The 70,542-nt window shown below is 54.3% G+C and overlaps 1 protein-coding gene and 1 long non-coding RNA gene across 2 annotated transcripts; both read left to right on the forward strand.

Annotated features, from left to right (window-relative positions):
- The first annotated feature begins 31,196 nt into the window (after window positions 1-31,196).
- On the forward strand, window positions 31,197-33,030 carry LOC149402492 (uncharacterized). Its single transcript, XR_016296168.1, has 3 exons — window positions 31,197-31,442; window positions 31,924-32,000; window positions 32,936-33,030. It is a non-coding gene; the product is annotated as an uncharacterized LOC149402492 (long non-coding RNA).
- A 4,514-nt stretch (window positions 33,031-37,544) lies between these two features.
- LOC149402493 (uncharacterized) lies at window positions 37,545-37,928 on the forward strand. Its single transcript, XM_089608403.1, has one exon. The coding sequence runs from the start codon at window positions 37,545-37,547 to the stop codon at window positions 37,926-37,928; it is 384 nt and encodes a 127-aa protein (XP_089464529.1).
- The last annotated feature ends 32,614 nt before the right edge of the window (window positions 37,929-70,542 follow it).

Raw genomic sequence — 70,542 nt, forward strand, 5'->3', positions numbered from 1 at the left:
CTTTAGAGTAGGACCCAGCTCGTAGCTTCTGGGGAAGACTTTAGAGGGGTCGCGTGCTCGTAGCTCGGAGTTCTAGCTCAAGGGCCAAGAAGCTGGAGAGCAGTGCGTACTGCAGAAGCTCGGGTCGCAGAAGAGGAGCGCGCTCCCTCTCGTGGAGGGGGGTCCTTGTTTCTGAGCCGAGGGAAGAGGATTGCGCGCTCTTGGAATGTCACAAGAGCACGAGAGAATTCTTCAGAGAAGAGAAGTATTGTTCTCGAAAAATATCAATTGTTCTTTTTTCCTCCCCTAGGGGGGGGGTATTTATAGTATTTGAGGGGAGGCCTTGGGCCGGCCCCTTGAGGCCCACCGGGTGGCCGGGAGCGAGGTGCGCGAGGCCTCACACCCAAGAGGGCGCAGGGCGCGCGGGACATGTCGCCTGGATGGGCGCGGGGCGTGCCAGGCGCGGCGTGCCTGGCAGCGGGCGTGCCCGGCCGAGGTGGCAAGAACGCTCAGCCGAGGTGGCAAGGACGCTCGGCCGAGGTGGCCGAGGTGGAAAGGACGCTCAGCCGAGGTGGCCGAGCTGACGAATACACTCGACGGAGGTGGCCGAGCTGGCGAAGACGCTCGGCCGAGGTGGCCGAGCTGGCGAAGACGCTCGGCTGGGGCGGCCGAGCTTGCGAAGGCGCTCGACCGAGGTGGCCGAGGTGGCAGGGACACCCGGCTGAGGCAGCAGGGACGCTCGGCTGGGGCGCCGAGGTGCGCGCAGGCCGGGAGGCCGGGGTGCGCGGGAGTGTGTGCGCGGGCCGGGAGGTCGGGGCGCAGGAGTGCGCACGCGGGCCGGGAGGCCGGGGCGCATGGTGCGCGCGAGCCAGGCGTGATAGGGCGCGCTGAGGCCCATTGGGCCGGGGGCCTTAGGGCCGGGGGCGCAGGTGCGCGCACGCCGGCCGTGCCGGGCCGTGGGTGCGTCGGGGCGTTCGGGCCTAGTGGGCCGGGGCCCGTTGGGCTTCCGGCCGGCAAAGCCCGGCCGGCCTTGAATTGTTTTTGAATTTCCGGTGTCCCGAAAACGACAGGTAGCATTAACCCCCAAATTTATGGCTTACGGGACGTAAGTCGTGAAATTTAGAAAAGAAAAGGGCGTTGAGGAAATTTTCACCTTCGATCACGCATGACCGCACGCACGCATATCTTTTGTGGCCGGACCCCTGGGGGCCAGACCGGGCCGATCGGGCAGCAAGACCCGCGCGCGGCCTGGCGTTAGGGGACTGGCGCGCGCGCGAGGCCGGCCCGCGGGCCGGGCCTTGTGTCGTGCGCGCAAGGGGAAGGAGCAGGGTTTGCTCCTTCCTTTCATAAATAGGAGAGTTCCCGCTCTCTCTTGTTCACACTGGCGGCCTGCGGGTAATCGGAAAATTCCTTTGAATTTGAAATTTCCCCCGGGCAGTTGACTTTTTTTTTTCTTTTTTCTTAATGGGGAGTGAGATTGTTTCCCATGTTGATGATCCCGAGATTGACCCTACCTGCCCTCTCCCAAATTTTGGGGTGGCGGCCAAGGGTCCCTTTGAGGAACTCGACGGGATTCCCATCTTTGTCGAGGAAGACTCTAGTGCGGCCGACAAATGTCTCGCGGAGTTGGAGACCAACGCCGCGGCGATCGCCGAGCTGGCGGGGCCCGGGAGCGGCCCACCTGCTAGGTGCGGCCCCGAAGGGGAGGACGAAGGGTCCAAGGACCCGCGTTCATCAAGGTTGGTGATCAACCTGGTCTCCCGTGAGGCGTCCTTTGACGCCCCCCTGCTCAAGCAGCGTGTTACCGGTCCGTCTCGGTCCGGTAGATCGACGACGGCCACGCTGGCGGCCTTCCTGAGCGCGGCACTCATCCGGGGCCGGCACTCGCCGTGGCCGGCTCTACACGGCCGGCTCTCCAAGGCCGGCCCTCCAAGACCGGCCCTCCACGGCCGGCGCTCCAAGGCCGGCCCTCCACGGCCGGCGCTCCAAGGCCGGCCCTCCACGGCCGGCGCTCCAAGGCCGGCCCTCCTCGGCCGGCGCTCCAAGGCCGGCCCTCCACGGCCGGCGCTCCAAGGCCGGCCCTCCTCGGCCGGCTCTCCAAGACCGGCCCTCCTCGGCCGGCGCTCCAAGGCCGGCCCTCCTCGGCCGGCGCTCCAAGGCCGGCCCTCCACGGCCGGCGCTCCAAGGCCGGCCCTCCTCGGCCGGCGCTCCAAGACCGGCCCTCCTCGGCCGGCGCTCCAAGGCCGGCCCTCCTCGGCCGGCGCTCCAAGGCCGGCCCTCCTCGGCCGGCGCTCCAAGGCCGGCCCTCCTCGGCCGGCGCTCCAAGGCCGGCCCTCCTCGGCCGCGCTCCAAGGCCGGCCCTCCTCGGCCGGCGCTCCAAGACCGGCCCTCCCCGGCCGGCGCTCCAAGGCCGGCCCTCCACGGCCGGCGCTCCAAGGCCGGCCCTCAACGGCCGGCGCTCCAAGGCCGGCCCTCCAAGGCCGGCCCTCGGCCAAGGGGTTCCTCAAACACCTCTTGGCCGCCTATAAATATGAGGGTCTCTCCCTCGACCCAGGTAATCCGAATTTGAGTGCTGAAACGCTGTCGAACTCGTACCTCGCTCGTTTCCCTCAAGTCTCGACCTCTAAACACTAAACCCTCTACAAACCACCTCAATCCTACTAATGTTGAGCGTCGGAGAGGTAAACAGAGGCAACCCCTCTGTTTCCCCTTTGTAGTTCACACCTTTCTGTTCACGTTTCAGGTGTTTGGACGAGATAGACAGCATCTACAGCTAAGGGACGGCTTGGGACACCAAGCCCGACACGCTCGAGTCGAGACGAGACCACTTGGTCCGGCCTTGGGTCTAACCGTTTATGACTCCTAAATCGTTGTCCGAAAAACTGCGACAACATTTTGGCGCTAGAAGGAGGGGATCTCTCGACCTTGACGACGCATTCCCTCTACCAGTTTTCTCCCTTTGTTCTCACGACTCTCGAGAGATGAGTCACATTCCCACTACCTCCGCGGGTACCCGAGCGACGAGCTCGAGGTATGGTCTTCGACGCCTCGCACATCGTCTTGAAGGGCAACCTCGCGATAGCGAGAGCCAGCCCCAAGACCCGATGATTGACCCCGAGGCCGTGCTCCGAGAGGACACGGCCCGGCGGCTTGCGGAGCTCCTTGACCGCCCCGGAGTCGATGGTTCGCTCATAGCCGACCTCCTCGGCTATGACGTTGAAGATAGGTCCGCCAGAGACTACTCCGACTCCGAATATGTGGGGGAGTCGAGGACCAACGAGGCAACGCCTAGCCTCGCCCCTTCGCGGCCCGAGAGGCCCAACGACGCTTTGGCCGGGCCGTCGCACCCAGCGCGGCAGCAAGCGCGGTCACATTCCCGGGGACTCGCCCCCTCGGTTTCAAGAGGTGGCCGGACACGGCCCCTCGCCGAGGAGAGAGCGACTCTGGTAGACGATGGGGCCGACAACCGAAGCGCCCGCCGGACGGCCCGACCAAGGGCGACCTCACCTCGCCCCGCGCCGAGTGCGGACCTTAGAGAGCGCTTGACGGCGCAGAGAAACTCCCGAGGGGAGGATCTCCGCCAAAGGCTAAACTCTCGAAGGGACGCGCTCCCCGCCGCAACTCTCGGCCGGCCGCAGGCCAATGTCGTGGACCAAGCGTCCAACGAACGCCAACCGGTGACTCCCGTGGCCCCGACGGTCGGCCCCGCTAACGGGCTCGACATGGTCACGATGATTCAAAGCCTCCAGAATCAAATCATCGAAATGAGGGAGTCAGGGAGGCAAAGGCCGTACGGAGGGATCGAGGAATCATACTCTCCCTTCGCCGCGCAAATCCTCGCGCAACCATGCGTGGGGAACTTCAAGTTACCGTCCATTCCCCCCTACGATGGACGTACGGACCCCCACTTCCACGTCCAACACTATGAGACGTGGATGACTATGCAGGGGCAGGCGGACGCCACCCTCTGCCAAGCCTTCAGCCTGACCCTCACAGGCTCGGGGTTTGAGTGGTTCCGAAGCTTGAGGCCGGGAAGCATCTCGTCTGCCCGGGCCTTGCGAGAGGCTTTCCTCGCCCGATTCGCCACCCTCGTGGCGCAAAAGAAGCCGAAGACCCACCTCCTCTCTATCCGACAAGGAAGAGACGAGACGTTGAGACAATACCTCGCTCGCTTCACCGAGGAGTCTCACAAGGTCGAAGGGTTCGACGACAGGGACGCCATCACGGCGATCACCGAGGGAGTGCGCACGAGCGACTTCCTCAAGTCTATTGTTGGCCAAGTCCCGCGTGACATGGCGGAGCTGATGACAAGAGCCCGCACATACATGGGAGTCGAGGATTATCTCGATGGCCGAGATGGCCGAAAGGCAGGAGGACAGGGGAGTCGCCGCCGCGACGATCGAGATGAAGATCGTCCCGACCCCCGAAAGAGGAGGAATAAGGGAAGCCAGGCCCCTAACGGCCGTTCCCTCCCCGGGCCGAAGCCATCGCATGTCGACAGCTTCCGGAGATTCTCGCCATTCACTCCTCTGAACACTCCGCCGGAGCAAATCCTGGCTCTGCACCGTGACAAGTTGGGGAGCCCGACCCCGCTCACGAAGGATCCCGCCAAGAGGGATCAAAGCAAGTACTGTGACTACCATCAAGATCACGGGCACCTGACATCCGAATGCTATCAACTCAAGCGTCAGATTGAGGCCCTGATTCAAGATGGGAAGCTGAAAGAGTACGTCCTGAGAACTATCGGGACGGCCGCGGCGCACGGAGGTCGCCCACGGCAAGGGAAGAAAGGTCCGGCGACGGTGACTGTCACGGACCGCGCGACAAACGAAGAGCCGGAGAGCTCGCAACTTCACGTCGTGGGTGCAATCTTGGGTGGCCCGGAGTTCGGAGACTCGGCTACGCAAAGGAAGAAGTACGTGCGCGAAGTTTCCCAAGGGAAAATAGCGCACTACATCAACCATACGTACGAGGTCCCTCCTCCAGCCCCCTTCGAGTCCATGTTCTTCACCGGACAAGAGGCAACGCGAGTTCTCCATCCACACAACGACGCGATAGTCGTCTCCGCCCCGGTCGCCAACAACCTCGTCCGGAGAATCCTGATCGACAATGGGAGCTCCGCCGACATAATTTTCAAATCTGCGTTGGACAGGATGAAGCTATCCGGGGTAAGACCGACCCCGATCTCAACCCCGCTCTTCGGCTTCTCTGGGGAGAGGGTTATGACGGAGGGAACTATCGACCTCCCGGTTACCTTCGGTACGCCGGGGGGGCTCGAGGTTACCCACATCGTGTCGTTCCTGGTGGTGGATCAGCCCTCGGCTTACAACATCATCGTCGGCCGCCCGACTCTCAATCGGTTGAAGGCCATAACGTCCACGTACCACCTGATGATGAAGTTCCCGACCGATAAAGGGATCACCGTGATGTTGGGAGACCAATCCATGGCGAGGATGTGCTACATCCAGGGCGTGGACGGAAAAGGGAAAGCGAAGGTGGTGAGCACCGTCTTCCAACTCGGAGACAAATTCCCGTGCAAGTTAGAGGAAGGAGGCACCTTCGGAGAGCTAGACCAAAGGGACGAAGTCGAGCGTCGAAAGGTGGAGACACCGGACGACCTCGTTCCCGTCGTGTTGGACGACGCCAAACCTGACCAAGTAGTCAAGGTAGGCGCCCAACTCCCGTCTGAGACCCGAATCGAGCTCGCCGCTTTCCTCCGAGAGCACAAAGATGTCTTTGCGTGGACACACGCCGACATGCCGGGGATCGACCCCGAGATCATGGTTCATCGTCTCAACGATGACAAGAGGGTGGCCGAGCGCGTTCAGCCGCGACGGGCGTTCAGTGGGGAGAGGTACCAAGCCATTGGTGAAGAAGTTGACAAACTTCTCGCCGCCGACTTCATCAGGGAGGCGGAACACCCCAAGTGGGTGTCAAACGTGGTGATGGTCAAGAAGCCAAACGGGAAGTGGCGGATCTGTATCGATTACAAAGATCTCAACAAAGCCTGCCCGAAAGACAGCTTCCCTCTCCCGAGGATCGAGCAGCTCGTGGACGCCACGGCGGGCCACGAGTTGCTGAGCTTCATGGACGCCTATTCAGGCTACAACCAGATCCGCATGCATGAGCCGGATCAGATCAAGACCACCTTTGTTACGAACCGCGGACTCTACTGTTACAAGGTCATGCCCTTTGGCCTCAAAAACGCGGGAGCAACGTATCAAAGGTTGGTGAACCGTATGTTCGCCAATCAAATTGGCAAGACTATGGAGGTCTACGTGGATGACATGCTGGTCAAAAGCCTCAAAGCCCACGACCACGTTCGAGACCTTAGGGAAATGTTCACGATCCTGCGGCGCTACAAGATGAAGCTTAACCCCAACAAGTGCGCTTTCGGGGTCGAGTCTGGAAAGTTTCTGGGCTACATGGTGAGCCGCCGCGGGATCGAGGCCAATCCTGAGAAGATTAAGGCGATCTTAGAGATGAGGTCGCCACAAAAGGTCAAAGAAGTGCAAAGCTTGACGGGAAGGATCGCCGCCCTGACGCGATTCGTTTCTAAAGCCACTGATAGGTGCCAACCGTTCTTCAAGGCACTGAAAAAGACCGACGGGTTCGTATGGACGGAGGAGTGCGAGGAAGCATTCCGAGATATGAAAGCCTATTTCACCTCCCCCCCGTTCCTCGCGAAGCCAAAGAACGGCGAAACCTTGTTCCTCTACCTCGCGGTGTCCGATAGGGCCGTGAGCGCGGTTCTCATACGCGAAGAAGACAAGGTGCAATGGCCAGTCTACTACGTTAGCAAGGCGCTCCTCGACGTCGAAACCCGATACCCCGAGATCGAGAGACTGTCCCTCGCCCTCGTCATGAGCGCGAGAAAGCTCCGGCCCTACTTCCAGGCGCACCCCATCGTGGTCCGCTCGGGGCATCCCATCGAGAAGGCCCTTCAAAAAGGGACCTCCTCTCGAATGGCGATATGGTCCCAAGAGCTGGGCGAATACGGGGTCGAGTTCCAACCAAGAACCGCCATTAAGGGTCAGGCCCTCGCCGACTTCATCGCCGAGTTCACAAGCGCGCCCCCAACCAGCGAGGGCGACGAAAGAAGTAAGACCACGGAAGACAAGGAGGACGACCATAGCGAGTCGTCAAGGAAGAGAACCAACGACCCGATAGGGCCGGTCTGGGACTTACACGTGGATGGCACGTCAAACGCCCGGGGGGCTGGCGCCGGCGTTGTGCTCACAAATCCCGATAGGGAAAAGCTGAGGTACGCCCTGCGGTTCGAGTTCAAGGCTTCCAACAACGAGGCAGAGTACGAGGCTCTGATTGTTGGCTTGGAGCTAGCGAACAAGTTGGGCGCCCAAAACCTGCGCATGCATTGCGACTCGCAATTGATCGTGAATCAGGTTAAGGGCGACTACGCCGCAAAGGAGCCACACATGATCGCCTACTTGTCTAAGGCCCAAAAGAACTTGGAGGCCCTGTCGTGGTTCGAGATCGTCCAGGTCCCTCGAGAGGCGAACGTTGACGCCGACGCCCTAGCTCGCCTCGCGTCTGGGATAGACGAGGAAGGCGAGGGCAGCGTCCCAATCGAAGTGTTGACCCGTCCCTACGTCTCGAGAGGCGACGTAGGGGTCATTGACGAGACTCCGCCTCCCTCATGGATGACCCCGCTCGTGGAATTCCTTAAACGAGGAGTCGTCCCCGAGGATAAAGAAGAAGCTAGAGAGCTGAGAAGCCTAGCCCCAAAGTATACGATGAGGGAGGATAGTTTGTTCAAGAGAGGCTACTCCATGCCCCTTCTCCGTTGCCTGACCGAGGTGGAGGCGAGGAAAGCGCTCCACGAGGTGCACGAGGGGGTGTGCGGTAACCACGCCGCCGGGCAATCTTTGGCATTGAAGTTGCTAAGACTTGGATATTTCTGGCCAACCTTGAAAAAGGACTCCCACGAGTGGGCCAAGAAGTGTGACAAGTGCCAAAGGTTCGCCCACATTCCGCGCCAAGCACCGGCCCCTTTGTGTCCGATTATCGTGCCGCGACCTTTCGCGAAGTGGGGAATCGACCTCATCGGCGAGCTACCTACGGCCCCGAGACAATATAAGCACGCGATCGTGGCTATCGATTACTTCACGAAGTGGGTCGAGGCTGAACCACTAGCAAAGATCACCGAGGCGAACACGACAAGCTTCATTTGGAGAAACATCATCTGCCGCTTCGGGATCCCTGCGTCAATTGTAACCGACAACGGAAAACAATTCGACAATGCGCGCCTCCGAGAAATGTGCGAACAGCTTGGCATTAGCAAGACTTTCTCCTCTCCCCGCCATCCCCAAGCCAACGGTCAAGTCGAGGCGGTGAATAAGACGATCAAGGAGAACCTGAAGAAGAAGCTGGAAGCAAGAAAGGGGGCTTGGGCTGACGAACTCCCCATGGTCTTATGGGCATACCGCACCACCGCCCGAAACGCGACCGGCGAAACCCCTTTCGCTCTCGCGTTCGGCGTCGAGGCTGTGGTACCCGTCGAGATCAAGTTGCCAACCTTGCGCATCGAGGAGTACGACGAAGCCGCCAACGATGACGCGATCAGGCTCGAGCTAGACCTCATAGACGAAAGGAGGGCGGACGCACTTACCCGGCTTGCTGCGCAGAAGAGGAAGGTCGAGAAGTACTACAACTCGAAGATCAAGCTGCGGAAGTTCGCCGACGGAAGCCTCGTCCTTCGAAGGGTGTTCCAAAACACCAAAGTGCAAGGTGCGGGAGTTCTAGGCCCCACCTGGGAAGGCCCGTACCGTGTGCGCCGAGCCATCCACAATGGCACGTACGAGCTCGAGAACATGGAGGGACTCGTGTTCACACACCCGTGGAATGCGGAGCATCTCCGACAATATTACCAGTAGACGTTCATTCGTCCTTTTTTCGCTTTTTGTTTTCATGTAATTTTCAATTCTAACTAAGGCAATTTACAATTTCAAGTTTGGCCAACGGCCTGGGATGTAATTTTCGAACCATTTCGATAATCTAATGAATTACGTTTCACTTCAAAACATTGTATCTTAGTTTCTAGCCTCCTCTACGAGCACCCAAGAAACTCGGGGGGCTAAGGGGGATAGGGCGAGAGTAACGAGCTCGCCTACTCCACTTTCCGCGCGTCAAGCGGTAACAAAACACCCGTAAATCGGATCCGCGCACCGGATCTCTGACTTCGTACCCTCCTCGTGCGACGCTCTCGCACGGGTCGAGGCCGTATGCCGAGAGATAGCGAAACGTCGATGAGTTGGATCCGCGCACCGGACCTCCGGCCTCGCACGTCTTTTGCCGCGACCCTCTCGTGCACCGATGCACCTTGCGCACCGATAGGCGGCAAGGCATCGATGGATCACGTCCGCGCACCGGATTGTCGATCTCGGCAGCCAAAACCCAAAACGTGACACGCGTACCAACGAGTACCACGCTCACTGGGAGCTGCAAACCCATCCCGATACGCACGCCGATAGGTAGCGTACTCGCCGGAGGATGAGCGCGACGGCCACCCAGCTCGTGCACGCCGATAGGCAGCGAGTCACGAATGGATGGCCGGAAATCACACCCGCCGGATAAACTGGTCTAGCCAATGTCCGCGGGAAACTTCGCCGCCAAATGCGGCAGTAAGCCGTGCCAACCGGTTACGCTAAGCATAGTAAGCCGGGCTCGTAAGACACGCACCATTCAAATCGCGCAAATCGATTACACTAAGCGTAGCAAGTCGAGAAAATAAGACGCACGATGAAAAGAAAGCTTCAATTAAAGCAAAACGATATTGCATAAGCAACCCAATAAGAAAAGTACGAAAGTACGACGAAAACATAACAATAATCCGAAAGAAAGCACAAAGCGAGCGCTAAACAAGTGCGCGGAAAAACCAAAGCGAACTTGGCTACTCCGAGCCATAATCGACCTGCTCTTCGTCGTCCTCAAGGGGAGGGGCGCCCGACCCGCCAACGGTTCCTCCACCAGACCGACAGTTTGACGACTGAGCGGCCTCCGCAGGGACTTCGGGAGGCAGGTCGTCCTCCGGCAACTCGTCCTCCAAGGGAGGAAACATGGCGTCAAAGAAGGAAAATGTGATCCCTCGAGACGCGTTCTCCTCCGCGGTCGCATTCTTGACCCGCATGGCCACCTCGTAACGAGCCACCTCTAGCGAGAGATCCCAGTCCTCCTCCAGCTCTGTCTTCGATCGCACGGCGTCGTCCTTCTCCTCGATGAGGGGCTGCACCTCCGCCCGCAGGGTTTCCCTCTCCCTCTCGGCCCTGACCCGGGAGATCTCGCTTGCCGACAATCGGGCGTGGACGATGTTCAGCTCTTCATCTCGGCTCGAGAGGGCCACCTAGAGTTTCTTGGTCTCCCCTAAGAAAGTCTCGGCCGCCTGCTCAGCCTTCTCCCGAGACGCCTTCTCAGCCGCCGCCTTCTCACGAGCTCGCTTTAGTTCCTCCTCAAGCGCTTGGAACTCTTGGACGGGGCGGACCCCCGCCAAGGCAGCGGCATGGGCGGCCGCTGTATCCTCCTTGTCTTTTTCCATGATCTGCATGCGACGCAACAAGTCCCGGAGAATGCGGTCGCTCCGTTCTTGGCGTGCGAGCATCTGTGGAAGCAAACAACGTACATGTAATCGAAATAAGCACAACAAATCGCAAATGAGGAAAACAAGCGAGTCATACCTTTCGGGCGTCGCCGATCCCGCTCTGGAAATGCTCAAGGTCGCTCACCGTCAGGAGACTCTTGAAATCCCGTAGTGAGGTTTCAAGGATCCCCTGAGAGCATCGGTCCCTCAGCTCCGCCGCCTCCGCCAGGAGCATCGACTCCATGCCATCTGGCGTCGCCGACGTATGAGCGCGCTTGTGGCCGGAGGACGAGCCGGGAAGGATCGTCGACGACGGTCGCTTATTCGAGGAGTTCGCCTCGGTCCTCGCCCGCGTTGGAAGCCCCCCATGGCGGGCCTCAGCTTGTGGTTGAGCCGCGATCACGGCCTCGGCGTCGGGCGCCACCCTCGGTGCCTGCGTGCGTGGTCGGTGTCGTCGGGTCATCGTATCTGAAAAAGATGAAGAGGTGACAAGTTAGAGTGCAATACAATGGAACATACATTAACTAGAAGCTTGTGTGCGGTTGGTACCCCCCACGTCAGGGGGAGGAGCAGACGAGCCCCTCGCCTCTGATTCGGGGTCCTCCGTAGCCTCCGCGGCGAGGCCCGAGCTCGGAAGGGCGTCGTCTCCAGGCGGGAACCACCCAGTCCTTGCCATTAGGTCTGGGGACTCGAAGTGCGGTCCTTGTCGCCTCGATTCCGGGAGCGCCCTGATCACCGCGTGAAGCTCAGAGCTTTCGATATCGCCCATAGGTGGAAAATCAGCCGCAAGACCAAAGAAGAGAGGCGCGACCCCGAAGGCTGATTCGGATACCCATATCCAAGGATATCGGTGCTTCGAATTAACGTTGCTGACGATGACGAAGCGCTTGCGATGTAGCGCTTGGTAGAAGCCCGGCTTCCCCGGCACCCCTCGTATCGTCATGAGGTCCTGGATGTCGTCGGCGGTGACAACCCTCTTCTTCGCCCGGTAAAGCATCATGTGGCACGCTGCGACCACCCGATAGAAGGCCGGAGACATCTGTAAGGCGTGCACCCCCAGTCGAACTAGCAACTCTTGGATAACCGGCTGGAAAGGCAACCTTAGCCCACCGCGGAGGCTCGCCTCGTGGACCGCGGCGTACCCCCTTCGAGGGCAGGACGGAAGATCGTCAGGCAACGGTCTAAGGATTGACACAGAGTCCGGGATGCTGTAGCGCTTCCTGAGGCTCTTGAAGCTGACGATGGAGATCAGGCTCGGGACATCGACGCCCGAGCAGTCAAAGTTACCCCGCACGGCTGACTCTCCTACCGGGAAGGACGAGGTCCGCGTTTCCTCTTGCGCAGTAGAGGAAAGTCCCCTCGCCGCGGGTGCTGCGCGACGGCTCGACGAGTCGCCGGAGTGCCCGGAGTCCGGGGCGATGCCCGGGCGCTCGATCGGCTGCCGGCCGGCCGGGTCACTGTCATTGGGCCGGCTCGTCCTGTGGCCGGCGACGTCCTCTCCTGCGTGCGCGTCAAGCCCGAGGACCCAGCCCGCCACCTGGCTAGGTGGCTCCTCCACGCGCGGCCCCGGCGACCTCCGGCCTTCGGCGCACGCGCCAGGCCCGTCGGCCCGGCCCGGCTCTCGGCCAGTCGAGTCTTGCCCGGGCGTCCCGGCGTTCAGCCCAGGCGCGTCCTGCCCGCCGGCCCAGCCCAGCTCGCGGGTTGCTGGGTCCTCCTCGCGCGCCTGTCGCCCGGCGGCCCTGTCCGGCCTTCGGCCGGTTGGGCCCTCCTCGCGCACGTCGGCCCGGCCCGACTCCCGGCCGGCTGCGGTCTCCTCACCTAGGCCCGGCCCGTTGGGCCCTAGGGTTTGCAGGGCCACCAGGATAGCCGCCTCCCCCTCTCCAGCGTTGGGCGGCCGGCACTCCTCCTGTCCGGCGCCGGCGACCCCTCCTGCAGCGTCGGCCGCCGCCGGCGGCGCTCCCCCGACGTAGACGCGCTCCAGCCCGGCTGGGGCCAACCCGCCTGGGCTCCCATGGCCGCCGACCACCTGCAGCGCAGCCCCACCCGATGGGGTGGGGTCCCCCCTGATGCCAACGCCGCCCCGGGCGGCGCTCCTCTGCGCCAGCGCGTCCTCGCCGGCGTCGGTCTCGCCAGACGCGTCGCCCGCGTCCTCCACGACCGGCTCGGCCCCCCCAGGACGAGGGACGTCTCCCCCAAGTCTGGGTTCGCCCCAGACGGCGTCGACTCGGCTGGGCCCGGCCTCCTCCACGCCGGCGTCGGCCTCCTCGGCCTGGTCGGCGTGCTCCCCGGTCGGGATCGTCGCGCGCGACTCTTCTGGCGCGATCCCGGGGCTGGGTCCAGCGCAGACGGCGCCGACCCAACCAGGCGCGACTCCCCCGGCGTTGGCGGCGGCCTGCGCAGCGGCGCCGGTCTCCTGGGTGGTCGCCCCCGCGCGCGCGGCCTCCATGGCGCGTCCCTCGGCCAAGCCGGCCTCGTGCTGGTCGGCCCGGCTGTCCCCGGCGGCTGGTGCCATCAGGCCGGCGCTCTCCTGCCGGGGCTGGCCGTCTCCGGCACGCGCGCCCTCACCCTCGTCGGCCAGCCACGTTTCAAACAGTGAAAGATCCTCTCCGGTCATCTCAATAGCGTTGAACGAACGCGATGAGTGTCGAGTGTTGGGTGGTGTTGATGGGGGCGAAAATTGAGCCCAAAAAGCATCCAAATCCACGTGGTTTTCCTCAAACAAGTCGTGTAAGCCATCGTCAACGGTCCCACATCCCGGGTCAATGGGGTCCATAGCGCGAATAACGAAGCGAGCACGATCGACAAAAAATATAATAATAAAAACAACATGAAAGGACGTCGGAGCATACCTCTTGACGGCGGGCTTCTCCGATGGGCCAACGTCGGACTCTGAGTTTACCACGCGATTTACAATCGATGATAAACTCGGGGGGCTAATGTTACCGGTCCGTCTCGGTCCGGTAGATCGACGACGGCCACGCTGGCGGCCGTCCTGAGCCCGGCACTCGTCCGGGGCCGGCACTCGCCGTGGCCGGCTCTCCACGGCCGGCTCTCCAAGGCCGGCCCTCCAAGACCGGCCCTCCACGGCCGGCGCTCCAAGGCCGGCCCTCCACGGCCGGCGCTCCAAGGCCGGCCCTCCACGGCCGGCGCTCCAAGGCCGGCCCTCCTCGGCCGGCGCTCCAAGGACGGCCCTCCACGGCCGGCGCTCCAAGACCGGCCCTCCTCGGTCGGCGCTCCAAGACCGGCCCTCCTCGGCCGGCGCTCCAAGGCCGGCCCTCCTCGGCCGGCGCTCCAAGGCCGGCCCTCCTCGGCCGGCGCTCCAAGGCCGGCCCTCCACGGCCGGCGCTCCATGACCGGCCCTCCTCGGCCGGCGCTCCAAGGCTGGCCCTCCTCGGCCGGCGCTCCAAGGCCGGCCCTCCTCGGCCGGCGCTCCAAGGCTGGCCCTCCTCGGCCGGCGTTCCAAGACCGGCCCTCCTCGGCCGGCGCTCCAAGGCCGGCCCTCCCCGGCCGGCGCTCCAAGGCCGTCCCTCCACGGCCGGCGCTCCAAGGCCGGCGCTCCAAGGCCGGCCCTCGGCCAAGGGGTTCCTCAAACACCTCTTGGCCGCCTATAAATATGAGGGTCTCTCCCTCGACCCAGGTAATCCGAATTTGAGTGCTGAAACGCTGTCGAACTCGTACCTCGCTCGTTTCCCTCAAGTCTCGACCTCTAAACACTAAACCCTCTACAAACCACCTCAATCCTACTAATGTTGAGCGTCGGAGAGGTAAACAGAGGCAACCCCTCTGTTTCCCCTTTGTAGTTCACACCTTTCTGTTCACGTTTCAGGTGTTTGGACGAGATAGACAGCATCTACAGCTAAGGGACGGCTTGGGACACCAAGCCCGACACGCTCGAGTCGAGACGAGACCACTTGGTCTGGCCTTGGGTCTAACCGTCTACGACTCCTAAATCGTTGTCCGAAAAACTGCGACAACACAGCGGGGTGAAGCGGCGGTGAGCGCCGAGCTCCCCCGGGCATCTAACTTGGATGCCTCGGGTGTCGAGCTTGCGATGGTGCCGTCCGAATCTTTCTTGGACGAGATTTACTCCGACGATCCCCAAGGGTAGGGCTCGGAGGCTCTTAAGGAGGACTCGGAGGCTCCTCTCGCGCGGGGGAAGGAGAAACATGATGGCGAGGTGTTGACGACGGCATGGCCGGCTCTCGAGTCCGCGGAGGCTTCGGGCTACACTTATGCCCGATCGCTGGAGAGGACTCGTATGTACGGAGTAGCCGACTCTATTGCCCCCGTCGGCTTAGACTGCAAGAGAATCGATGCTGCGAGCACGCTCACTTCCCGAGTCTTCAGCACGCTTCGAGAGACGTATAACATCCCTCCCTTGGTGGGATTGCTTAGACCCGCTCCAGAGGACAGGCCCTTTCGCCCCAGGGACGGGTATGCGGCCGTGATGATCGGGACTCTTGTCTGCGGGTTGCGTCTCCCGTTTCCCACGATCGTCCAGCAGATCCTGACACGACTAGGGATCCATGCATGTCAGATGAGCCCGGCGTTCTATTGCCTGTTGGCTACATGTTTCATGGAGTGGCACTGCCAGACGCAGCGTGCCATGACCGTGGACGACTTCCGTAACCTGGTCGTTGTCTTCCCGGCGCCGGGGCAGCCAGGATTTCATATGGCCCGTGCTCGGGGCAATGTGAGGCTGGTCGAAGATTGTGACCCGCGTAGCCGCCGGGCGTGGGTGTGGGTCACCTCGGACGCTTTAAGCAAGGCGCCCCTTTGCTTCGGTCGTCTGGCCGAATTTCCAGCGGACGAGGGGGCAGCGGAGCTCCCCTTTGTGAGAGAAATATCGGGGATGTCGGAAGCCCGCAAGGCTGGCGAGCGGTTCCGTTCCTCCGAGTTGATGGCGCTCACTGGGTGGTTCCCGCCCTTTGCTCCAGGCACCGAGGAGGCGCTCCGGGCGAGCAGGCCCCCGAGTCCCGTGGTTCAGCCAGCCGCTCCTGCTTCTCGAGGTAACTTTTACGGTTTTGTAAAAATTTTCTATTCGGCAGAACTTGACTTTCGTTACTTTGCCTTGCGTAGCTGCGAAGTGGCGAGCTAGGAGGTTGGCTCTTGCTTCTCGGGACCCCGAGTCGATGGCAGAGATTCGCTCTAGGGTCGCTGACCGCAAGGCGAAGGGAGAGCACGTCGAGACCGCCGGTCTAGTCGAACCGGAGTCTCGGGCTTCTTTAAAGAGGGTTTCGACATCGGCACCTCCCGACGAGCGTTCTGAACCCAAGAGGGCGAACTCGGCGGTGGAGCTAGAGGCGATAGAGGCTCGAGGGGATTGTTTCCGCCACCTCGACGGATCCCCATTATCTTGGTGGAAGGGCGTGGTGTCGAAGGGCGACATCGCTTTCTTCCACGCGCGTGTTACCGACACTCAGAGGGTCAGTACTTCTGTTTGTTTCGTTATAAGCGTGGGTTTTAGTTTTAACCCTTGCTTCTTTGTCATCGCAGGCGTATGTGAGGGCCGTGCGAAGCGACAGGATTTTGCACGACTTCATCCGGCGCTTAGGGGCATCCCAGGAGGAGCTCGCCCGGACGAAGGCTAGGTTGGCTCAGGTCGAGCGAGGTTCGCACCCGGGGGCGGAGATCGAGACGCTTCGAGACCAGCTTCGAGAGGCCAAGGTGGAACTCCAGATCGCACAAGGCCAGCGCGACGGAGCCCACCTGTCAGTGGCCAAGATGGCGGGCGAGCTCACCGAAGAACGGCGAGCTTGCGAGGTGGCGACCCGATCAGCGGAGATTTTTCGCACTGAGGTTACCGACCTTCAGAGGCAACTGGACGCTCGATCCGATGCCTTGGAGACGTCGCACCGCCAGCTTACCTCGAGCGAAGCGGCGCGTGTTAGGGCGGAGCGCGAGCGCGACTCTCTGGCGGAGGAAAACGCTCGACTCTCGTCCCAGCTTGCTGAAGCGGAGCGGAGAGCGTCCGACTTGCAGGATGACTATGACATAGGGACCGAGGAAGCCCGTCGTGCCCGGGGGTCACTTTTGACTTCTTCGACACCTTGTTCCCTCTGTTGGACGAGGGTGCTCCTTGAGCCGAGTGGCTTTCTTTTACAGCGCGCATGTTTAGCGCTTTGCTTTCTCTTCCTATTTCTAGGATTTTATTTATTTTTCACGCACTTTTTGTTCAGCACGTGTTTATCAGAGCCATGGCTCTTTTTATTTATGAGATATTTTCGTTGCTTTCACGTTGAATGCTATCTCATTTTCCGAGCAATTTTTACTCGCATGTGCCTTCTTTGTGGGCTATCGTGGCCCATTGACTTCGCTTCGTGCCTTTCGGCGATCGAAGAGGTCGTACCGGGTAGTCCCCGGGGGCTTTGCATCCATGCCATTGGCGACTGGACGAGTAAGTCGCGCCGGGTTAGGCCGGCGTCTTCGAGCTCGCGCTGTTTGAGCGACCGAGCTCGCTGGGTTAGGCCGGCGTCTTTGGGTTCGTGCCCTGAAGCAAGCGAACGCACTTTGCTTCGGGTTTAGGCCGACGTCTTTTTAGTGTTCGCGCCCTGGAGCGTCTGAACGTAGGTGCGCCGGGTTAGGCCGGCGTCTTTTTAGTGTTTGCGCCATTGAGCGTCGGAACATAGGTGTGCCGGGTTAGGCCGGCGTCTTTTTTGGTGTTCCCGCCTTTGAGCGTCGGAACGTAGGTGCGCCGGGTTAGGCCGGCGTCTTTTTAGTGCTCGCGCCATCGGGCGTCGGAACATAGGTGCGCCGGGTTAGGCCGGCGTCTTTTTTGAAGCCCGTGCTTTTAAGCGACCGAGCTCGCCGGGTTAGGCCCGCGTCTTCGAGCTCGCGCTGTTTGAGCGACCGAGCTCGCCAGGTTAGGCCGGCGTCTTTGGGTTCGTGCCCTGAAGCAAGCGAACGCGCTTTGCGTCGGGTTTAGGCCGATGTCTTTTTTGGGCCCGCTCACCCTGGAGTGAGCGAATGCGGGTGCAACGGGTTAGGCCGACGTCTTTTGGGCTCGCTCACCCTGGAGTGAGCGAACGCGCGTGCGTCGGGTTAGGCCGACGTCTTTTGGGCTCACTCACCCTAGGGTGAGCGAACGCGGTTGCGCAGGTTTAGGCCGGCGTCTTTTACTCAAACCACATGCGCCGGGTTAGGCCGGCATCTTTTGGTGTTCGTGCCCTGAGGCAAGCGAACCTTAGTTTGGCTCAAATTTGGCCTTTTTTCGGGTTTGAGGCAGCGCCTTTACGCGACTTACATGCGTCTCGGAAGACGTCTTTCACGTGCGCCTTTACGCGTCTTACGGCACGCCGGGAAGGCCGACGTTTTACTCGAACCCGTATGCACGAAGGGCCGTCGGGGTCCGAGCTTCCTAAGTCTGTATCCCTGTGGGGGACTTAGGCCTTGTGCGTCGGGTTAGGCCAACGTCTTTTGGGCCCGCTCACCCTGGAGTGCGCGAACGCGGGTGCGTCGGGTTAGGCCGACGTCTTTTTCGGCCCGCTCACCCTGGAGTGAGCGAACGCGGGTGCGTCGGGTTAGGCCGACGTCTTTTCTCGGACCCATAAGTCAGATGGGCCATCGGGGCCCGAGCTTCTTAAGCCTTTGTCTCCCATGAGTGGGGGGCTTAAGGGTTTTTTTTTTGAAGGGTCGGCACGAGGAGTATCAGTCGACTCGTGGACTCGGAGCTCGACTCGAGGAGGCGTAGATTCGGTGTGGGGAGTACCAGTCGGCTTGACGGACTCGGAGCTCGTCTCGAGGAGCGAACTGGACTTAAGGAGCGAGCTCGACTTCAGGAGCGAGCTCGACTCAAGGAGCGAACTGGGCTCGAGGAGCGAATTGGACTCAAGGAGCGAGCTCGACTTGAGGAGCGAACCTGAGCTCGACTCAAGGAGCGAGCTCGACTTGAGGAGCGAGCTCGACTTGAGGAGCGAACTGGACTCAAGGAGCGAGCTCGACTTGAGGAGCGAACTGGGCTCGAAGAGCGAACTTGAGCTCGACTCAAGGAGCGAGCTCGACTTGAGGAGCGAACTGGGCTCGAGGAGCGAGGTCGACTTGAGGAGCGAACTTGAGCTCGAGGAGTGGGCTTGACTTGCGGAGCGAGCTCGACTTGAGGAGCGAACTTAAGGCTCGACTTGAGGTGCGAACTGGGCTCGAAGAGCGAACTTGAGCTCGACTCAAGGAGCGAGCTCGACTTGAGGAGCGCACTTGAGCTCGACTCAAGGACCGAGCTCGACTTGAGGAGCGAACTGGGCTCGAGGAGCGAATTGGACTCAAGGAGCGAGCTCGACTTGAGGAGAAAACTTGAGCTCGACTCAAGGAGCAAACTTGACCTGAGGAGCGAGCTCGACTCGAGGAGCGAACTGGACTCAAGGAGCGAGCTCGACTTGAGGAGCGAACTTGAGCTAGACTCAAGGAGCGAGCTCGACTTGAGGAGCGAACTGGGCTCGAGGAGCGAGCTCGACTTGAGGAGCGAGCTCGACTCGAAGAGCGAACTTGAGCTCAACTCAAGGAGCGAGCTCGACTTGAGGAGCGAACTGGGCTCGAGGAGTGGGCTCGACTTGAGGAGCGAACTTGAGCTCGACTTAAGGAGCGAGCTCGACTTGAGAAGCGAGCTCGACTCGAGGAGCGAACTGGACTCAAGGAGCGAGCTCGACTTGAGGAGAGAACTTGAGCTCGACTCAAGGAGCGAGCTCGACTTGAGGAGCGAACTGGGCTCGAAGAGCGAACTTGAGCTCGACTCAAGGAGCGAGCTCGACTTGAGGAGCGAACTTGAGCTCGACTTGAGGAGCGAACTTGAGCTCGACTTGAGGAGCGAACTTGAGCTTGACTTGAGGAGCGAACTTGAGCTCGACTCAAGGAGCGAGCTCAATTTGAGGAGCGAACTGGGCTCGAGGAGCGAGCTCGACTTGAGGGGCGAGCTTGACTCGAAGAGCGAACTTGAGCTCGACTCAAGGAGCGAGCTCGACTTGAGGAGCGAACTGGGCTCGAGGAGCGAGCTCAACTCGATGCCGGCCTCGTTGAGCTTGCTCTGGTAAGCGACCGAGCTCGCGGAGTTAGGTCGACCTAAGCCTCATCCCGGAAGTGGGGAGCTTAAGGTTTTTAACTTTTTTTTTTTTGTATGTCGCAGGACTCCTTAGCCCCCCAAGTTTTTAGTTTACAAGCCGTGCCATGATGACTAAAAACTTTTTTTTTTAATAAAGTGGGTAAAAAAGACCGCAAACTTTATTTTTTATTGATTTTTGCTAACAGGGAACATCCTTGAACAATGGCACATAGGCCTTTATTGAATAAGGGAAATCAGAGCAATAATGAGGGGACTTGATCACTGGTGGTACTGCGTCAAGTGTTCCGCGTTCCACGGGTGCCGGATAGGAGTTCCGTCTGTGTGTTCGATGTAGTAGGTCCTGTCGTGTATGACTTGTCGGACTCTATACGGTCCTTCCCAATTCGGGCCTAGGACTCCGGCGCCTTGCACTTGGGTGTTCTGGAACACGCGTCTGAGTACAAGGATGCCGACGGCGAAGATCCGCCTTTTGACTTTGGAGTTGTAGTATCTCTCGACCTTTCGCTTTTGTGCAGCGAGTCTGGTGAGAGCCTCGGATCTTTTCTCGTCGATTAGATCCAGTTCGAGGTGCATGGCTTCATCATTTTCTTTTTCGTCGAAAGTGTCAACCCGATAGGTGGGGACTTTTATTTCCACGGGGACCACCGCCTCCACCCCAAAAGCTAGGGAGAAGGGGGTCTCTCTGGTGGCGTTTCGAACGGTCGTTCGATAGGCCCATAGGATGAAAGGCAGTTCTTCAGCCCAGGCGCCTTTTTTGGCTTCGAGCTTTTTCTTGAGGTTGCTCTTAATCGTCTTGTTGACGGCTTCCAATTGGCCATTAGCCTGTGGATGTCGCGGGGATGAGAATGTCTTGCTTATCCCTAGTTGGGCGCAGATCTCTCTAACCCTCGCGTTGTCGAACTTGCCGTTATCGGTCACGATTGACGCGGGGATGCTGTGGCGACATATTATGGACTTCCAGATGAAGTTCGTAGTGTTGGCCTCGGTAATCCTGGCCAGAGGCTCGACTTCGACCCACTTGGTGAAGTAGTCGATAGCGACGATGGCGTATTAGTATTGCCTCGGGGCTTTGGGAAGCTTGCCGATAATGTCTACGCCCTATTTTGCGAAGAGGCGTGGAACAACGATGCTATTTAGGGGAGATGGCGGCTGTCGTGGAACGTTGGAGAAACGTTGACACTTGTCGCACTTTCTCGCCCAGTCGTAGGCGTCTTTTTTCATCGTTGGCCAGAAATAGCCTTGTCGAAGCGCTTTGAACGCGAGGGACCTCCCAGCGGCGTGGTTTCCGCAGAGGCCTTCGTGGATTTCGCGGAGGACCTTGGTCGACTCGACGCTGTTGAGACATCGGAGGAGCGGGGTTGATTACCCGCGCATGTATAAGGCTTCGCCTCTCAACACGTATTTGGATGCGAGGGCTTTTAGCCTTTCGGCTTCTTTGCGGTCTTCGGGAAGTACCCCTCTTCGCAAGAAGTCCGTAAGCGGGGTTATCCAAGTTGGATGAGCGGCGCTCTCAATCGTTCCCACCTCGTCACGTGAGACGGATGGTCGCGAGAGAGACTCGATTGGGATGGTTCCCAACCCATCTTCGGTGATACCGGATCCGAGGCGAGCTAAGGCATCAGCCTCGGAGTTCTCTTCTCGTGGGATCTGGATGATCTCGAACCAGGAGAAGGCATCTAGTTGGCATTTGTCTTTGCCAAGTAGGTGATTATATTAGGTTCTTTGGCAACTTAGTCGCCTTTAACCTGATTTACGATTAACTGCGAGTCACAGTGTATTCGTAAATTCTGTACGTTGAGCTTTTGAGCGAGCTCCAGCGCTACGATGAGGGCTTCGTACTCGGCCTCATTTTTTGAGGCCTGGAATCCGTAGTGGAGGGCGTAGTGTAACTTTTCCCGGTCGGGGTTTGTCAGAATCACGCCGGCGCCTGCTCCTTGGGCATTAGATGCCCTTTCTACGTGTAGTTCCCAGATGGGACCCGTAGGGTCAACCTTTCTCTTTCGAGCCGACAAGTCGTCGGTCGAGCCGTCTTCTGCTCTTCCCAAGTCGGGAGTGTAGGAGAATTCTGCCACGAAATTAGCTAAGGGTTGAGCCTTTATTGCCGGCCTGGGATGAAACTCAATCCCGTACTCGCTCAATTCTTGGGACCAGATCGCCGTGCGAGTCGATGTTCCCTTTTGAAGAGCCTTACCGATTGGGTGTCCGGTTCGGACAACGATTGGGTGAGCCTGGAAGTCTGGGCGTAGCTTTTTGGCGGCTACGAGGAGAGCAAGAGAGAGCTTCTCTATCTCTGTATAATGCATTTCGGCGTCAAGTAGGGCTTTGCTTATGTAGAAGATGGGCCATTGAGCCCTATCTTCTTCACGGATCAGCACAACGCTCACAGCTCGTTCGGAGAAGGCGAGGTAGATGTAAAGCGTCTCGCCTTCTTTTGGCTTGGAGAGGAACGGAAGTGTCCCGAAGTAGGCCTTCATTTCTTGGAAGGCCTTTTTGCACTCGTCCGTCCATTCAAAGCCGTCCGTCTTCTTAATCGCTTTGAAGAACGGTTGACACTTGTCGGTTGCTTTGGCCACAAAACGCGATAGGGCGGCAATCCGACCGGTCAGACTTTGGACTTCCTTGACACGTCGCGGGGACTTCATGTCAAGGAGTGCCTTGATTTTCTCGGGGTTCGCTTCGATACCTCGACGGCTAACTATGTAGCCTAGGAACTTCCCGGACTCGACCCCGAACACACATTTGTTGGGGTTGAGCTTCATTTTGTACGGCGGAGGATTAAGAACATCTCCCTCAGGTTGTCTATGTGGTTGGTAGCCAGTAGGCTTTTAACGAGCATGTCGTCCACGTACACTTCCATGTTCTTGCCGATTAGGTCGGCAAAGATCCGGTTTACCAATCGTTGGTAAGTAGCTCCTGCATTCTTAAGGCCGAAAGGCATGACCTTGTAGTAGTAGAGGTCGCGATCAGTGACAAAGGTTGTCTTGATCTGATCGGGCTCGTGCGTTAGTATCTGGTTATAGCCCGAGTAGGCGTCCATGAAACTTAGGAGTTCATGTCCTGCCGTGGCGTCGACCAGTTGTTCGATGCGTGGGAGTGGAAAGCAATCTTTCGGGCAGGCTTTGTTAAGATCTTTGTAATCTATGCAAATGCGCCACTTCCCGTTGGGCTTTTTGACCATGACCACATTGGCCACCCACTTTGGGTACTTGGCTTCTCGGATGAAACCAGCGGAGAGAAGTTTTTCGACTTCCTCGTTTATTGCTAGGTACCGTTCGGGGTTGAACGCACGTCTAGCTTGTACCTTTTCAGCGATGGTTTTATCGTCATTCCATCGGTGCATAATCACATCGGGGTCTATGCCGGGCATGTCTGCATGTGTCCATGCAAAGACATCCTTAAACTCCCGAAGGAAGGACGCGAGTTGAGTTTTGATGGCGAAAGGGAGTTGTGCACCGATCTTTACTACCTGGTCAGGTTTAGCTTCGTCGAGAACGATCGAAGTGAGATCATCGGGGGTGTCAACTTTCAACCTCTCCACATCGTCACGGGGGTCTAATTCCCCGAGTTGCCGTGCATCTTTTTGATCACACGGGTAGTCGTCTTCCAGTTGGTAGATCGTGTTAACCCTTTTTTCAGCGGGCTTGCCGTCCACGCCTTGGACGTAGCATATCCTCGCCTGGGTTTGATCACCGGCCATGACGCCAATTCCCTCTTCGGTGGGGAATTTCACTAGTAAGTGATAAGTGGACGTGATAGCCCTTAGTCTGTTCAACGTGGGTCGCCCAATGATAACATTGTAGGGCGACTCCTGGTTGACCACAAGAAAGGGTACCATGTGAACGACTTCGATGCCTCCGGTAGTTCCGAAGGTGACTGGTAAATCAATGATTCCTTCAGTCATGACCTTTTCTCCCGTGAACCCAAACAGGGGTGTCTGAGTTGGGACAGGGCGGAGCCCCCCGAGCTTCATGCGCTCGAGGGTGGTCTTAAAGATTATATCGGCCGCGCTGCCGTTATCAATAAGAACTCTTTTTACCAAGTTGTTGGCCACCTGGGCCTTGAGGACTATAGCGTCATTGTGTGGGTGCACAACTCGCTTGGCCTCTTCATTGGTGAATTGTATCGTCTCGTGAGGTACGGACTCGTAGGTGAGGTTAACCTGCCCGGCAAGGCCTTCTTGAGAGGCAGCTCTGAGGAGCTTTTTCCTTTGCCGAGTTGAGTCCCCGTCTTGCAAGCCACCTAGTATGGTGGTGACAACGTGGAGCTGGGCGTCAGCCGTAGCTGCGACCGCGGTGCGGTCGGTGTTAGCGTTGGACCCTCCACCTTTCTCAGGATGTGGCCTGTTATCGGCGGGGGCTGCCGCTCCTACCAAGCGAAGGACGAACTCTTTGAGCTCTCCCTTCTGGATCAATGTCTCAATTTGTTTCCTAAGATGAAAGCATTGAGCGGTCGTGTGGCCGTAATCCCGGTGGAACTCGCAATAGCGGGACCGGTCGCGAGACGCGGGGTTGCTCCTTATTGGAGCCGGAGCGACGAACTTGTCACGTGCCACATCGTAGATTTGCTCTACCGGGGCGTTCAAGGGAGTGTAACCCGAGTAGTCTCTAAAACTGCTCGCAAGATGTGGCTTTTGAGACATAAGGGGTCCACTATTGATAGCTTTACCTCCCTTGTTTATCCTCTTGCGGGGGTTTCCAGGCTCGCTGTCGGACTCATCCCGACGGTGGGAGCTTTGGCTGCTGCTCCTGCGGCCGTCGAGGTAATCTTCTACCCCCATAAAGGTTTTGGCTCGGTTCATTAACTCGGCCATCGTAGAATGGACTCTGCCGACGACGGACTTTAAGAAGTCTCCGGTGCGCAAGCCCTCGATGATGGCTGTAATTGCGTCACTGTCGTCAAAGCGGTCGACCTTGTTCGATTCTGTGGTGAATCGAGTGAGATACTGTCTCAAGGACCCATTAATCTCTTGCCTGATCGACCATAAGTACATCTTGGTCTTCTTTTGCACCATGGATGTAGCAAATCGTGCCAGGAACATGTCCTTCGGGTCTTTGAACGATTGGAGGCTCCCTGGTCTTAAATTCTTAAACCACTCGAAACCGGGTCCGGTGAGGGTAAGACTAAAAGCTTGGCATAGAGCCCCAGGTGAGACGCCCTGCATCGTCATCCAAGTTTCGTAATGTTGGATGTGATGCGTGGGATCAGATTTCCCATTGTATGGAGGGAGATTCGGGAGTTTGAAGTTTCCCGTGCACACCTCAGCAAGGATTTGGGCGGTGAAGGGAGAGGAATGTTCTTCCACGACCCCGTATGTATCACCGGCCAAGCCGCCTTCACGGAGGTCACGCACCTCGTTACGAAGATTGTGAATCATGGTGATGACGTCGAGGCCAGTGTTAGGGGTCACTCCTTGTTCAGGAGGAGTCACCTGTCGCCTTTCGTTCGACCCTTGAGCCTTGCGAGGGTCCCCATTGATTGGGGCCGTAGGGTTACGACCCTTACGAGCGCTCAGCCTCTCTCGGAGGTCTTCGCCACGGTTGTTCCATTGGGCGGTAAGTCGATCTCTAAGATCCGGCCCGGCGGTATGGGGGTGTGAGCTTCGAGCCACGCGCCTTACTCGCCGAGTCGTTGTACCTTCCCTGACATTGCCTCTTTGACCGAGTCGGTCATGGGGCGAACGTCGGGAGGTCTCTTCTTGAGAGGAGACCGGTATTGCTTTCGTTTTCGACGGACCGGCTTCGATCTCAACAGGGAGTTCCCCGTCCTTGGTGAGAGAAGTCTCGACGTCCGCCGAAATTTCCAAGCCTTCATAGTCGGGGTCATAATCATGTCCCTCGTCCATGAGGTCCTCAGATTCCCCGTGGGGGGCGCCGTGTGCAGGTGCCTTGCCCACCAGTTGGCGGTGGTACCTTGCATTGGCTATCTTCAGCTGGCGGATTTTCTCCTCCATTTCAAGGATGCGGTCGTCCCGATTGTCCTGAAGAGGAGGGGGCGAGGGAGTGTGGCTCTCGTCGTTGAGAGACTCCTCGTCGCCTTGTGCTCGGGAGCGCAGGAAGTATTTCTTCACCGTGGTTGCGTTTTCGGGGTTGTTCACGCCCTCAGAACGAACGGGTGGTGACCACTCATGTCTTTCTCGAGTCGAGAAGAAAGGGGTCGAGCTGTCGAAGGGATTTTGGGCTGTGTAAGTCGGGAAGTCCCCTCCTTCTAGCGCCAAAATGTTGTCGCACGAAAATGAACAACGATTAAATACCTCGGGCGGTTCGATCCAAGGCCGGACCAAGTGATCGCGCCCGGGCAAAAAATGGGAGCTCGTAGACCGAGCTGCACCCTCCAGACCCTGAGGTGTGTTTTGGGGGGTGTGACCGTACCAAAGGTTGGCTGCCTACGTACCCTTTAGTCGGGATCAGCTCAGAACGTAGTTCAATTTGTGTATGGGGGCTATCTTGGGCTCAGTGGCTTTGGGAACCCAAGACTTTAGAGTAGGACCCGGCTCGTAGCTTCTGGTGAAGACTTTAGAGGGGTCGCGTGCTCGTAGCTCGGAGTTCTAGCTCAAGGGCCAAGAAGCTGGAGAGCAGTGTGTACTGCAGAAGCTCGGGTCGCAGAAGAGGAGCGCGCTCCCTCTCGTGGAGGGGGGTCCTTGTTTCTGAGCCGAGGGAAGAGGAGTGCGCGCTCTTGGAATGTCACAAGAGCACGAGAGAATTCTTCAGAGAAGAGAAGTATTGTTCTCGAAAAATATCAATTGTTCTATTTTCCTCCCCTAGGGGGGGTATTTATAGTATTTGAGGGGAGGCCTTGGGCCGGCCCCTTGAGGCCCACCGGGTGGCCGGGAGCGAGGCGCGCGAGGCCTCACGCCCAAGAGGGCGCAGGGCGCGCGGGACATGTCGCCTGGATGGGCTCGGGGCATGCCAGGCGCGGCGTGCCTGGCAGCGGGCGTGCCCGGCCGAGGTGGCAAGAACACTCGGCCGAGGTGGCAAGGACGCTCGGCCGAGGTGGCCGAACAGGAAAGGACGCTCGGCCGAGGTGGCCGAGCTGATGAAGACACTCGGTCGAGGTGGCCGAGCTGGCGAAGACGCTCGGCCGAGGTGGCCGAGCTGGGGAAGACGCTCGGCCGGGGCGGCCGAGCTGGCGAAGGCGCTCGACCAAGGTGGCTGAGGTGGCAGGGACACCCGGCTGAGGCAGCAGGGGCGCTCGGCCGGGGTGCCGAGGCGCACGCAGGCCTGGAGGCCGTGGTGGGCGGGAGTGTGTGCGTGGGCCGGGAGGTCGGGGCGCAGGAGTGCGCACGAGGGCAAGGAGGCCGGGGCGCAGAGTGCGTGCGAGCCAGGCGCGATAGGGCGCGCTGAGGCCCATTTGGCCAGGGGCCTCAGGGCTGGGGGCGCAGGTGCGCGCGCACCGGCCGTGCCGGGCCGTGGGTGCGTCGGGGCGCTCGGGCCTGGTGGGCCGGGGCCCGTTGGGCTTCCGGCCGGCAAAGCCCGGCCGGCCTTGAATCGTTTTTGAATTTCCGGTGTCCCGAAAACGACCGGTAACAAACATCGATACCCTTTTTGAAGACGAGTGTATCCAAAGAACACATATTTTAAAGATTTTGGATCTAATTTTGTGAGACCTGGATGAACATCTCGGACAAAACACGTACTATCAAAGATTTTGGGATTAACTAGAAACAAAGGATATTTAGGAAACAATGTTTGGTATGGAATCACACCTTGGAGAATAGATGATGGCATACGATTGATGAGGAAACATGCAGTAGAAACAGTATCAGCCCAAAAACACTTTGTAGCACCTGTTTAAAATAGCAAGTCTCTTTAGTTTTGAGAATGTGTCGATTTTTGCATTCAGCAACTCCATTTTGAGACGGAGTATCAACACATGATGTTTCATGGAGAATGCCATTTTGGTTTATGAAATTTTGAAATTGACTAGACATGTATTCTTTGGCATTATCACTACGAAGGGTGCGAATAGAGATATTGAATTGAGTACGGAACTCAGCAAAATAATGAGAATAATTCTGAACGACTTTTCATTAAAAATAACCAGGTTACACGAGAAAAATCATCCACAAAAGTGACAAAATATTGAAAACCTGGTTTAGACGCAACATGACAAGGAACCCAAACATCTGAATGAACTAAATCAAAAGGAGTGTTAGATCGCTTATTGATCCTAGGATTGGAACTAAGGCGATGGTGTTTAGCAAACTAACACGACTCGCAGTCTAATCAAGAAACTGAGCGAAACTGAGGACAAAGTAACTTGAGAAGAGGAAGGTATGGGTGACCTAAACGATAATGTTTTTCAAGGGCAGATGTGACGCTCGTGCAAGTAATGTATTTGGATGTGTCAAGAATGTTGAGGCCCCCAGATTCATGTCCTTTACCAATAGTCTGTTTCGTCATGAGATCTTGAAAAACACAAGAGTCGAGGGAAAAATGAGATTGAGCAATTTAATGATTTTGTGAGTTCGCTAATGGACAAGAGGTCAAATGATAAGTTGGATAAATGCAAGACATGAGATAATCACAGAGAAGGAATATGTGTGATAGTGCCAGAGCCAAAAACATTTGAAGGGGATCCATCGGCTAAAGTAACTGTGGATGTGGACATATGGGGTGTAAGGGTGGAGAAGAGTTTTGAATTAGCTGTCGTATGATCTGTAGCACCAGAATCCATGACCCATATGGAAGATGAGGAGAGAAGACCCATATTTGGGTTAACTGATTCAACAATGGCAGTGACAGAGGGTTTTGAAGTCCTTAGTGATTCTTGGTACTCTAAAAATTTTGCATACTCATCAGCAGGTGCACAAACTGAGTCATCGGAGAAGGAGGATGCAACATGAGCCGACTAGTTCTTTTGATTTTTGTACTCAATCTTTCTGCACTGTTGTATGGGGTGACCCGGCTTCTTGCAATAATTACAAGTGATTGTGGCAGTATCTTTAGGACGGGAATCAAAATTAATTTAACCTCCAGCTTTGTAATTAGTAGTAATGTTTGAGCCATACGAGTTACAAGAGAGTAATGCTCCATTGACATGATTAGGTGGGTTTCCCTCCATGCATAGAACGCGGCTAAAGATCTCTTGGAGAGAGGAAATGTCGGAGCCGGAGATGGTCTAAGGCCGTGTTATTTCAAAGGTCGGAGGTAATCCCGCAAGGAAACTCATAATGGCCATTTGCTCCTGTTGTTGATGCTGAACTTTCACATCAGTGCTGAAGGGAAGAAACATGTGGAGTTCTTCATAAGTATTCTTAGACTCCGTAAAGTAAGACGTGAGCGATTGGTCCTGCTTCTCGGCCCTATAGACACTACTACAAGTACTGTTTTCAGGTGCGGCAGACATTCGGGTGCGACTTTTCGCACCCATAGGCTGAAAATATTTTTAGCGGCCAACTTCCCACGCATTTGGTAAAAATATCTTTGGGTGCGAATTTTCGCACCCAATAATAATGAAACGGGTTATTGGGTGCGACTTAGTCGCACTCAAAAGAGTCATTGGGTGCGAGAAAGTCGCACCCAAAGGTCCCAAATTTTTGAGCGGCCAAATTTTCCCCCTCTTTTACAAATATCAAAGTCGCACACCCAAAAGGTGACTTATGGGTGCGAATTTGGGTGCGAAAAATCGCACCTAAAAGTCGCACCTAAAAGTCATGACCATTGGGTGCGACTTTTCGCACCCATAACCTTTAGGTGCGAACTTTCGGGTGCGAAAAAGTCGCACCTAAAGTCGCACCTAAAGGTATCATTGGGTGCGACTTTCGACTTTTAGGTGCGAAAAAAGTCGCACCCAATGATGTTTTTTGTACTAGTGAGAAGGCTTTGCACACATCGAAGATGGGAGAGAGATTTCCTTTCCCAGAATAAAGGAAGTCCAAATAATCTATTAATACGTTGACGAACTCTTAGTGATTAACAAGACCAATTACCTTACTATTAATGGTGTTTCGAATTTTGAGGAAAAGACGAGCATCCTCGCGAGGCCATGCTTACTTTGACTCACCACTCGGAGCCGTCTCGGTGAAATGATCATCCTTGTCAATACTCCGGAGGAACAAACAGATGGTTTTAATCCAATCGAGATAGTTCGAACCACTCAACTTGTGGTCTGTAATCTTCGAGAGTACCAGCACCACTTCCGATACAGTGACAACTTTTGAATCAGCCATTTAGATTGGGATAGAGACATCGAGTCGTCGAAGCAAGTGTCGTCGATGAGAATAGAGTGAGGAAAACACGGCAAGCAAAGGAGGACGAAGAGGATGGAGGCAAAAAAAAAACAAAAAACGGGCAGGAGAAGGCGGCGTGTGGACTTCACGCGCTCTGGGAGATTCGACGCGTGTAGGCGAAACAAAGATTATGCTTCTTTGCTCCATCTATTAAATTTCTTGTCATGAATCATGTTTAATGCTTTCTAGTGCTTGATCACCATTAGAACTGTTATCTAGTATTGTTTATTAGTCGAAAGAGAATCAATAATCGTGCGTCTATTCATGGCTTCATAGTTGATCCTAGGTAAGAAAATCTAGGCAATTTATGTAATCATTTGAACTCTTTGCGTGTGATTGTTTTAATAGGATTATAAGCTGAGAGGATAATAATCCATCAATTGCATAGGTTTTGTAAAGGATAAACTTTTGAATCTCGCCGTTTGTAATTTACGGTTAATAAATGAGCTTTCGTGTGTTACAAGTACGTTCTTGAATGAATTATGGACGTTGAAGTTTAGAGAGTTAATTTAAATTATTTTAAGGTAATGGAAAATCTCGGAATAAATAAAGGATTTATCGAGTTCGTCTCGAGTAATAAATTATTTTCCGAGGAAATATTCCGGAATTTAATTTAAGAAATAAATTCTCAAGGACGAGAATTATTTCCGAGAAACCTTAAATATATTTAAATTATTCGAGAACGAATGAGAATTCTCTCGGGTTTTTTTTTTAAATTAATTAAGGACAAGATTGAGAAATTTTATTTTGAAAGGACTAATGTGCAACAAATTGAAGGACGAGATTGAAATAAAAAGTTGAAGAAGGGCTGTCTGGTGAGTGACGTGTCAAAAATGTGGTGGGCCACTTATTTTCCGTGTGGCTAAGTGAGGAGCTGCCATGTGGCAATTTTCTTCCTCATCCTCTTGATTTCGGACACCTCACCATTTCTCTCTTCCTTTCCTTCTTCCTGATCTTTCTTCTTTCTTCTTCTCCTCACCGCGCGCCAACCTGCAGAGGATAACCCAGAGAAAAAAAAATTCGTTAGCTCCAAATCATCGTCACCTCCGAGCGCTACCTCACCGCCACCTTCTCCCCATCTCCTTCTAACTTCTCCTTCATCGCGCGTCCTCACCGAGAAGCTCCATCGCCGTGCGCGCGCCACCCGCCAAGAGGAGTCGCCGCCGCCGTGACCGCCGAATGAGAAAGGATGCCGGGGAAGGAGTGAAAACACAGTGAGGAGGCTGAAATTCACGGGAATAAGGTGATCAACTCTTTCTCCAATTGAATTCGAAATCTAGGGTTTTGAGAGATGGATTTGGGGATTTCGAATTCTATGATGATTGCTGAAGAATTGAGGGTGATTAGTTGTTATTTGAGCTTGATAATCGATGTTGATGACTTGAATTGGAGAAATTGAGCTCGAATTTGTTTGGGTTTTTTGTTGTGGGCCGTGTGTTACTTGGCCGTGCGACTTGTTTTGGCTGCGTAATTCTGAATTGTTTGTGTATTGTTTGACCCGCAGCGTGGTTGTAGAAGACCGAGAGTCAGCGAACGAGTATCGGCACTTTCCAACTCGATGAGGCTGGTGAAAGACGAGGAAGATGAAATTGGTATATAAACTCGTGATTTTATGTTCGATCGTCACGTGTCTAGTGCACTATCGTAGAGTTTATGACTTTGGTGTTCGTCGTTGTCCTCACATTTTAATCTTGTAATTTCGGTTTATCGTTCGTATATAATTTGGAAACCCCGGACTCATTCGAAAAAGGCTTAAACTGGATAGTGTTAAAGTTGCGATTTTCACGTTGTAGAGATATACTCGTATTATAAGTCTGGAATCTGTGTAAAGTCGATAAATTCCTTATATGTCTGTAATTGCTTGGTTAAGGAATTTATTTTGTGTATCGTGTTTTACGGTACGAGACTTTCAGATTCTCGATCGGGGAACCAAATTATATTAATAAATGATAAGTTAAGTTATTGAGCACAACCTGGAATTCAGTTCCTCTAGCGTTGCGAGTCGGAGTTTCTTCAATGATCCGTTGTTTAGCAAGTATGATAACGTATCTTACTCCGCTCAGACCTTTGCAGGTTGTTCCTCTGTTAGCTTTGGTAGTCACGTGAAGGAAAGCGTTGAGACCAACAAGCAGCAAGAGTTGGAGATAGAGGTAAGTGTGGAGATATAAGTCAACTACTTACCAAGGGAATAACCCTGTTTGTTTGTGCATTTATTTATTAGTAAACAAGAGTAGGTGAAAGCCCTAAAATGAATAAACTTGAAAGTTAAGGCTTCGGCCACTCTTGCTTGAAAACTTAGTTCGGGTACGCCCGTTAGGTTCAAACGCTAACTTGAACCAGCCACGTTGTTGCTTTGTTGTTGTTAGATCCCTCTGCTAACCATAGAGTTTGGCTAGATTGGAGGTGACAGGAGAGCATGTTAGACTCTCGGATTCGAGCCGAGGGTAGAAGTACCGGGAATCACATCCTGAGTCTTCAATCTAAAACACTTAACGAGCATGAAAGGGAAACCATAATTCTTTCGGGATTTATCCCGAGACGCTCTCATGTTTGTAATTAGTTGTATACTCTATAAGCTAGAGTATCCAAACAATAAATAATGTTGTCGGTGGTACCCACGAGTTCCGACTCGTGTTGAGGACTAAGACGGTCCTGATGGCGCTGAGTACTCCACGGGAGCTGCTGAGAGCACCCCGTTCTAGCAATGGGAAAGGTCGCCCCGGCGAGCCCATTTGCTGTGTCATGACAACACGTAGCGCCGGCGCCCAAATGAAGATGGTACCACTAGTGGATCCCAGACAGTCTTAAAACACTTAAGCTACTGATGACTACTGCTCGAAGTCTGAGGTTGGCTTCTTGTCATTCCAAAGGTTGTAGCAGGTGATGTTGTATAACCTTGTGGAATGGCAAGTGATAGCGTAGAGCGAGGCCCCGCGTTAGGCATGCTCTTGAATCATATGTATCTGCATTCTGCATTCTTATGTGTTTGTTTGCACATCACATGGCATTAGTCATTTTACTTTATAGATAGACTCCCACTTACTGAGTCAATCGACTCATAGTTTTATGACCCTTGGTAATGTAGATAAGGGAAAAGCTGGTAAGCGGGAAATGAGATTGAAGACCGAGACCGAGCGCGTATTGCCTTGACCTATGTGCTATGGGGTTTCTTAATCGGGGGTTAGTGTCTTCTATTAAAACGTTCCGGAACATATTTGTATAGGAGTCGCTATAAGACTCTAAGTTATAAAAGCGAAAAATGTCCCCGAATTTTCGCAATCTATTTTATTATGTTTAATTTATGTGTTTATATTATGAGTTATGTACAGATTTGAATTGATCAGTCGCGGTTCATGGGCGAGCTGTCGCTCGTGGGTCGTGACAGATTTTGTGGTATCAGAGCCCCAGGTTTAGCCGTTTCTGTAGACTTGGGATACGTGTTCTCGGTATAGGTCGCGAGTATGCCATGTGATAGTGTTGTGCTTAGAGTCGACCTGTCTAGAGATAGGTTTGACATGATGCAGGATGAGTTGCTAGGAGTTAGATCTCTCCTCCCCAATGAGATTCGTCTGTATCGCGATGCGATCACGTGAATTCCTTCGACCGCAAGTACGTTCAGTGTCGTGAGAGGCACCATCACTTAGGGGCCGATGGATCGGTCTGACTTGTGAGTGGATGAGTGTCATCTCGACGTTTCACTGCTCCAGTACGAATATCGCGATGACCCCTCATTATTGGCCAACGTTGAGTCGATGGACTCGTTTCACCGCTGACGGTATTATCAGCCGAGACTGTGAGATGTTCTAGAAGGTGATACAATACACGTTGGGGCCAGGAGAGGGGGACGAGTGGGAGGAGCAACTTACGAATTCTACCGGCTTGGGATTGAATCGGTTGTCCGATATGGAGACCGACTTGTCCAAGAAATTGTGGACCGGTGTCCGATGTGCTCGAGGATAGACTCCAGCGAGGTATCGAGTATTGGGAGCTATGTGTAGAGCTCCAATATCTGACGCTGGAATCTGATTGTCCCTTGTTCGCTGTCTTGTGAATGCAGACTGAATTCCTCGTCGTGACGCGATGTGGTATATGAGTACCTTACCCCCGATGATTGTTTTTCCAGTGGTTGTTCCGCATGATGACGAGAAGGTTGACTATGACGAGGGAGATTCCGAGGAGGATCCCGCTGAGCCTTCGGACGACCCAGCTGCGTAGACGTTTGTTGGTCAACCACGAGAGTGGTTGCTTTGTGTGTGTAACGAGAGAACTAGCATTTTGTGCTTAAGTCTCGTTTGACTAGGCCTTGAGAGGCTAGTCCAAGTTGGTTATGCATTTTCGATGATGTGACTTGGATTTTAACCATGCCCTCTTCCATGTGTAGAATTGAGTAGGCATGGGGCCTAGACAAGACCCGTCTAATGCCGAGAATGTTACAGCGGTGGATCTCATGGAGATCAGACGCATGCTGGAGAGACAAGGTGCCGACGCAACCCAGAGAGATGAGATGAATCGGAGGTTCGCGCAGCAGCTAGAAGAGCATAACCACACGATCACGGAACTCAACAAGGTTGAACGCGCCGTCTCAACAGCACCCAACGCCTCCAATTCCTGGAGAACGACGTGAGAATCCACAGCCAGTGCATGTGGATCCTCTTGAAGAGCTTAACCTCCCGATTCCTGACGTCGGCCCTTCAGTGGGCAAGCCTGTGTACGAGAGATTTTGTAAGCAAAAAAAAAAAAAAACCTCCGACGTTTGGAGGCAATGTTGATCCAGCTACATTTGAGAATTGGATCAAGAACATGCAGCAGATCCTCAACTTTATGCAGCTATCTAATACAGAGTGAGTGGCTTGCATCATAATCAGCTGGAAGATGAGGCTAGGGGCTGATGGGAGGTGATGGCGTCATCTGAGGATGTCCACTCCATGACGTGGGTCCATTTCCTCAATCTGTTCCATGGGAAGTACCTGAGTGAAGCTAACCTATCGAACAAGGTACGCGAGTTTATGAGCCTACGACAAGGTTCAATGTCAGTATCAGAGTATACGACAGAGTTTGACACGTTAGCAAGGTTCGCTTCTTCCATAGTCCCTATTGATCAGGCTAGGAAGATGAAATACATGCATGGGCTCAATGTGGATATCGTGAGCCAAGCGGATAGCGGCGATGATGGACCTCGCTCTTACGCCAACGCCGTGCAAAGAGCTTTGCGGATTACTGGTTGGCACGAGGGTGATCAGACTACTGCACCAGAACCAACTGCTGCAACACCTTCTAAAGCTGCTGGCCCTAAGCATAGTGAATCAAGGAAAAGATTCAGAACCCAATCGAGATGGGAGAGTCGGCCGCAGCAAAGAGACGGAATGAGGTCCCAGCAAGGCTCGAGTTATTGACCTCATGTAAGTTCTGGAAACTGATCACTGTCGGTGAACCATACCAAAAGCCGAAAAGATAGCGGACGGTCAGGGCCGCCTAGTAAGAAGCGTATGACCTCTGGAAGCAATCAGTCACCCATGTGCCGAAGGTGTGGCAGATCGCACGAGGGAGAGTGTTATGCTCGTGCGCTGGTGTGTTTCAGATGCGGGAAATAGGGTCATCTGTCTCGGGTATGTGAGAATCCAGAAGTGAAGACCCCTGCACCCAAAGAGCGCCGAAAGCTAATTCCAGAGTTTTTTCCATCCGTGAAGATGAAGTATGAGCAAGGTCGTCCACCGCTGTCACAAGTCAGATTTTCGTGGATTCCTTCTCTGCATAGGCATTGATAGGTGCATGAGCCACGCATTCATTCATCACATCCAGAAACTCTGACCAGTTGGGTGAGCATCATAAGGAAGTCTCGTACCCGTTTGTTACGGCTACGCCTTCTGGAGAAAAGTACCGGTCGTTATGCTGGTATAGAGATGTGCCCATCCGAGTTCGTGATTGGATAATGGAAGCACACTTGATAGAATTGGAAATGGTGGACTATGACGTAATCCTTGGAATGGATTGGTTGAGTATGCACCGTGCAATCATAGATTGCCGAGGGAAATCAGTTCTGTTCCAGAACCCAGGACTTGGACCGCTGCAGTTCCAAGGTTCCTCTTAGAAATCGAGTTTTCCGATCGTATCGACGCTGAAGGCCGTGAAGATGATGCTTTAGGGATGTGCTGGTTACCTTGCAAGTGTGGCAGATGTCACGAAGACAGTCAAGCCACAGCCGTAGGGGATTCCAGTTGCTAGAGATTTCCTTGATATTTTCCCTGAAGATCTTCCAAGTCTACCTCCTAATTGAGAAGTTGAATTCAACATAGAGCTCATTCCAGGTACAGCTCTGATATCGAAAGCTCCATATCGTATGGCTTTGGCAGAATTGAAGGAACTCAAGAGGCAGCTACAAGAGTTGCTTGACAAAGGGTTCATACGACCGAGCCATTCACCTTGGGGAGCGAATGTCTTGTTCGTTAAAAGGCTGATGGTTCATCACGGTTATGTATTAACTACCGTGGGTTGAACAAAGTAACAATCGAGAACAAGTATCTGTTGCCATGGATCGCAGATCTTTTTGATCAACTGTCAGGAGCGATAGTGTTCTCGAAGATTGACTTGCGTTCGGGATACCATCAGCTGAAGGATTACGAAACCCGATATCCTACACATAATCTAGAACTTGCTGCAGTAGTGTTTCCAGTCAAGATATGACGACACTACCTCGGAGTCCATTGAGACATCTATACAGACCACAAAACGGTAAACAGGGTGACTTCAAGTTGGATGAGAACGAGATTCTAAGGTGCAACGGAAGAGTTTGTGTGCCTTCCAACGAGGAAGCCAGGAAGCAGTTAATGGAAGAAGCTCACAGGACACCATATTCGGTACATCCAGGCGTGACAGAGATGTATCAAGACTTGAGAAAGGTGTATTGGTGGCCAGGAATGAAGAAAGACATAGCTGAGTTTGTCCAAAAGTGCCTAACTTGTCAACAAGTTAGGCATAACATAAGAAACCAGCTGTAATGCTGCAACCACTAGAGATTCCACAGTGGAAGTGGGAGCAGATAACGATGGATTTTGTGTCAGGATTGCCAAAAACCACAACTGGACACGACTCAGTATGGGTCATTGTTGACAGATTGACCAAATTAGCTCATTTCCTGCCCATCAAAACCACTCACACCGTGAATAAGCTCGCTGAATTCTACATAAAAGAGATTGTATGTCTCCATGAGGTTCCTAGCTCGATTGTTTCTGACCGTGATGCTCGCTTCACATCCAGGTTTTGGAAGAGATTTCAAGAGAACCTGGGGACTCGCCTAAAGTTTAGTACTGTTTTTCACCTGCAAACCGATGGTCAAAGCGCACGAACGATCCAAGTGTTGGAAGACATGCTCCGAGCTTGTGTTTTAGACTTACAGGGCTCGTGAAGTCGTTATCTTCCGCTAGTTAAGCTCTCATACAACAACAGCTATCAGGCGACAATTGGGCGTCGTATGAAGCTTTGTATGGGCGGAAGAGTCGCTCTCCAGTTCACTGGGATAGAGCTGGTGAGAGCAAGTTTATTGGACCTGAAATGCTAGAGCACCATAGAAGCGGTTAAGAAAATTCAAGCTCGATTGAAAACGTCCCAGAGTTGCCGAAAAAAAAAACTACGCTGACAGGCGTAGGAGGCCTCTAGAGTTTGAAGCAGGAAAGAGAGTTTTTCTGGAGATCTCACCTATGCGAGGAGTTATGAGGTTTGGAAAGAAAGGAAAGCTCAGTCCAAGGTATGTTGGACCTTTTGAGATCCTTGAGCGTGTAGGCCAGACAGCTTATCGCTTGCCGTTACCGCCGTCTACGTCAAACTTGCACGATGTGTTCCACGTCTCTATGCTATGGAAATATGTATCTGGCCCTTCACATATTCTGCAAAAGCAAGAGGTTGAGATCTCTCATGCAATCAGATATGAGGAGCCAGCCGTTGCAATTCTCGATCGCAAAGATAAAGTCTTGAGAAACAAGACCTTTCCTTTGGTCAAGGTTTTGTGGAAGAGACATGTTGTAGAAGAAGCTACATGGAAGCTCGAGAGTGAGATGCAAAAGAAGTACCTTACTCTGTTTTAAGTTTCGAGGACGAAACTCTTTTAAGAGGATAGGGATTGTAAATGATAAACTTTTGAATCTCGCCGTTTGTAATTTACGGTTAATAAATGAGCTTTCGTGTGTTACAAGTAAGTTCTTGAATGAATTATGGACGTTGAAGTTTATAGAGTTAATTTAAATTATTTTAAGGTAATGGAAAATCTCGGAATAAATAAAGGATTTATCGAGTTCGTCTCGAGTAATAAATTATTTTCCGAGGAAATATTCCGGAATTTAATTTAAGAAATAAATTCTCAAGGACGAGAATTATTTCCGAGAAACCTTAAATATATTTAAATTATTCGAGAACGAATGAGAATTCTTGTTGTCGCACGAAAATGAACAACTATTTAAAACCTCGGGCGGTTCGATCCAAGGCCGGACCAAGTGATCGCACCCGGGCCAAGAGTGTGAACTCGATAGTCTCGAGCTAGGGTTCTCTCCGATCAACCCGCCTCTCGGGAGAGGTAGGGGGTGAGGAGGATGAGTGACCGTGCCTTGGTTGTCGGCTGCCTACGTACCCGTGCGTGGGATCAGGTCAGAACGTAGTTCAAGCGTGTGTGACGCAGTATGAGGCGCGGAGCCTTGGCGGAGAGGCGTGCTCGACGAAGGAAACGGGGCGCGAGGAGTCCTCGGCAGCGTCTCGGAACTTCGGAGATCGCGTACGCGTCTAGCGTGTTAGACGCGCAAAGGTAGCTCTAGTTGAGAACCCTAGGGGCGTGCTTGAGCACCGGAGAACGTTCGGTCAAAGGGAGCGACGTCCGGGAAGTTCCCGTGAGTGCTTCGGGACCTTTGAGAACGAGGGAGAGAGAAGAGAACCTGCTTCAGGCCAAATATGGCATCCAGAGAAGCAGAGAAATCGAGCGTGTCGATAAGAGATGAAGAGAATTATTAGATATTCTTGGATATCTTGGGATGGCTTTCCCCTCAATGGGAGAGGGTATTTATAGGTGTTTGGGAGCCTTAGAAGGTCCCTTTTTCGTCCATGTGGGACTAGGAATGCGTGTGGCATCAAGTGGAGGCGCACGGCGCGGGCGGCGCACAAAGGGCGGCGCACAACGCGCGGCGCGCGGCGCGCGGCGCAGGGGGCGCGGCGCGCGGGTCACCGGGCGCGGCGCGGGACGCGCGGCGCAGGACGCGCGGCGTAGGGTTCCTTGACCGGCGCGGCGCGCTGCCTGGCCGGCGCGGCGCGCTGCCTGCTGCCCGGCTGGCCGGTGCAGCGCGTTGCGTGCGCAGTGAGCGGCTCGTCTTGCCGGGCTCTTGCGGGCCTTCGAATGCCATTCTTCTCACGTGAAATATGAAGCTTTCTACTTGATGAGAGTGACTCGATCCGAGGGGCAAGGCTCGGCCCGGCGAGAGCGACTAGCGACTTGATTCGAGGAGTGACTCGAGGATGACTCGAGGCTCGACTCGAAAGTGACTCGAGGCTCGACTCGAGGGACAATTAAAGGCTCGACTCGAGGAACCATTCAAGGCTCGACTCAAGGAGCGAAGCTCAACTCGAGGAGATTGACTCAAGGCTCGACTCGAGGAGCGAAGCTCGACTCGAGGAGTCAGGAATTTGGGCGAGGGCTTGAAGATTTGCCGCTCTTCAGGACCTCCGGCCTGACCATCGGCCCTTTGAGCGACGTGCCTTCTTGGCGTCTCGGGTTTTCCGAAAACGACCGACAACATTAGCCCCCCAAGTTCGTCGTTCGGGAGGCGTCCCAGCGATGAACTTTTTGTTCTTCTAGTTGGGTGTTTGAGGAAAATGTTTCCCGTACCTTGTGGCCCCGAGGAAAGTTTTTTCCTCTTCCCTTTTTTCTTTCTTTTTTTTTTTTTTTTTTTTTTTTTGATGGGTGGCCGCGCGGCGCGCGCCCTGGACGGCGCGGCGCGCGGTCTGCGCTGCACGACCCGCGCGGCGCGCGGGCTTGGCGCGCGGCGCGCCCCGTGCGCGGGGCTGGGTCGCTTCGCGCGGGAGAACTCCGACTTTTTGGAGTTTCTACTCCGATTTTGCTCCTTGTGGGAGTAGGATTTCGACTCCTACCCCCCTAGAAGTCTATAAATAGACCTCCCCCCTTCCCTTTACTCCTCACATTATTTTTTCTCTTTTCTTACGCTTGTTTTCTTCTTTTACGTTTGCATTATGGGTGTCCCTCCCCTTTTCTCAGCTGAGAGTCCCGAGATTGATTTCTCTCTCTTATTTCAGGGTTCTGAACACGCAGAGGATGATCTCTTCGCGGGATTAAGGGAAGTTCCTCTGCACGTGGAAGAAAATCCAAGCGGAGTAGAGCAGTGGTTGGAGGAAGGCGAGCTGGGTGCGACCGTGCCCGCTGCTCAGCCTCTCGAAGAGTGCACGCCAACTGGGCGCGGTACAGGCGGGGAGTTTGATCGTCCCGCGTCCGGGGAGCCTGCCCCTCGCCTCGTGATCAACTTAGTTGGCGGGGGGGTCCGTGACAAAGTTCGCCTCGACGCGCCGCAGTCCGACTTGGGCTTTCAAGGCGCGCCGGGAGATGTTACGGACGCGGATGCGGTGACTCCGCTAGAGTCGGTTCTCGACGAGATAGACTGCGTGGACGACTTTGGTCCCGAGTCTGAAGATCCCGGAGGTGAGTCAGAGACATGCCCGGGGGCCGAAGGCCTCGCATCGGAGTGTCCCGAGGTACCGTCGGCAGCTGCCGTGGTCGTGTCGGAGGGCGGGGACCCTTCCGTGGAGCCAGGGGATTCTCAGCCCGAGACCCCTGACGCGGAGGCGTTGGTATCGGCGAGGTCGCTTGCTAGGACGGAGTGGTATCCCGAGGAGGGCCTTGCTGCTCCCGAGGACTTCGATTGTTCGGGGGTTGATGCTTCGAGCACGCTTACCTACCGGACATTCGTCGGTCTCCGGGAGGCTTTTGCCATTCCGTCATCCGTGGCGCTTCTCCGTCCTTTAAAGGACGACCGTCCTTTCCGGCCTCGTCGTGGTTTCGCCGCAGTTTCAGTTGCGAGTCTTAACTGCGGGTTGCGGTTGCCGTTTCAACCCATCGTTCAGCAGCTTCTCGCCCGTCTGGGGGTGCACGCATGTCAGATGAGCCCGGCATTCTACCGCATAGTGGCGATGTGCCATATGGAGTGGCATTGCCAGACCGAGCGGGTGATGACCGTGAGTGATTTTCGCAATCTCATCGCGGTCTTCCCTGCGCCCGGGCAACCCAGTTTCTTTGTGGCCCGCGATCGACGGAATACTAAGCTGATCATCGATTCAGAGAAGTACAATCGACGACCGTGGGTGTGGGTCTCGGCGGAGGCTTTTGGTGACGCCCCGCTCCGGTTCGGCCCCTTGTCCGAGTTTCCTGCTAACGAGGGGGCCGATGATCTCGACTTTGTGAAGGAGATCCGGGGAATGTCGGAGGCTCGGAAAGCCGTTGAACGATTTCGTTCTCCTGAGCTGATGGCTTCCACTGGGTGGTTCCCGCCGTTTCCTCAGCGGACCGGGGGTACCCCAAGTGCCGCATCATCTCTCTCGAGCGGCGATCCTCAAGGTATGTTGACGTTTCGTATTTTTGCCTTTGTTTTTAGCTCAAGGTTTTGACTTTGTCGCCTTTGCAGTCTCTTCGGCTAGGGCGAGGGCTCGGGCTCGTCTAGCGAAGGCTTCCCGGGACCCGAAGTCGTTGGCGGCGGTTCGTCGTCGGATTGCTGCGCGGGATGGTCGGGAGAAACTCGATACCGATCATCGGGCGGAGAGCGGTCCTCGCGCTTCTTTGAAGCGACCTTCCTCCTCGGCTTTGCCAGACACGTCTTCGGACTCTAAGCGCGTGAATTCGATGGTCGACGTGGAGGCCGCGGAGGTTAGGGGGGAATGTTCCCTGGGCCTTGCTCAATCTTCGATGAAGATGTGGAAGAGCGTTGTGGCCAGCAGTGACGTAGAGTTCTTTCGTCACGGCGTTTCAGATGCACAGAGAGTGAGTTTCCCTTGCCTCATTTGCGATGAATCTGTCTTTCGCTAAACTGTCTTTTTGCCTTCTCAGGTGCTTGCTCGAGCGACCCGGGGCGAGAAGATCCTTCACGACCTTATCAGGCGGATGAGTCGCGCTCAGGAGGAGCTTGCTCAAACGAAGTCTCAGTTGGCTCACGCCGAGCGAGGTTCTCACTCAAAGGCGGAGTTTGCGAGTCTCCGTGAGCAGCTTCAGGAGGCTCGCGTGGAACTGGGAGTTACTCGCGGCAAGTGCGACCGCGCTCAGGCGGCGGTGGCGAAGATGGCTGAGGAGCTAATGACGGAACGTCAAGCCCTTGAAGTGGCGACTCGATCGACGGAGGTCTTCCGGAGCGAAGCGCGGGACCTTCGACGTCAGTTGGAATCGCGCACGGAAGAAGTTGGCATTCTTCAGGGCCAGCTTACATCGAGTGAGGCTGCCCGTGTTCGTGCGGAGCGTAAACGTGACTCCTTGGCGGAGGAGGTGGCTCGGGTCACCGAGGAGAAAGCCGCGGCGGAGCAGCTCGCGTCCGACCTTCAGGACGACTTTGATGTCGGAGTCGAGGAGGCAAGGCATGCAGCGGCGGTGGAGTGTCGGGACGCCACAGCTGCCGAGAATGTTTCTCGGGGGGTCACCTTCGACTTCTTCGACTCGCTTTTCCCACCACTCGACGGGGCCGACCCTGTGGGCGACGATCCCGCCGAGTGACCGTTTTCTTTCTTTATTTTTCCTGCGCAAATGTTTTGGCGCGTGCTTTTTAGGTTTTTCCGTTCAGCGCACTTGTCTTAGCGCTTGCTTACTAGGATATTTCCCTTTAGCGCACTTGTTTTAGCGCATGCTTTCTAGGTTTTGAGGCAGTTGCCCCTTTCTTTTATGAGGAGTTATTCATTTATTTTTATGAATGTTTTCGCACATTTATCTTCTATGGCATGCATGGACGGTCACTTGTTTGTGTCAATGATTTTGTCCATCCTTTTATCTCGGCAGGATACTTTTTCAAACACGCCAGTCACTTGGATGGTTTGCGTTCTTAAGTATTTTAAACTGCGAGTCAGCCATGCTACGTAGGTGTGTTACGTGCGCCGGATTGCGCCACGTGGGCGTCTCAAATCGCGCCATGTAGGCATCTTGGGTTGCGCCATGTAAGCGACTTACGTGCGCCATGTGGGCGTCTTACGGGTTGCTCCTTTACGCGACTTACGTGCGCCATGTAGGCGTCTTGGGTTGCGCCACGTAGGCGTCTTACGGGTTGCGCCTTTACGCGACTTACGTGCGCCATGTAGGCGTCTTAGGTTGCGCCATGTAGGCGTCTTACGGGTTGCGCCTTTACGCGATTTACGTGCGCCATGTAGGCGTCTTAGGTTGCGCCATGTAGGCGTCTTACGGGTTGCGCCTTTACGCGACTTACGTGCGCCATGTAGGCGTCTTAGGTTGCGCCATGTAGGCGTCTTACGGGCTGCGCCTTTACGCGACTTACGTGCGCCATGTAGGCGTCTTAGGTTGCGCCATGTAGGCGTCTTACGGGCTGCGCCTTTACGCGACTTACGTGCGCCATGTAGGCGTCTTAGGTTGCGCCATGTAGGCGTCTTACGGGCTGCGCCTTTACGCGACTTACGTGCGCCATGTAGGCGTCTTAGGTTGCGCCATGTAGGCGTCTTACGGGCTGCGCCTTTACGCGACTTACGTGCGCCATGTAGGCGTCTTGGGTTGCGACATGTAGGCGTCTTACGGGCTGCGCCTTTACGCGACTTACGTGCGCCATGTAGGCGTCTTAGGTTGCGCCATGTAGGCGTCTTACGGGCTGCGCCTTTACGCGACTTACGTGCGCCATGTAGGCGTCTTAGGTTGCGCCATGTTGGCGTCTTACGGGTTGCGCCTTTACGCGACTTACGTGCGCCATGTAGGCGTCTTAGGTTGCGCCATGTAGGCGTCTTACGGGCTGCGCCTTTACGCGACTTACGTGCGCCATGTAGGCGTCTTAGGTTGCGCCATGTAGGCGTCTTACGGGTTGCGCCTTTACGCGACTTACGTGCGCCATGTAGGCGTCTTAGGTTGCGCCATGTAGGCGTCTTACGGGTTGCGCCTTTACGCGACTTACGTGCGCCATGTAGGCGTCTTAGGTTGCGCCATGTAGGCGTCTTACGGGTTGCGCCTTTACGCGACTTACGTGCGCCATGTAGGCGTCTTAGGTTGCGCCATGTAGGCGTCTTACGGGCTGCGCCTTTACGCGACTTACGTGCGCCATGTAGGCGTCTTAGCTTGCGCCATGTAGGCGTCTTACGGGTTGCGCCTTTACGCGACTTACGTGCGCCATGTAGGCGTCTTAGGTTGCGCCATGTAGGCGTCTTACGGGTTGCGCCTTTACGCGACTTACGTGCGCCATGTAGGCGTCTTAGGTTGCGCCATGTAGGTGTCTTACGGGCTGCGCCTTTACGCGACTTACGTGCGCCATGTAGGCGTCTTAGGTTGCGCCATGTAGGCGTCTTACGGGCTGCGCCTTTACGCGACTTACGTGCGCCATGTAGGCGTCTTAGGTTGCGCCATGTAGGCGTCTTACGGGTTGCGCCTTTACGCGACTTACGTGCGCCATGTAGGCGTCTTAGGTTGCGCCATGTAGGCGTCTTACGGGCTGCGCCTTTACGCGACTTACGTGCGCCATGTAGGCGTCTTAGGTTGCGCCATGTAGGCGTCTTACGGGTTGCGCCTTTACGCGACTTACGTGCGCCATGTAGGCGTCTTAGGTTGCGCCATGTAGGCGTCTTACGGGTTGCGCCTTTACGCGACTTACGTGCGCCATGTAGGCGTCTTAGGTTGCGCCATGTAGGCGTCTTACGGGTTGCGCCTTTACGCGACTTACGTGCGCCATGTAGGCGTCTTAGGTTGCGCCATGTAGGCGTCTTACGGGCTGCGCCTTTACGCGACTTACGTGCGCCATGTAGGCGTCTTAGGTTGCGCCATGTAGGCGTCTTACGGGTTGCGCCTTTACGCGACTTACGTGCGCCATGTAGGCGTCTTAGGTTGCGCCATGTAGGCGTCTTACGGGTTGCGCCTTTACGCGACTTACGTGCGCCATGTAGGCGTCTTAGGTTGCGCCATGTAGGCGTCTTACGGGCTGCGCCTTTACGCGACTTACGTGCGCCATGTAGGCGTCTTAGGTTGCGCCATGTAGGCGTCTTACGGGCTGCGCCTTTACGCGACTTACGTGCGCCATGTAGGCGTCTTAGGTTGCGCCATGTAGGCGTCTTACGGGCTGCGCCTTTACGCGACTTACGTGCGCCATGTAGCCGTCTTAGGTTGCGCCATGTAGGCGTCTTACGGGCTGCGCCTTTACGCGACTTACGTGCGCCATGTAGGCGTCTTAGGTTGCGCCATGTAGGCGTCTTACGGGCTGCGCCTTTACGCGACTTACGTGCGCCATGTAGGCGTCTTAGGTTGCGCCATGTAGGCGTCTTACGGGCTGCGCCTTTACGCGACTTACGTGCGCCATGTAGGCGTCTTACGATTTTTTTTTGGTGGAGCGTGTTCTTTTGAGAGTTTCCTTACCATAGCTAGCCCCCCCAAGTTTTTTGGGTTATAAGTTAATTATTGATAACCAGAAAACTTGCATAAAACGAAATTGAAATGGAAAACTTGAGTTTTATTACTTTTGCGAAAAAAAACTTGCGAGAAATTTTAAATCCTAAAACATTGGCTCGTAGGCCTTATTGAAAATGGAAATAAAAGCGGTAAAAAAGCGGGGGACGCTAGCTACTGATAGTACTGCCTCAAGTGCTCCGCGTTCCACGGGTGGCGAATCGGAGTCCCGTCCGTGTGCTCGATGTAATATGTCCCGTCGTGAATGACTTTGCGGACTCTGTAAGGGCCTTCCCAGTTTGGGCCTAGGACGCCGGCGCCTTGGACTTGTGTGTTTTGGAACACTCGTCTGAGGACAAGGCTTCCGACGGCAAAGGTTCGCCTTTTGATTTTGGAGTTGTAGTATCTTTCGACCTTGCGTTTCTGTGCGGCGAGGCGTCGGAATGCTTCCGCCCTCTTTTCGTCGATCAGGTCCAACTCAAGGCGCATGGCCTCGTTGTTTTCCGCTTCGTCGAATGTGTCGACTCGGAACGTGGGTATCTCGGTTTCAATTGGAACCACAGCCTCGACCCCATATGCAAGGGAGAATGGCGTCTCGCCGGTGGCGTTTCGCGCGGTTGTCCTATACGCCCATAGGACGAATGGTAATTCATCGGCCCAGGCGCCTTTCTTGTCTTCGAGCTTCTTTTTCAGGTTGCTCTTGATAGTCTTGTTGACTGCCTCGACTTGGCCGTTGGCCTGAGGATGTCGCGGCGAGGAGAAGGTCTTGCTGATTTTCAGTTGATCGCAGATATCTCTTACTCGCGCGTTGTCAAATTGTGCCCCGTTGTCGGTCACAATCGAGGCGGGGATACCGTGCCTGCATATGATGTTCTTCCAGATGAAGTTCGTCGTGTTTGCTTCAGTTATTCTGGCAAGCGGCTCGGCCTCTACCCACTTAGTGAAGTAGTCGATGGCGATAATGGCGTACTCGTATTGCCTTGGCGCTCTAGGGAGCTTGCCAATGATGTCCACGCCCCACTTAGCAAAGGGACGTGGGACAACGATGCTGCTTAACGGGGTCGGGGGCTGTCGCGGAATTTCCGCGAAGCGCTGGCATTTATCGCAACGCCTTGCCCATTCGCAAGCATCTCGCTTCATGGAAGGCCAGAAATAGCCTTGCTTGAGCGCTTTGAGCGCAAGGGAAGTCCCAGCGGCGTGGTTTCCGCAGATGCCCTCATGGATTTCACGGAGGACCTTGGTCGACTCAATGCTATCGAGGCATCGGAGCAGCGGTGTCGAGTAACCGCGCTTATAGAGCGTGCCCTCACGGAGTGTGTATTTGGATGCTAAGGCCCTCAATTTATCGGCTTCCTTGCGGTCTTCGGGGAGTTCCCCTCTTCGCAAAAACTCGACAATTGAGTCCATCCAAGTGGGCTGAGATGCCACTTCTATGGTCCCGACTTCGTCTCGGGAGACGGATGGTCGTGGGAGAGATTCAATGGGCACAGTCCCCAATCCGTCTTCGTCGATGCCAGATCCGAGGCGAGCAAGCGCATCAGCCTCCAAATTTTGTTCTCTCGGGATTTGGTGAATCTCGAACCACGAGAAGGCCTCGAGTTTGGAGTTCGTCTTAGCCAGGTATGCGACCATGTTGGGCTCCTTGGCGATGTAATCTCCCTTAACCTGGTTTACGATCAACTGCGAGTCGCAGTGTATTCGCAGGTTATGGGAGCCGAGCTTCTGAGCTAGCTCTATCCCTACAATGAGCGCTTCGTATTCAGCTTCATTGTTGGAGGCTTGGAAGCCGTAGTGGAGGGCATATCGCAGCTTTTCCCCATCGGGGTTAATTAGGATTATTCCGGCGCCAGCCCCCCGAGCATTAGATGCTCCGTCTACGTATAACTCCCAAATGGGACCCGTTGGGTCTACCTTCCTTTTCCGAGTTAGCTCGTTATCGTTTAAGTCAGTTTCTGCTCTTTCCATATCGGGAGCGTAGGAGAATTCTGCCACGAAGTCGGCTAAGGCCTGCCCCTTTATAGCCGTTCTTGGGTGGAACTCAATCCCGTACTCGCTCAATTCTTGGGACCAGATCGCCATGCGAGTCGACGTTCCCTTTTGAAGAGCTTTACCGATTGGATGCTCAGTTCGCACCGCAATTGGGTGAGCTTGGAAGTACGGTCGTAGCTTCTTAGCTGCTGTTACGAGAGCCAGAGAAAGTTTCTCAATCTCGGTATAGCGTGTTTCCGCGTCGAGTAAGGCCTTGCTTACGTAGTAGATTGGCCTTTGGACTTTGTTCTCCTCGCGGACAAGGACGGCGCTTACAGCTCTTTCAGAGACGGCGAGATACACGTATAGCGTCTCGCCCTCTTTTGGTTTAGAGAGGAATGGTGGGGACCCAAAGTAAGCCTTCATTTCTTGGAAGGCACTTTCGCATTCGTCCGTCCACTCAAAGCCGTCCGTCTTCTTCAGAGCTTTGAAGAACGGTTGACACTTGTCGGTGGCTTTAGACACGAAGCGTGTCAGAGCGGCAATCCGACCGGTCAGGCTTTGCACTTCTTTGACTCGTCTTGGCGACTTCATTTCAAGGAGTGCCTTGATTTTTTCTGGGTTCGCTTCTATGCCTCGTCGGCTGACGATATAACCAAGGAACTTTCCGGATTCAACCCCAAATACGCATTTGTTGGGGTTGAGCTTCATTTTATATCGGCGGAGGATTGTGAACATCTCCCTAAGGTCGCGTACGTGATTAGTTGCCAGTAGGCTTTTAACGAGCATGTCGTCCACGTACACTTCCATCGTCTTGCCGATTTGATCGGCGAAGATCCGATTTACCAAGCGTTGGTATGTCGCTCCCGCGTTCTTGAGGCCGAAAGGCATGACCTTGTAACAGTAGAGACCTCGATCAGTGACAAAGGTTGTCTTAATTTGATCGGGCTCGTGCATTCGAATTTGGTTGTAGCCTGAATAGGCGTCCATGAAGCTTAGGAGTTCATGGCCGGCCGTGGCGTCCACCAATTGTTCGATGCGCGGGAGTGGAAAGCAATCCTTAGGGCAGGCTTTGTTAAGATCTTTGTAGTCTATACAAATTCGCCACTTCCCGTTGGGCTTTTTTACCATTACTACGTTGGCGACCCACTTGGGGTACTTAGCCTCTCGAATGAAGTTTGCGGTGAGGAGTTTCTCGACCTCTTCATTTATGGCCAGGTATCGTTCTGGGTTGAACGTTCGTCTAGCCTGCACTTTTTCGGCGACCTTTGGGTCGTCGTTCAGTCGGTGCACTATTACCTCGGGATCGATTCCGGGCATGTCCGCATGAGTCCATGCAAAAACATCCTTGAACTCCCTAAGGAAGGCGGTAAGCTGAGTTTTGATGGCGAGTGGAAGTCGGGTGCCGATTTTTACAACTTGATCAGGCTTTGACTCGTCCAGGACGATTGGCACAAGATCATCGGAGGTTTCCACTTTGAGTCTTTCGATTTCATCACGGGGGTCAAGTTCTCCGAACTTCCTTGCATCCCTTAGGTTGCATGGGTAATCGTCTTCCACTTGGAAGATTGTGTTGACCGCTTTTCCCGCGGACTTGCCATCAACTCCTTGCACGTAGCATATTCTGGCTTGGGATTGGTCTCCAGCCATGATGCCAATTCCCCCTTCGGTGGGGAACTTCACCAGTAGGTGATACGTTGAAGTGATTGCCCTCAGCCGGTTCAACGTGGGTCGCCCAATGATTAAGTTGTATGGCGACTCTTGGTCGACCACTAGGAATGGGACCATGTGAACGGCTTCGATTCCTCCAGGGGTCCCAAAGGTGACCGGCAGGTCGATGATGCCCTCGGTCATAACCTTTTCCCCAGTGAACCCAAACAATGGCGTTTGGGTCGGAGTCGGGCGCAGCCCCCCGAGCTTCATGCGCTCTAGGGTGGACTTGAAGATTATGTCGGCAGCGCTGCTGTTATCGATGAGAACCCTTTTCACCAAGTTATTGGCCACTTGGGCTTTGAGCACGATCGCGTCATTGTGCGGATGCACAACTCGCTTGGCCTCTTCATTGGTGAAATACATCGTCTCGTGAGGCACGGACGGAGGTTCTTCATATGTGAAGTTGACGTGCATAGCAGCGTCTTCCTGAGACACGGCCCTAAGGAATTTCTTCCGTTGACGGGCCGAATCCCCATCCTGTGGACCTCCCAGTATGGTGGTTACCACGTGCAGTTGTGGGTTGGCGTTGGCAGTAGCCGGGGTTTGGTTGGCAGAGGCGGCTGCTCCTCCTCCTTGACCAGACTGCTGTCTGTTCGCGGTGGGGCCCGCAGCGCCAATCATGCGCAACACGAACTCCTTCAGCTCGCCCCGTTGGATTAGAGCCTCGATTTGCCTTTTGAGGTTGTAGCATTCCGAGGTCAAATGACCATATTCCCGATGGAACTCACAATACCTGGACCGATCGCGAGTTGCGGGGTCCTTCTTCATTGGAGCCGGGGGCGTGAACTTGTCACGTGCCAGAGCCAAGATCCTTTCCGGCGCCGTGTTCAGCGGCGTGAACGACGAGTACCCTTTGAAGTTTTCCGCAAGTCGCGGTTTCTGAGGTACAGGGGGTTGGTTGTTAGGAACCTGGTTCCCCTTGTTTCGCCTCTTACGAGGTTCGTTCTGCTCGCGGATAGGTTCTTCCCGACGGCGAGAGCTTTGATTAGTGCTCTTGCGGCCGTCGAGGTAGTCTTCGACTCCCATGAAGGTCTTAGCTCGAGTCATTAACTCGGCCATGGTGGAAGGGACACGGCCGACGACAGACTTGAGGAAGTCACTCGTGCGCAAGCCTTCTATGATAGCGGCAATCGCGTCACTGTCGTCAAAGCGGTCGACCTTGTTTGACTCTTCTGTGAATCGGGCGAGGTATCGTCTAAGAGACTCGCCACTCTCTTGCCTGATTGACCACAGGTACATCTTGGTCTTCTTTTGGACCATAGACGTAGCGAACCGTGCCAGGAACATGTCCTTCAGGTCTTTGAACGAGTGGATGCTTCCTGGTCTCAAGTTTTTGAACCACTCAAAGCCGGGTCCGGTGAGGGTCAAACTAAAGGCTTGGCACATGGCACCAGGAGAAACACCCTGCATCGTCATCCAGGTTTCATAGTGCTGGATGTGGTAAGCAGGATCTGCTTTCCCATCATAGGGAGCGAGGTTCGGGAGCTTGAAATTCCCCGTACAAACCTCAGCCAATATCTGAGTAGTGAAAGGCGATGAGTTCTCCTCAACGACTCCGTAGGCACTTCCACCTATTCCGTATTCTCGGAGATCTCGTACCTCATTTCGAAGGTTGTGGATCATAGTGACCACATCGAGACCGGTCGTTGGAGTAACCCCTCGATCGGGAGGAGTCACCTGCAGCCTCTCGTTAGACCCCTGTCCTGCGCGGCGGTTCCCGTTAGTTGGGGCTGCCAGCGGGATGTTGGGTCTAGAGCTTAGTCGCTCTCTCAGATCATTGCCACGCCCCATGCGTTGAGCAGTGAGGTGGTCCCTAAGATCAGGGCTGGCCGTACGGAGGCGCCGGCTCTGCTTGCGGCGGTGCGCTCTCCGCGCGCCCTGACTTTCCGCAACATTCTCCCTCGGACCTAGTCGGTCGAGGGCCGAACGTCGGGAATTCCCCTCTTGAGAAGTCACCGGCGCATCGCCTGTTCGGGGTAAGGGACTCGACGGACCGGCTTCCAACACGGCGGGGAGTCCCCCGTCCTTCGTGAGAGAAGTCTCGACATCCTCCGAGTCACCAGTATCCTCATAATCAGGGTCGCGGCTTTCCTCGTTGAGGTTCTCAGGATCCCCGTTGGGGATCGTCGTGTCACGCATAGGTTGCTTCGCAGCCAGTTGGCGGTGATACCTTGCGTTCCTCGCCTTCAGTCGGCGGATACTCTCCTCCAATTCCGTGATGCGGTTGTCCCTGCTATCAGGAGATGGAGATGGTGAGCGGGTCGAGCTCTCTTCATGGAGCGACTCTTCGTCACCATGCGCTCGGGAGCGCAAGAAGTATTTCTTGGTCTTAGCGACGTTTTCGGGGTTGTTTGCGCCCTCAGAACGTACGGGTGGTTGGCTACTCATCGTTTCTCAAGTTCGAGAAGGTTGAGTTCGCAGAAGAAAAGAAGAAGATGAATAGAAGGGATTTCGGGCTGAATAGGTCGGGAAGTGCCCTCCTTCTAGCGCCAAAATGTTGTCGCACGAAAATGAACAACTATTTAAAACCTCGGGCGGTTCGATCCAAGGCCGGACCAAGTGATCGCACCCGGGCCAAGAGTGTGAACTCGATAGTCTCGAGCTAGGGTTCTCTCCGATCAACCCGCCTCTCGGGAGAGGTAGGGGGTGAGGAGGATGAGTGACCGTGCCTTGGTTGTCGGCTGCCTACGTACCCGTGCGTGGGATCAGGTCAGAACGTAGTTCAAGCGTGTGTGACGCAGTATGAGGCGCGGAGCCTTGGCGGAGAGGCGTGCTCGACGAAGGAAACGGGGCGCGAGGAGTCCTCGGCAGCGTCTCGGAACTTCGGAGATCGCGTACGCGTCTAGCGTGTTAGACGCGCAAAGGTAGCTCTAGTTGAGAACCCTAGGGGCGTGCTTGAGCACCGGAGAACGTTCGGTCAAAGGGAGCGACGTCCGGGAAGTTCCCGTGAGTGCTTCGGGACCTTTGAGAACGAGGGAGAGAGAAGAGAACCTGCTTCAGGCCAAATATGGCATCCAGAGAAGTAGAGAAATCGAGCGTGTCGATAAGAGATGAAGAGAATTATTAGATATTCTTGGATATCTTGGGATGGTTTTCCCCTCAATGGGAGAGGGTATTTATAGGTGTTTGGGAGCCTTAGAAGGTCCCTTTTTCGTCCATGTGGGACTAGGAATGCGTGTGGCATCAAGTGGAGGCGCACGGCGCGCGCGGCGCACAAAGGGCGGCGCACAACGCGCGGCGCGCGGCGCGCGGCGCAGGGGGCGCGGCGCGTGGGTCACCGGGCGCGGCGCGGGACGCGCGGCGCAGGACGCGCGGTGCAGGGTTCCTTGACCGGCGCGGCGCGCTGCCTGGCCGGCGCGGCGCGCTGCCTGCTGCCCGGCTGGCCGGTGCAGCGCGTTGCGTGCGCAGTGAGCGGCTCGTCTTGCCGGGCTCTTGCGGGCCTTCGAATGCCATTCTTCTCACGTGAAATATGAAGCTTTCTACTTGATGAGAGTGACTCGATCCGAGGGGCAAGGCTCGGCCCGGCGAGAGCGACTAGCGACTTGATTCGAGGAGTGACTCGAGGATGACTCGAGGCTCGACTCGAAAGTGACTCGAGGCTCGACTCGAGGGACAATTAAAGGCTCGACTCGAGGAACCATTCAAGGCTCGACTCAAGGAGCGAAGCTCGACTCGAGGAGATTGACTCAAGGCTCGACTCGAGGAGCGAAGCTCGACTTGAGGAGTCAGGAATTTGGGCGAGGGCTTGAAGATTTGCCGCTCTTCAGGACCTCCGGCCTGACCATCGGCCCTTTGAGCGACGTGCCTTCTTGGCGTCTCGGGTTTTCCGAAAACGACCGACAACAATTCTCTCGGGTTTTTTTTTTAAATTAATTAAGGACAAGATTGAGAAATTTTATTTTGAAAGGACTAATGTGCAACAAATTGAAGGACGAGATTGAAATAAAAAGTTGAAGAAGGGCTGTCTGGTGAGTGACGTGTCAAAAATGTGGTGGGCCACTTATTTTCCGTGTGGCTAAGTGAGGAGCTGCCATGTGGCAATTTTCTTCCTCATCCTCTTGATTTCGGACACCTCACCATTTCTCTCTTCCTTTCCTTCTTCCTGATCTTTATTCTTTCTTCTTCTCCTCACCGCGCGCCAACCTGCAGAGGATAACCCAGAGAAAAAAAAAATTCGTTAGCTCCAAATCATCGTCACCTCCGAGCGCTACCTCACCGCCACCTTCTCCCCATCTCCTTCTAACTTCTCCTTCATCGCGCGTCCTCACCGAGAAGCTCCATCGCCGCGCGCGCGCCACTCGCCAAGAGGAGTCGCCGCCGCCGTGACCGCCGAATGAGAAAGGATGCCGGGGAAGGAGTGAAAACACAGTGAGGAGGCTGAAATTCACGGGAATAAGGTGATCAACTCTTTCTCCAATTGAATTCGAAATCTAGGGTTTTGAGAGATGGATTTGGGGATTTCGAATTCTATGATGATTTCTGAAGAATTGAGGGTGATTAGTTGTTATTTGAGCTTGATAATCGATGTTGATGACTTGAATTGGAGAAATTGAGCTCGAATTTGTTTGGGTTTTTTTGTTGTGGGCCGTGTGTTACTTGGCCGTGCGACTTGTTTTGGCTGCGTAATTCTGAATTGTTTGTGTATTGTTTGACCCGCAGTGTGGTTGTAGAAGACCGAGAGTCAGCGAACGATTATCGGCACTTTCCAACTCGATGGGGCTAGTGAAAGACGAGGAAGATGAAATTGGTATATAAACTCGTGATTTTATGTTCGATCGTCACGTGTCTAGTGCACTATCGTAGAGTTTATGACTTTGGTGTTCGTCGTTGTCCTCACATTTTAATCTTGTAATTTCGTTTTATCGTTCGTATATAATTTGGAAACCCCGGACTCATTCGAAAAAGGCTTAAACTGGATAGTGTTAAAGTTGCGATTTTCACGTTGTAGAGATATACTCGTATTATAAGTCTGGAATCTGTGTAAAGTCGATAAATTCCTTATATGTCTGTAATTGCTTGGTTAAGGAATTTATTTTGTGTATCGTGTTTAACAGTACGAGACTTTCAGATTCTCGATCGGGGAACCAAATTATATTAATAAATGATAAGTTAAGTTATTGAGCACAACCTGGAATTCAGTTCCTCTAGCGTTGCGAGTCGGAGTTTCTTCAATGATCCGTTGTTTAGCAAGTATGATAACGTATCTTACTCCGCTCAGACCTTTGCAGGTTGTTCCTCTGTTAGCTTTGGTAGTCACGCGAAGGAAAGCGTTGAGAGCAACAAGCAACAAGAGTTGGAGATAGAGGTAAGTGTGGAGATATAAGTCAACTACTTACCAAGGGAATAACCCTGTTTGTTTGTGCATTTATTTGTTGGTAAACAAGAGTAGGTGAAAGCCCTAAAATGAATAAACTTGAAAGTTAAGGCTTCGGCCACTCTTGCTTGAAAACTTAGTTCGGGTACGCCCGTTAGGTTCAAACGCTAACTTGAACCAGCCACGTTGTTGCTTTGTTGTTGTTAGATCCCTCTGCTAACCATAGAGTTTGGCTAGATCGGAGGTGACAGGAGAGCATGTTAGCCTCTCGGATTCGAGCCGAGGGTAGAAGTACCGGGAATCACATCCTGAGTCTTCAATCTAAAACACTTAACGAGCATGAAAGGGAAACCATAATTCTTTCGGGATTTATCCCGAGACGCTCTCCTGTTTGTAATTAGTTGTATACTCTATAAGCTAGAGTATCCAAACAATAAATAATGTTGTCGGTGGTACCTACGAGTTCCGACTCGTGTTGAGGACTAAGACGGTCCTGATGGCGCTGAGTACTCCACGGGAGCTGCTGAGAGCATCCCGTTCTAGCAATGGAAAAGGTCGCCCCGGCGAGCCCATTTGCTGTGTCATGACGACACGTAGCGCCGGCGCCCAAATGAAGATGGTACCACTAGTGGATCCCAGACAGTCTTAAAACACTTAAGCTACTGATGACTACTGCTCGAAGTCTGAGGTTGGCTTCTTGTCATTCCAAGGGTTGTAGCAGGGGATGTTGTATACACTTGTGGAATGGAAAGTGATAGCGTAGAGCGAGGCCCCGCGTTAGGCATGCTCTTGAATCATATGTATCTGCATTCTGCATTCTTATGTGTTTGTTTGCACATCACATGGCATTAGTCGTTTTACTTTATAGATAGACTCCCACTTACTGAGTCAATCGACTCATAGTTTTATGACCCTTGGTAATGTAGATAAGGGAAAAGCTGGTAAGCGGGAAACGAGATTGAAGGCCGAGACCGATCGCGTATTGCCTTGACCTATGGGCTATGGGGTTTCTTAATCGGGGGTTAGTGTCTTCTGTTAAAACGTTCCGGAACATATTTGTATAGGAGTCGCTATAAGACTCTAAGTTATAAAAGCGAAAAATTTCCCCGAATTTTCGCAAACTATTTTATCATGTTTAATTTATGTGTTTATATTATGAGTTATGTACAGATTTGAATTGATCAGTCGCGGTTCGTGGGCGAGCTATCGCTCGCGGGTCGTGACAGGTTTGCTAGATCACTCGAGAGAGGCTAGTGAATATTTTCGACAGAGTGAGATTAGCGTTTATAGGAGTAGATTTGTTGTTCGAACCCGAAACCCCCTACATAGTTAGCTCCGATGAAGTCGTGACCCCTACCTTCTCTTCTTGCAAAACTCGTATTGAATTATGTGCTTTAGTTTTATTATTACTCTTGTTACAAACATCTTCTTAATGTTACTTAGAGTTAATTAGCATAAAGTATTAGGAAATTGTTGTTTCTCTAGTCTCTGTGGGTACAATACTCGAATTTACATTCTATATTACTTGAGCGACACACGTAGCTTGCGTGCATGGGTTATTTTGCAACAAGTAATGATGAATTTCGAACCCAAAACTGGGATTGAAAATCTAGAATTTTTAATGGCTAATTTCGAATTTGTGAAAGGCTAATTTTTTTAGAAGCTCTGATACCATGAAATCAGATAGATTTTGGAGAGAAAAATGTTGTATTTTCTTCATTCATGGTGTGGCTATATATACACATACAATTGCGTAACGTATAAAAAAAAGTAATAACTACCTAATATTATACATTAATACATAATATTATGTATTATCACTACGAGATATACTCTAATAAAAACAATATTCTATAACACATGCTAACTCTTATCCCACAATCAGATTCGTATTACGCCTCGTTGTTCAAAGCCTTGAACTCGAAGCGTAGTGCGTACATTAGTTTTTCCCTATTGGGATTCGTGAGCACAACGCCCGCGGCAGCTGTTGATGATTAATGCACCTTAAATAACCAATTAGATGCAACCTTATCACATAAAAGACGAGTTTAAGAAAACTTACAGTTTTAGGTTCACGAACTGAAAGCTTTCACAATCCGTCTTCGTCTTGAACGTACAAGCCTCCACATGATCAGATATGGAACTCCTCCTTCATGGACTCGATGTGATGACACCAAAATCTTCCGAAACATAATCTCTAAGGAAGATAAGACAAAAGAGTGGGCTTCGTTATATCTCACTAGATCTGGAAACGGGGTGTTTCCTATCTTTCTCTCTTATTTCTAAGAATGCAATTGAAGCAATTCTGAGGGGAGGAAGGAGAAGCAAGCACACAGCTACAACGGAGAGTGTGTGGGCATTTTTAGCTGTATGGCTAGATTTAATTTTGCTTCACATCATTCCACTATTTATAGCAGTTTAAAAGGTATCTTTATAGAATATTCCAGAATATTATAAAAGATATTGTTTTCTTTTATTGTGTTCATATTAGTGGTTTAAATCTCAGCCCTTGGATCTCAAGAAGTGAATCTTATTTTTCCTCTCATCCATCATATAAATATCTAGGATTTTATTTTATACAACAGTATAAAATATTTTATGTTGAGAAAATCTAGGAAATTATATTCTCCTACATATTATCCTAAATATCCTCCTAATATTTAGCCTAATTATTAGGAGAGAATATAGGAAAATATATCTCCTATTTATTCTCTTATATTTTAGGAACAGAAAAACAGAAAAAAATACTGGTTACCACAATAGTGCAAAAAACGTCCAACACCGTAGGGGTAGCCGTTTTTTTTTTTTGCTTTTTCAAGGCCCAAAAGATTTAAGCCCATTAAAAATTTATTTACTTGTGCAATAATAACAAATAAGTTTATTTAATTGATCTAGCAATAAATAAACAGCTTTTCTATAAATATTTATTTAATTCCCAAAATACCCTTTTTGGAATTTAATATTGTCAATCACTATTACAGCAAGTGAGATTATAATAATAATACATACTATTATATTAACGTTCTTATCCGCCTTTATCGAAGCGGAATTGGGGACGATTGACCTAGAAGTAGAAGCTTAACAAATCCGATCAAAAAGACGAAAAAAGTCCTTTCTCTTTTTCGATCGATTCATGTAATCTTAGTCAATACTTCACCGTCTAAGCTAACTCTCCTTTAATACTAGAATTATATTTACTCATCGTAACGAGTGTCCACTGATTTAGTCAGTACGTGATCATGACCCTCCAGGTTCTGCCTGTATCGAGATAGGTCAATTTGTTCCGTTATACCTTGCTCGTTACATATAAGCCCTAAGCATCGTTGCTTCTCCAGTGAAAGATTCAACCGAACGTAAGCCAACTTCGGAAGTGTGCACAATCAATCGGTCCTGGAATCAACCTTTAGGTGAGAGAACATTAACCTTTTTTCAGGAAGGATGGATTCCGTATCTGTAAACCACTTTCTTCTACAATCATGTCCCGAGTTCCCAAAACATCCATTTATTCAACATTCGTCGGCCTTTAACGTGATGAATCAAAGAACTCGTTAACATGACCTAGAAGTCCATGATCACTTCAGGATTAAGATCAAGCGTCAATGTGACCATCATTTGTGACCCAGCCTAGTGTTTCGTAACGGTCCTTAAACGACACATCTACATGCAAGGTATGTTTGGGTCGTACACTGACCACAAGTGTAGAATGCTCTAACTAAGTGATCAACCTTCACTTGTGTTCCACATATATGACTTTAGATAAGGCTTTCAAGGCACATATCAGTCATCGTCCAAGTTTTAGTTCACCGCCCGATCTCGGATGCCCAACATGCGATTAAGTTTGATACGGAGAATATGGATGATAATTGTTATTGATTCTGAATGTTATCAGACCTCAACCCACTAATCATATGATGCTTGTTGTCGCTCGTTTTCAGACAACGATTTAGAAGCCTCAAGCGGTTAGACCCAAGGCCGGACCAAGTGGTCTCGCTTTGGCTTGAGCATGTCGGACTCGATATCTCGAGTCTTCCCTTAGCTGTCAATGGTCCTTGAGTTCGCCGGCGTACCTGAAAAGGATAAGAGAACCGTGAACTAGGAAGGGAAAACAGAGGGGGTGCCTCTGCTTACCTCTCCGACGATCAACATTAGTGGGATTGAGGTAGAGTATAGAGGTTTTAGAGGGTGAGAGGCCAAAGATGAGCGAAACGAGTGAAGTATGAGTTCGACAGTGTTTCAGGACTCAAAAATGGATTACCTGACTCGAGGGGTCGAGCCTCGTAATTATAGGCGAGCAAGGGACGTTTCGAAGGTCCCATGGCCGAGTGAAGTTGAGTCGGCCATCGGCCGGGTCAGACTCGGTCGGCCGATGGCCGAGTGAAAAGTTGGACGTCGGGAGAGGTTTACTCGGCCATTGGCTGAGTGAATTCCTGGACGCCGGATAAGATTCACTCGGCCATTGGCCGAGTGAACTGTTGGGCCGGCTGGAGGCTTCACCCGGCCATTGGCCGGGTGAACTTGATGGGCCGGCTGAGGGTTAACTCGGACATTGGCCGAGTGAATGTTGATGGGCCGACTGAGGATTCACTCGGCCATTGGCCGAGTGAACTTGATGGGCTGGCTGAGGGTTCACTCTGCCATTGGCCGAGTGAACTTGTTGGGCCCGCTGAGATTCACTCGGCCATTGGCCGAGTGAACTGCTTGGGCCGGCCAATGGCCAAGTGAACTGGGCCGGCCATCGGCCGGGTGAGCTCGTCCGGCCGCCCGAAAGGTCGATCGCGTCGTCGGACCTCGCCAGGCCGATAACATTAGCCCCTTGAGTTTGCCACCGGGCGCAGCCTGTGTGGTAAACTCAAGTGAGATCCGCCCCTCGTCGTTTCGTCGGACCACCTTTTCTTGAATTGGTAAGCCTCCCTCCTTTATCATTATTTTATTATTTTCCGACGTGTTTATCGTTACACGTGTCCATGGGGTCCCCCAGCCACCTGTTGGCAAATGGGCCCCCCGAGGACCTCTTCTCTTTCTTCCTTGACGACTCTTGTGAGACCCTAGACGATTTCTTAGGCCAATTTTCGTCGCCTCTCATTGATTATCAATCTCTCTCAACCTTGGGTTTGATTTTTCCGGGCCGGGTGACAATGGGCTTAGGTGATCGTGATTTTTCTTCGGTGGACAAGTGGCTGGCCGGTGGGGATGACCGCCTGATGGCCGGTGAGAGCAAGCATGGCCTGGAGGAGGGGCGCGCGGCCGGGGTGGCCTCGCGTCGACTAGAGAACGGGCGCGAGACCGAGGAGATCTCCCAGGGAGATCCTGGCTGGCCGCGCGAGACGGACTCGGCCGTGAAGCGCGTTGAGGAGGCCGAACAGGCTGGCGCCGGCGTGGAGGGAGCAGCGCCCGGCTGGGACGGCGCCGTCAGGGTCGAGCCCAGCCCCGGGAAAGACCCTGGCGGGCCGTGCGCGATGGGATCGGTCGGGACGCACGTCGAGGGGGCCGAGCGGGCTTGCGCCGGCATTGGGGGAGCCGCGCCTATCTGGGTCGAGCGCACACCAAGAAGGCCACCCGGCCGACCCAGAACTCGGCGAGCATGAGGGGGGCTCGCTTGGGCCGGCCCTTGGCGAGGTTGACCCATGGGTTCGGGGGCCCGACGCGCGCCATGGGCCTACGGCTGGGTCGGACGTGTCAGTGGGGCTGCCTCCTGGGGTTCACATGCAGGATTTGGGCCCCGCCGGGCCGAGAACGCACACAATGGTTCGGCCGGCCCATTCGGGCGATCGTCACGAGGAACTCCTTGAGTCGAGGATTGCTCCCATCGCCGAGGGGTCGGGCGAGTCGTCGAGTCGCCGCACCTTTTCGACCGCCCTAACTACTTCGACCGCGCAAGAGGAGGAGCGCGCCTCATCATACCCTATCGGGGAATCGGCGATTCGAGGTGGTTTCGACTATTCCGGAGTTGACTTCTTGAGCTCCCTTTCCGTTGCCAGCTCCAGGGGCTTGAGGAAGCGATTTCGCATTCCGCTATCCATTTCGTTATTGCGACCATTACCCGACGATCTTCTGACTCGTCCGCGTAGGGGATACGCCGCTATTCATGAGGCTAGTCTCCATGGAGGGCTACGGCTGCCTTTCCAACCCATGATCCAGGATCTTTTGGTCCTACTGAACGTCCACGTGTCGCAGATGTCTCCATCTTTCTATCGCGTGGTGGCGGTGTGCCACATGATGCTTCATCGAGCGTAGGGCCGGGCCGTGATGGCCGACGATATTAGGAACCTTGTGTCCGTCTACGACGTCCCCGGGAATCCTGGCTTCTACAAGGTTCAACATCGCAAGCGAATTCCCATACTCACCAAGCTATCTTCTAAACACCATTACCCTTGGGTGTGGGTATCCGCATCCGCCTTCGGGGCGGCGCCTCTCACCTTCGGCCCCGCGTCCGACTTTCCGGCCGATCACGGCATCGAGAGTTCCGAGCTCGCGCTCGTGGTTGGGGCGGTACCGGATTCGAGGCGACAAGGATCGCTCTTCGAGTCCCTAGATCTTATGGCGACTACCGGGTGGTTTGTGCCTGGCGATGAAGGTCCCCAATGCCCCGGCCCCGGCACGGAGGTCTTGGAGGACCCTGAGTTTGAGGCGGGGGGTTCGTCTGCTCCCCTCCCCGATGTGGGGGGTATTAACCACATATACATTTTCGTGTTATTATTGCTTTCTGCTGTTTACGCTTATTGTTATGTTCTAACCGACTGACGCCTCTTCCTTCTTTTTTTTACGGATACCATGGTTCTGAATCAGTCGCGCGCGCGAGTGCCGAGGGTAGAACCCACTGCTGAAGCTGTGGCCGTGGCTCTATCCCGAGTTGAGGCTCGTTGCGAGGTATCGCCAACGTGGGCGAGGAACGAGGCGATCTCTTCGAACAAGAGACCGTCGTCGTCAATCTCCCTCGGATCACCCTCCGGCCGTAAGCGTGCTCATACGTCGGCAGCGTCAGATGGCATGGATTCGATGCTCCCAGCGGAGGCGGCAGAGCTGCGAGGCCAATGTTCTCTGGGGATCCTCGAAACCTCCCTGCGAGACTTCAAAGGTCTACTGACGACGAGCGACCTAGAGTACTTCCAACATGGAATTAACGATGCTCGAAAGGTACGATTCACTTGTCTAACTTACACGCAACCGTTATACTTGTTCTGATTATACGTACACCGCCGTTTTTTGCAGATGCTCGCGCATCAAGAATGAGGCGACCGCATTCTCCGAGACCTGTTGCGGCGAATGCAGATCATGAAGAGGGACATGGAGAGCGCGGCGGCCGACCACGCTGCTGCTTTGGTGGGGGTTCGGACCGCCCAAGAGTTTCAAGCGCTTGAGGAGGAGTCGAAGCGAACCCGCGAGGAATTGACGGCCGAGATATCACTGCGCGTGGCTGAGCAGACGTTTCGGGAGAAGACGGAGCAAGCGGCCGACACCTTCTTGGGGGAGACGAAGAAACTCCAAGCGGCGCTCTCGAGCCGAGACGAGGACCTGAAGATCGTTCACGCTCGACTATCGGCGAGCGAGATCTCCCCCATCAAGGCGGAGAGGGAGAGAGATTCTCTACTAGTGGAGATGCAGACCCTCATCAAGGAGAAGGAAAACGCCGTGCTATCCAAGGCGGACCTAGAGGATGATTGGGACCTAGCGTTGGAGGGGGCTCGTTACGAGGCGGCCATACAGGTTCGAGACGCGACCGCGAAGGAGAACGCGTCTCGTGGGACCACCTTTTCCTTCTTTGATGCCATGTTCCCTTCTCTGGACGACGCGCCACAGGTGGGCGACCCGCGTCCCCAGATTCCCGCGGAGGCTGCTCAATCGACGAACCGCCTGCTTGACGGAGAGGCTACCGACGGGTCGGGCGCCCCTCGCCCTGAGGATGATGAGGAGCAGATCGACTTCGGTTTCGAGTAGTCGACTCTATTTTTTTTTTCCGCGCACTATTTTAGCGCTTGCCTTGTTTTTCCTTTCGGATATTTGTTATGATTTCTTCTATCGAATATTCATCGTGTTTCCATGTTCTTTTCGTTGGGTTGTTTATGCAACATTGCTCGCTTTAGTTAAAGCTTTTTCTGGTTTATCATGCGTCTTATTTTCTCGATTTACTATGCTCAGCGTAACCGGTTTGCGCAATCCGATTAGTGCGTGTCTTACGATCACTGGCTTACTATATCTAGCGTAGTCGGTTCGCACGGCTTAGTGCCACACCTGGCGGCGAGGATTTCCGCGGACGCTGGCTAGACCAGTTTCGTCGGGCGGATGCGAGTCTCTGTCGTTCATTAGTAACTCGCGGCCTATCGGCGCGTGCGAGGTGAGCGGCTATCGCGCCCATGTTCCAGCACGTACGCTACCTATCGCCGTGCGCGTTGTGTGCCAGAATGGGCATGAGGCGAACACGGTTCCCCGCGAGTGCGATACCTGTCGGTACGCGAGTCACGTTTTGGGTTTCGGCTACCAAGATCAACGGTCCGATGCGCGGACGTGATCAGTCGATGCCCCGCTACCTATCGGTGTGCGGGGCATGCAATCGTGCGAGAGCGTCGCGTGAGAGATGTGCAAGGTCAGAGGTCCGGTGCGCGTATCCGATCCGTTGATATTTCGCTACCTTTCGGTGCGCGAAGCATTGAATCGTGTGAGAGCATCGCACAAAAGATGTGTACCTATTACCCATTAGCCCCCCGAGTTTCTTGTGTACTCGTAGAGGAGACTAGAAATTATAATATAATAGGATAAAGGCTTCGAGGCGAAATGTAATTCGATTACCATGTCAAAATAGTTAAAAATTACATTCCCAGGCCATTGGCCTTATTTGAAACTTGAAACTGTCTTTTGCCAAAATTGGAAATAAGAGGAAAACAATTAAACATAAAGAAGACGGGAGCGTGCTTCTATTGGTAGTATTGTCGTAGGTGCTCCGCGTTCCACGAGTGATTGAATACGAGCCCTTCTAGATTCTTGAGCTCGTATGTGCCGTTATGTATGGCTTGGCTCACGCGGTACGGGCCTTCCCAGGTAGGGCCCAGAACTCCTGCTCCCTGCACATTGGTGTTTTGGAATACCCTTATGAGGACGAGGCTTCCGTCGACGAACTTCCGCAGCTTGACCTTGGAATTGTAGTACTTCTCGACCTTCCTCTTCTGCGCAGCAAGGCATGAGAGTTCGTCCGTCCTCTTCTCGTCTATGAGGTCTAGCTCGAGCCTGATTCCTTCGTCGTTGGCGGCTTCTTCATACTCTTCGATGCGAAAGGTTGGCACCTTAGTCTCGACAGGTACCACGGCTTCGATACCAAACGCATGAGCGAAAGGGGTTTCGTCGGTCGCGTTCCGCACGGTGGTCCGGTATGCCCAGAGGACCATGGGAAGCTCTTCGGCCCAAGCCCCCTTTCTCTCTTCCAGCTTCTTCTTCAGGTTCTCTTTAATTGTCTTGTTAACCACCTCGACTTTACCGTTGGCTTGAGGATGGCGGGGAGAGGAGATAGTCTTGCTGATGCCCAACTGTTCGCACATGTCCCGGAGGCGTGCATTATTGAATTGCTTTCCGTTGTTGGTCACAATTGAGGCGAGATCCCGAAGCGGCAGACAATATTCTTCCAGATGAAGTTTGTCGTGTTTGCCTCAGTGATCTTCGCTAACGGTTCGGCCTCTACCCATTTCGTGAAGTAATCGATAGCCACGATCGCGTGCTTGTACTGCCTTGGAGCTGTAGGCAGCTCACCGATGAGGTCGATTCCCCACTTCGCGAAAGGCCGAGGTACAATGATCGGGCACAATGGGGCCGGCGCTTGGCGTGGGATATGGGCAAACCTTTGGCATTTGTCGCACCTTTTGGCCCATTCGTGGGAATCTTTTTTCAAGGTAGGCCAAAAGTATCTGAGCCTTAGCAGCTTCAGGGCCAAAGATTGTCCGGCGGCATGGTTTCCGCACACCCCTTCATGCACCTCGCGGAGCGCTTTCTTTGCCTCGACTTCGGTCAGGCATCGGAGAAGGGGCATGGAGTATCCTCTCTTGAACAAGTTGTCTTCCCTCATCCTATATTTCGGTGCCAAGCTTCTCAGCTTTCTAGCCTCTTCTTTGTCTTCAGGGACGACTCCTCGCCTTAGGTACTCCACAAGTGGTGTCATCCATGAGGGGGGCGGAGATCCGTCAATCACCCCTACGTCACCTCTCGAGACGTAGGGTCGAGTCAGCACTTCTATCGAGACGCTGCCTTCCCCCTCTTCGTCTATCCCGAATGCAAGGCGCGCCAGGGCGTAGGCATCAATGTTCGCCTCTCGGGGAACCTGGACTATCTCGAACCATGACAGGGCCTCCAAATTCTTCTGGGTCTTTGACAGATATGCGACCATGTTCGGCTCTTTGGCTGCATAGTCGCCCTTAACCTGGTTCACAATCAACTGTGAGTCATAGTGGATGCGCAGGTTTCGAACACCTAACTTGTTTGCCAATTCCAAGCCAACGATCAGAGCCTCGTGCTGTCGCAGTTTTTCGGACAACGATTTAGGAGTCAAAGGCGGTTAGACCCAAGGCCGGACCAAGTGGTCTCGTCTTGACTCGAGCGTGTCAGACTTGATATCTCAAGTCGTCCCTTAGCTGTTGGTGATGTCTATTTCATCCAGGCACCGGAAAAGCAAGCAGGAAAGTGTGAACTACAAAGGGAAAACAGGGGGGTTGCCCTTGTTTACCTCTCCGACGCTCAACATTAGCAGGGTTGAGGTAGATTGTAGAGGGTTTGAGTGTTTAGGGGTTGAGACTTAAGAGAAACGAGAGAGGTATGAGTTCCGCAGCGTTTCTGTACTCAAATTTTTGATTACCTGGACCGGGGGAGGGACCCCGGCATTTATAGGCGACCGAGGGGCATTTTGAGCATCCCCTTGGTCGAAGGCCGGCCCTGGGTCGGCCGTGGAGCCGGAGGCCGGCTCTGGGTCGGCCATGGAGCCGGAGGCCGACCCTGGGTCGTCCATGGAGCCGTAGGCCCGCTCTGGGTCGTCCATGGAGCCGGAGGCCGGCTCTGGGTCGTCCATGGAGCCGGAGGCCGGCTCTGGGTCGTCCATGGATCCGAAGGCCGGCCCTGGGTCGGCCATGGAGCCGGACGCCGACCCTGGGTCGTCCATGGAGCTGGAGGCCGGCTCTGGGTCGTCCATGGAGCCGGAGGCCGGCTCTGGGTCATCCATGGAGCTAGAGGCCGACCTCATGGAGGCAGGGGACGCCTCTGAGGCGGCCATGGAGGCGAGGGACGCCTCTGAGATGGCCATGGAGGTAGGGGACGCCTCTGAGGTGGCCATGGAGGCGAGGGATGCCTCTGAGGTGGCCAAGGAGGCGAGGGACGCCTCTGAGACGACCATGGAGGCAGGGGACGCCTATGAGGCGGCCATGGAGGCGAGGGACGCCTCTGAGGCGGAAATGGAGGCTATTGTCGCACGAAAATGAACAACTATTTAAAACCTCGGGCGGTTCGATCCAAGGCCGGACCAAGTGATCGCACCCGGGCCAAGACTGTGAACTCGATGGTCTCGAGCTAGGGTTTTCTCCGATCAACCCGCCTCTCGGGAGAGGTAGGGGGTGAGGAGGAGGAGTGACCGTGCCTTGGTTGTCGGCTGCCTACGTACCCGTGCGTGGGATCAGGTCAGAACGTAGTTTAAGCGTGAAAGACGCAGTATGAGGCGTAGAACCTCGACGGAGAAGCGTGCTCGACGAAGGAGACGGGGCGCGAGGAGTCCTTGGCAGCGTCTCAGAACCTCGGAGATCGCGTACGTGTCTAGCCTGTTAGACGCGCGAGGGGAACTCTAGTCGAGAACCCTAGGGGCGTGCTTGAGCACCGGAGAACGTTTGGTCAGAGGGAGTGACGTCCGGGGAGTCCCCGCGAGTGCTTCGGTACCTCTGAGAACGGGGGAGAGAGAAGAGAAACTGCTTCAGGCCAAATATGGCATGCAGAGAAGCAGAGAAGAGTAAGAAATCGAACGGGGGAGAGAGAAGAGAAACTGCTTCAGGCCAAATATGGCATGCAGAGAAGCAGAGAAGAGTAAGAAATCGAACGTGTCGATAGGAGATGAAGGGATGATTTTCCCCTCAATGGGAGGGGGTTTATATAGGTGTTTGAGGACCCTAAGGGGGTCATTCGGCGTCCATGTGGGACTAGGAACGCGTCTCTTTTCAAGAAGAGGCGCACAACCCGCGGCGCACACCGCGCGGCGCGCGATGCCGAAACCCGCGGCGCACAACCTTCGGCGTACGACCTGCGCGGCGCGCAACTCTTGGCGCGCGGCGCACGGTGCCAAAACCCACGACGCACAACCTGCGGCGCACGACCTGCGCGGCGCGCGGTGCCAAAACCCGCGGCGCACAACCTGCGCGGCGCGCGGTGCAGAACCCGCGGCGCGCGCTGGGCTTCGTTTCTGTGGGCTTTTTGAGACCGTCTCGCTTCCGGGCCCGTTGAACTATTGTGGGCATGGTATTTTGGGTTATGAGACAAATGTTTGTTTGACGGATAGGACTCGAGTTGGTGCTCGACTCGAGGAGACCGACTCGAGGCTCAACTCAAGGAGCGATGCTCGACTCGAGGAGACCGACTCGAAGCTCAACTCCAAGGAGCGAAGCTCGACCCGAGGAAACCGACTCAAGGCTCAACTCGAAGAGCGAGGCTCGATTCGAGGAACCGACTCAAGTCTCAACTCGAGGGGCTAAGCTCGACTCAAGAAGTCAAGAGTTTGGGCGAGGGCTTGAAGGCTTGCCGCTCCTCAGGACCTCCGGCCTGACCATCAACCCTTTGAGCGACGTACCTTTCCGGTGTTTCGGATTTTCCGAAAACGACCGACAACATTAGCCCCCCAAGTTCGTCGCTCGGGAGGTTCCCGGCGATGAACTTTTCGTCCTTTCAGTTGGGTGTTTGAGGAAAATATTTCCCATGTCCCGTCACCCGAGGAAAAATCTTTTCCCTCTTTCTCTTTTCTTTTTTTTTCTTTTTTTTTGTGACGAGGCGGCGCGGCACGCGGTCTGTGCAGCGCGACCCGCGCGGCGCGCGGGCTTGACGCGCGGCGCGCCCTGTGCGCAGTGCTGGTTCGCCCTACGCGGGGGAACTCCGACTTTTTGGAGTTTTCCTCCGTTTTTTCTCTTTGTGGGAGTAGGATTTCGACTCCTACCCCCCCAGGAGTTTATAAATAGACCCCCCCATCTCCTTATTTTCCCACTTTATTTTTTTCTCTCTTTCTCTACACTTTCTTTTCTTTTCTACGCTTGCAATTATGGATATTCCTTCCCTTTTCTCAACTGAGGATCCTGAGATTGATTTCTCTCTCTTGTTTCAGGATTCTGAACATGTAGAGGATGACCTCTTCGCGGGATTGGGGGAAGTTCCTTTGCACGTGGAAGAGAATCCAAGTGGAGTGGAGCAGTGGCTTGAAGAAGGCGAGCCGGGCGTGACTGTGCTTGTTGCTCAGCCTCGAGAAGAGTGCGTGCCAGCTAGGCGCGACACAAGTGGGGAGTCTGATTAACCCGTGTTTGGGGGACCTGCCCCTCGCCTCGTGATCAACTTAGTTGGCGAGGAGGTTCGTGACAAAGCCTGCCTCGACGTGCCGCAGTCCGACTTGGACCCTCATGGCGCGCAGGGAGACATTACGGGCGTGGATGCAGCGACTCCGCTAGAGTCGGTCCTCGACGAGATTGACTGCGTGGACGACTTTGGTCCCGAGTCGGAAGATCCCGGAGGTGATTCAGAGACATGTCCGGGGGCCGAAGGCCCCGTCTCGGAGTGTCCCGAGGCGCCGCTGGCGGCTGCCGTGGCCGTGTCGGAGGGCCGGGGTCCTTCCGCGGAGCCAGGGGGTTCTCAGCCCGAGGCTCCTGAAGCGGAGGCGATAGTATCGGCGAGGTCGCTTGCTAGGACAGAGTGGTATCCCGAGGAGAGCTTTGCTGCTCCCGAGGGCTTCGATTGTTCGGGGGTCGATGCTTCGAGCTCGATCGCCTACCGAACATTCATCGGTCTCAGGGAGGCATTCGCCATTCCATCGTCCGTGGCGCTTCTCCGTCCCTTACATGGCGACCGTCCTTTCCGTCCTCGCCGTGGATTTGCCGCAATTTCGGTTGCAAGTCTCAAATGTGGGTTACGGTTGTCGTTTCCGCCCATCGTTCAGCAGCTCCTTGCCCGTCTGGGGGTGCATGCGTGTCAGATGGGTCCGGCATTTTACCGCGTCGTGGCGATGTGTCACATGGAGTGGCACTGCTAGACCGGACGGGAAATGACCGTGAGCGACTTTCGCAATCTTGTCGCGGTCTTTCCTGTGCCCGGGCAGCCTGGTTTCTTCATGGCCCGTGATCGCCGGAATACCAAGCTGATCACGGACTCGGAGAAGTACAACCGGCGACCGTGGGTGTGGGTTTCGGCGGAGGCTTTTGGCGATGCGCCGCTCCGGTTCGGTCCTTTGACCGAGTTTTCCGCCGATGCGGGTGCCGATGACCTCGACTTTGTGAAGGATATCCGGGGAATGTCGGAGGCTCGGAAAGCCGTCGAACGATTTCGTTCCCCTGAGCTGATGGCTTCCACCGGGTGGTTCCCGCCGTTTTCACCTGGCCGGGGCGACAGTCAGCGGACCGAGAGTCCTCCCAGTGCCGCATCATCTCTCTCGAGTGGCGGTCTTCAAGGTATGTCGATGTTCCGCGCTTTTGTTTTTGTCCTTAGCTTTAGGGTTTTGACTTTGTCATTTTTGTAGTCTCTTCGGCTAGGGCGAGGGCTCGAGTGTGTCTAGCGAAGGCTTCTCGGGACCCAAAGTCGTTGGCGGCGGTCCGTTGTCGGATTGCTGCGCGGAACGGTCGGGAGAAACCCGATACCGATCATAGGACGGAGAGCGGTCCTCGCGCTTCTTTGAAGCGATCCTCTTCCTCGGCTTTACCAGACACGTCTTCGGACTCCAAGCGCGTAAACTCGATGGTCGACGTGGAGGCTGCGGAGGTTAGGGGGGAATGTTCCCTGGGCCTTGCTCAATCTTCGATGAAGATGTGGAAGAGCGTCGTGGCCAGCAGCGACGTGGAGTTCTTTCGTCACGGCGTTTCCGATGCACAGAGAGTAAGTTTCCCTTGCCTCGTTTGTGATGAACCTATCTTTCGCTAAACTATCTTTTTGTCTTCTCAGGTGCTTGCTCGAGCGACCCAGGGCGAGAAGATCCTTCACGGCCTCATCAGGCGGATGAGCCGTGCCCAGGAGGAGCTTGCTCAAGCGAAGTCTCAGTTGGCCCACGTCGAGCGAGGTTCTCACTCAAAGGCGGAGTTTGCGAGTCTCCGCGAGCAGCTTCAGGAGGCTCGCGTGGAATTGGGAGTTACCCGCGGCAAGTGCGACCATGCTCAGGTGGCGGTGGCGAAGATGGCTGAGGAGCTAACGACGGAACGTCAAGCCCACGAAGTGGCGACTCGATCGACGGAGGTCTTCCGGAGCGAAGCGCGGGACCTTCGACGTCAGTTGGAATCACGCACAGAAGAAGTTGGCATTCTCCAGGGCTAGCTTACATCGAGCGAGGCTGCCCGCGTTCGTGCGAAGCGTGAGCGCGACTCCTTGGCGGAGGAGGTGGCTCGGGTCACCGAGGAGAAAGCCGTGGCGGAACAGCTTGCGTCCGACCTTCAAGACGACTTTGATGTCGGAGTCGAGGAGGCAAGACATGCGGCGGCGGTGGAGTGTCGGGATGCCACAGCTACCGAGAATGTTTCTCGGGGGGTCACCTTCCACTTCTTCGACTCGTTGTTCCCACCACTCGACGGGACCGATCCTGTAGGCGACGATCCCGCCGAGTGACCTTTTCCTTTCTTTATTTTTCTCGCGCAAGTGTTTAGCGCATGCTTTTTAGGTTTTTCCATTCAGCGCATCTGTTTTAGCGCTTGCTTACTAGGATTTTTCCCTTTAGCGCACTTGTCTTAACGCATGCTTTCTAGGATTTGAGGCAGTTGCCCCTTTCTTTTATGAGAAGTTATTTATTTATTTTTATGAATGTTTTCGCACATTCATCTTTTATGGCATGTTTAGATGGTCAATTGTTTGTGTCAATGGTTTTGCCCATCCTTTTACCTCAGCAGGATACCTTTTCAAACACGCCAGTCAC

The sequence above is a fragment of the Urtica dioica genome, chromosome 3 (assembly GCF_054948205.1).
Source record: "Urtica dioica subsp. dioica isolate 48M chromosome 3, U.dioica_male_clone48M_v1_H2, whole genome shotgun sequence".
Taxonomy (NCBI): Eukaryota; Viridiplantae; Streptophyta; class Magnoliopsida; order Rosales; family Urticaceae; genus Urtica; species Urtica dioica.

Coding starts and splice junctions, on each gene's coding strand:
- LOC149402493 (XM_089608403.1), top strand. CDS start 37,545: ATGCGAGGAGTTATGAGGTTTGGAAAGAAAGGAAAGCTCAGTCCAAGG.